Below are 72,089 nucleotides of genomic sequence, written 5' to 3'. Positions count from 1 at the left end.
CACACATGCATTCTCTCTCTTACACACACAAATGATTTCTCTCTCACACACAGATGCATTCTTTTTCACACACATGCATTCTCTCTCACACACACATGCATTCTCTCTCTCACATACACGCCTTCTCTCTCACGCACATGAATTCTCTCTATCTCACACAACCATTCTCTCACACACACACATGCATTCTCTCTCACACACACATGCATTCACTCTCACACATACAGGCATTTTCTCTCACACACACATGCATTCTCTCTGTCTCACACGCATGCATTCTCTGTCTTACAAACGCACATGCATTCTCTCTCACACACAGATGTATTGTTTATCTCTCACACACATGCATTTTATCTCTCACACTCACACGCATTCTCTCTCTCACACACACATGCAATCACTCTCTCACACACATGCATTCTCTCTCTCAGACACACATATACATGCATTCTCTCTCACACACACATGCATTCTCTCTCTTACACACACAAATGATTTCTCTCTCTCACAGATGCATTATTTCTCTCTCACACACATGCATTGTCTCTCTCATACACACGCATTCTGTCCCACACGAACATGCATTCTCTCTCACACACACGCATTCTCTATCTCACACACACGTGCATTCTCTCTCTTACACACACAAATGATTTCTCTCTCACACACAGATGCATTCTTTTTCACACACATGCATTCTCTGTCACACACACATGCATTCTCTCTCTCACATACACGCCTTCTCTCTCACGCACATGTATTCTCTCTATCTCACACAACCATTCTCTCTCACACACACATGCATTCTCTCTCTTACACACACAAATGATTTCTCTCTCTCACAGATGCATTATTTCTCTCTCACACACATGCATTGTCTCTCTCATACACACGCATTCTGTCTCACACGAACATGCATTCTCTCTCACACACACGCATTCTCTATCTCACACACACGTGCATTCTCTCTCTTACACACACAAATGATTTCTCTCTCACACACAGATGCATTCTTTTTCACACACATGCATTCTCTGTCACACACACATGCATTCTCTCTCTCACATACACGCCTTCTCTCTCACGCACATGTATTCTCTATATCTCACACAACCATTCTCTCTCACACACACATGCATTCTCTCTCACACACACATGCATTCACTCTCACACACACAGGCATTTTCTCTCACACACACATGCATTCTCTCTGTCTCACACACATGCATTGTCTCTCACACACACATGCATTCTCTCTCTCACACACACATGCATTGTCTCTCACACACACATGCATTCTCTCTCTCACACACACATGCATTCTCTCTCACACACACACATATACATGCATTCTCTCTCACACACACATGCATTCTCTCTCACACACACATGCATTCACTCTCACACACACAGGCATTTTCTCTCACACACACATGCATTCTCTCTGTCTCACACACATGCATTCTCTGTCTTACACACACAAATGCTTTCTCTCTCACACACATATGCATTCTCTCTCTCACACACACATGCATTGTCTCTCACACACACATGCATTCTCTCTCTCACACACACATGCATTCTCTCTCACACACACACATATACATGCATTCTCTCTCACACACACATGCATTCTCTCTCTTACACACACAAATGATTTCTCTCTCTCACAGATGCATTATTTCTCTCTCACACACATGCATTGTCTCTCTCATACACACGCATTCTGTCTCACACGCACATGCATTCTCTCTCACACACACATGGATTCACTCTCTCACACACATTCATTCTCTCTCACACACGCACATGCATTCTCTCTCACACACATTCATTCTGTCTCTCACAAATGTAATCCCTCTCTCACGCACACGCGTATTCTCTCTCACACAAAAATGCATTCTCTCTCACACACACACGCATTCTCTCTCACAAACATGCATTGTCGCTGTCTCTCACACACACGCAATTTCTCTCTCATAGACACATGCATTCTGTCTCTCATACATGCATTCTCTATCTCTCACACACACATATGCTTTCTCTCTCTCTCACACACACATGCAATCACTCTCTCACACACATGCATTTTCTATAACATACACATGCATTCTCTCTCTTACACACACAAATATTTTTTCTCTCTCACACAAATGCATTATTTCTCTCTCACACACACACGCATTCCCTCTTACACACATGCGAACTCTCTCACACACACGTGTTCTCTCTCACACACATATGCATTCTTTCTCTCACGCACACATGCATTCACTCTCTCACACACATGCATTCTCTCTCTTACACACACAAATGATTTCTCTCTCACACCCAGATGCATTCTTTTTCACACACATGCATTCTCTCTCACACACACATGCATTCTCTCTCACACACACAAATGCATTCACTCACACACACATGCATTCACTCTCTCACACACATGCATGCTCTCACATACACACATGCATTCTCTCTCACACATTCAGGCATTCTCTCACACACATGCATTGTCTTTCTCTCACACAACCAGTCTCTCTCACACACACATGCATTCTCTCTCTCACACACACATGCATTGTCTCTCACACACACATGCATTCTCTCTCTCACAAACACATGCAATCACTCTCTCACACACATGCATTCTCTCTCACACACACATGCATTCTCTCTCTTACACACACAAATATTTTCTCTCTCTCACACAAATGCATTATTTCTCTCTCACACACACATGCATTCTCTCTCTCATGCACACGCATTCCCTCTCATACGCATGCGAACTCTCTCACACACACGTGTTCTCTCTCACACACATATGCATTCTTTCTCTCACACACACATGCATTCACTCTCTCACACACACGCATTCTCTATCTCACACACACATGCATTCTCTCTCTTACACACACAAATGATTTCTCTCTCACACACAGATGCATTCTTTTTCACACACATGCATTCTCTCTCACACACACATGCATTCTCTCTCTCACATACACGCCTTCTCTCTCACGCACATGAATTCTCTCTATCTCACACAACCATTCTCTCTCACACACACATGCATTCTCTCTCACACACACATGCATTCACTCTCACACACACAGGCATTTTCTCTCACACACACATGCATTCTCTCTGTCTCACACACATGCATTCTCTGTCTTACACACGCACATGCATTCTATCTCACACACAGATGTATTCTTTATCTCTCACACACATGCATTTTATCTCTCACACTCACACGCATTCTCTCTCTCACACACACATGCAATCACTCTCTCACACACATGCATTCTCTCTCTCACACACACATATACATGCATTCTCTCTCACACACACATGCATTCTCTCTCTTACACACACAAATGATTTCTCTCTCTCACAGATGCATTATTTCTCTCTCACACACATGCATTGTCTCTCTCATACACACGCATTCTGTCTCACACGAACATGCATTCTCTCTCACACACACGCATTCTCTATCTCACACACACGTGCATTCTCTCTCTTACACACACAAATGATTTCTCTCTCACACACAGATGCATTCTATTTCACACACATGCATTCTCTCTCACACACATGCATTCTCTCTCTCACATACACGCCTTCTCTCTCACGCACATGTATTCTCTCTATCTCACACAACCATTCTATCTCACACACACATTCATTCTCTCTCACACACACATGCATTCTCTCTCACACACACACATATACATGTATTCTCACTCACACACACGCATTCTCTATCTCTCACACACGTGCATCCTCTCTCTTACACACACAAATGATTTCTCTCTCACACACAGATGCATTCTTTTTCACACACATGCATTCTCTCTCACACACACATGCATTCTCTCTCTCACATTCACGCCTTCTCTCTCACGCACATGTATTCTCTCTATCTCACACAACCATTCTCTCTCACACTCACACGCATTCTCTCTCTCACACACACATGCAATCACTCTCTCACACACATGCATTCTCTCTCTCACACACACATATACATGCATTCTCTCTCACACACACATGCATTCTCTCTCTTACGCACACAAATGATTTCTCTCTCTCACAGATGCATTATTTCTCTCTCACACACATGCATTGTCTCTCTCATACACACGCATTCTGTCTCACACGCACATGCATTCTCTCTCACACACACATGGATTCACTGTCGCACACACATTCATTCTCTCTCACACACGCACATGCATTCTCTCTCACACACATTCATTCTGTCTCTCACAAATGTAATCCCTCTCTCACGCACACGCGTATTCTCTCTCACACAAAAATGCATTCTCTCCCTCACACACACGCATTCTCTCTCACAAACATGCATTGTCGCTGTCTCTCACACACACGCAATTTCTATCTCATAGACACATGCATTCTGTCTCTCATACATGCATTCTCTATCTCTCACACACACATATGCTTTCTCTCTCTCTCACACACACATGCAATCACTCTCTCACACACATGCATTCTCTCTAACATACACATGCATTCTCTCTCTTACACACACAAATATTTTCTCTCTCACACAAATGCATTATTTCCATCTCATGCACACGCATTTCCTCTCACACATGCGAACTCTCTCACACATACGTGTTCTCTCTCACACACACATGCATTCTTTCTCTCACACACACATGCATTCACTCTCCCACACACACGCATTCTCTCTCTCATACACACATGCATTCTCTCTCTAACACACACAAATGATTTCTCTCTCACACCCAGATGCATTCTTTTTCACACACATGCATTCTCTCTCACACACACATGCATTCTCTCTCACACACACAAATGCATTCACTCACACACACATGCATTCACTCTCTCACACACATGCATTCTCTCTCACACATTCAGGCATTCTCTCACACACATGCATTGTCTTTCTCTCACACAACCATTCTCTCTCACACACACATGCATTCTCTCTCTCACACACACATGCATTGTCTCTCACACACACATGCATTTTCTCTCTCACAAACACATGCAATCACTCTCTCACACACATGCATTCTCTCTCACACACACATGCATTCTCTCTCTTACACACACAAATATTTTCTCTCTCTCACACAAATGCATTATTTCTCTCTCACACACACATGCATTCTCTCTCTCATGCACACGCATTCCCTCTCATACACATGCGAACTCTCTCACACACACGTGTTCTCTCTCACACACATATGCATTCTTTCTCTCACACACACATGCATTCACTCTCTCTCACACACGCATTCTCTATCTCACACACACATGCATTCTCTCTCTTACACACACAAATGATTTCTCTCTCACACACAGATGCATTCTTTTTCACACACATGCATTCTCTCTCACACACACATGCATTCTCTCTCTCACATACACGCCTTCTCTCTCACGCACATGAATTCTCTCTATCTCACACAACCATTCTCTCTCACACACACATGCATTCTCTCTCACACACACATGCATTCACTCTCACACACACAGTCATTTTCTCTCACACACACATGCATTTTCTCTGTCTCACACACATGCATTCTCTGTCTTACACACGCACATGCATTCTCTCTCACACACAGATGTATTCTTTATCTCTCACACACATGCATTTTATCTCTCACACTCACACGCATTCTCTCTCTCACACACACATGCAATCACTCTCTCACACACATGCATTCTCTCTCTCACACACACATATACATGCATTCTCTCTCACACACACATGCATTCTCTCTCTTACACACACAAATGATTTCTCTCTCTCACAGATGCATTATTTCTCTCTCACACACATGCATTGTCTCTCTCATACACACGCATTCTGTCTCACACGAACATGCATTCTCTCTCACACACACGCATTCTCTATCTCACACACACGTGCATTCTCTCTCTTACACACACAAATGATTTCTCTCTCACACACAGATGCATTCTTTTTCACACACATGCATTCTCTCTCTCACACACATGCATTCTCTCTCTCACATACACGCCTTCTCTCTCACGCACATGTATTCTCTATATCTCACACAACCATTCTCTCTCACACACACATGCATTCTCTCTCACACACACATGCATTCACTCTCACACACACAGGCATTTTCTCTCACACACACATGCATTCTCTCTGTCTCACACACATGCATTCTCTGTCTTACACACACAAATGCTTTCTCTCTCACACACATATGCATTCTCTCTCTCACACACACATGCATTGTCTCTCACACACACATGCATTCTCTCTCTCACACACACATGCATTGTCTCTCACACACACATGCATTCTCTCTCACACACACACATATACATGCATTCTCTCTCACACACACATGCATTCTCTCTCTTACACACACAAATGATTTCTCTCTCACACACATGCATTGTCTCTCTCATACACACGCATTCTGTCTCACACGCACATGCATTCTCTCTCACACACACATGGATTCACTCTCTCACACACATTCATTCTCTCTCACACACGCACATGCATTCTCTCTCACACACATTCATTCTGTCTCTCACAAATGTAATCCCTCTCTCACGCACACGCGTATTTTCTCTCACACAAAAATGCATTCTCTCTCACACACACATGCATTCTCTCTCACAAACATGCATTGTCGCTGTCTCTCACACACACGCAATTTCTCTCTCATAGACACATGCATTCTGTCTCTCATACATGCATTCTCTATCTCTCACACACACATATGCATTCTTTCTCTCACACGCACATGCATTCACTCTCTCACACACACGCATTCTCTATCTCACACACATATGCATTCTCTCTCTTACACACACAAATGATTTCTCTCTCACACACAGATGCATTCTTTTTCACACACAACCATTCTCTCTCACACACACATGCATTCTCTCTCACACACACATGCATTCACTCTCACACACACAGGCATTTTCTCTCACACACACATGCATTCTCTCTGTCTCACACACATGCATTCTCTGTCTTACACACGCACATGCATTCTATCTCACACACAGATGTATTCTTTATCTCTCACACACATGCATTTTATCTCTCACACTCACACGCATTCTCTCTCTCACACACACATGCAATCACTCTCTCACACACATGCATTCTCTCTCTCACACACACGTATACATGCATTCTCTCTCACACACACATGCATTCTCTCTCTTACACACACAAATGATTTCTCTCTCTCACAGATGCATTATTTCTCTCTCACACACATGCATTGTCTCTCTCATACACACGCATTCTGTCTCACACGAACATGCATTCTCTCTCACACACACGCATTCTCTATCTCACACACACGTGCATTCTCTCTCTTACACACACAAATGATTTCTCTCTCACACACAGATGCATTCTTTTTCACACACATGCATTCTCTCTCACACACACATGCATTCTCTCTCTCACATACACGCCTTCTCTCTCACGCACATGTATTCTCTCTATCTCAGACAACCATTCTCTCTCACACACACATGCATTCTCTCTCACACACACATGCATTCTCTCTCACACACACACATATACATGCATTCTCACTCACACACACGCATTCTCTATCTCTCACACACGTGCATTCTCTCTCTTACACACACAAATGATTTCTCTCTCACACACAGATGCATTCTTTTTCACACACATGCATTCTCTCTCACACACACATGCATTCTCTCTCTCACTTTCACGCCTTCTCTCTCACGCACATGTATTCTCTCTATCTCACACAACCATTCTCTCTCACACTCACACGCATTCTCTCTCTCACACACACATGTAATCACTCTCTCACACACATGCATTCTCTCTCTCACACACACATATACATGCATTCTCTCTCACACACACATCCATTCTCTCTCTTACACACACAAATGATTTCTCTCTCTCACAGATGCATTATTTCTCTCTCACACACATGCATTGTCTCTCTCATACACACGCATTCTGTCCCACACGAACATGCATTCTCTCTCACACACACGCATTCTCTATCTCACACACACGTGCATTCTCTCTCTTACACACGCACATGCATTCTCTCTCACACACAGATGCATTCTTTTTCACACACATGCATTCTCTGTCACACACACATGCATTCTCTCTCTCACATACACGCCTTCTCTCTCACGCACATGTATTCTCTCTATCTCACACAACCATTCTCTCTCACACACACATGCATTCTCTCTCTTACACACACAAATGATTTCTCTCTCTCACAGATGCATTATTTCTCTCTCACACACATGCATTGTCTCTCTCATACACACGCATTCTGTCTCACACGAACATGCATTCTCTCTCACACACACGCATTCTCTATCTCACACACACGTGCATTCTCTCTCTTACACACACAAATGATTTCTCTCTCACACACAGATGCATTCTTTTTCACACACATGCATTCTCTCTCTCACACACATGCATTCTCTCTCTCACATACACGCCTTCTCTCTCACGCACATGTATTCTCTATATCTCACACAACCATTCTCTCTCACACACACATGCATTCTCTCTCACACACACATGCATTCACTCTCACACACACAGGCATTTTCTCTCACACACACATGCATTCTCTCTGTCTCACACACATGCATTCTCTGTCTTACACACACAAATGCTTTCTCTCTCACACACATATGCATTCTCTCTCTCACACACACATGCATTGTCTCTCACACACACATGCATTCTCTCTCTCACACACACATGCATTGTCTCTCACACACACATGCATTCTCTCTCACACACACACATATACATGCATTCTCTCTCACACACACATGCATTCTCTCTCTTACACACACAAATGATTTCTCTCTCTCACAGATGCATTATTTCTCTCTCACACACATGCATTGTCTCTCTCATACACACGCATTCTGTCTCACACGCACATGCATTCTCTCTCACACACACATGGATTCACTCTCTCACACACATTCATTCTCTCTCACACACGCACATGCATTCTCTCTCACACACATGCATTCTGTCTCTCACAAATGTAATCCCTCTCTCACGCACACGCGTATTTTCTCTCACACAAAAATGCATTCTCTCTCACACACACACGCATTCTCTCTCACAAACATGCATTGTCGCTGTCTCTCACACACACGCAATTTCTCTCTCATAGACACATGCATTCTGTCTCTCATACATGCATTCTCTATCTCTCACACACACATATGCATTCTTTCTCTCACACGCACATGCATTCACTCTCTCACACACACGCATTCTCTATCTCACACACATATGCATTCTCTCTCTTACACACACAAATGATTTCTCTCTCACACACAGATGCATTCTTTTTCACACACAACCATTCTCTCTCACACACACATGCATTCTCTCTCACACACACATGCATTCACTCTCACACACACAGGCATTTTCTCTCACACACACATGCATTCTCTCTGTCTCACACACATGCATTCTCTGTCTTACACACGCACATGCATTCTATCTCACACACAGATGTATTCTTTATCTCTCACACACATGCATTTTATCTCTCACACTCACACGCATTCTCTCTCTCACACACACATGCAATCACTCTCTCACACACATGCATTCTCTCTCTCACACACACATATACATGCATTCTCTCTCACACACACATGCATTCTCTCTCTTACACACACAAATGATTTCTCTCTCTCACAGATGCATTATTTCTCTCTCACACACATGCATTGTCTCTCTCATACACACGCATTCTGTCTCACACGAACATGCATTCTCTCTCACACACACGCATTCTCTATCTCACACACACGTGCATTCTCTCTCTTACACACACAAATGATTTCTCTCTCACACACAGATGCATTCTTTTTCACACACATGCATTCTCTCTCACACACACATGCATTCTCTCTCTCACATACACGCCTTCTCTCTCACGCACATGTATTCTCTCTATCTCAGACAACCATTCTCTCTCACACACACATGCATTCTCTCTCACACACACATGCATTCTCTCTCACACACACACATATACATGCATTCTCACTCACACACACGCATTCTCTATCTCTCACACACGTGCATTCTCTCTCTTACACACACAAATGATTTCTCTCTCACACACAGATGCATTCTTTTTCACACACATGCATTCTCTCTCACACACACATGCATTCTCTCTCTCACTTTCACGCCTTCTCTCTCACGCACATGTATTCTCTCTATCTCACACAACCATTCTCTCTCACACTCACACGCATTCTCTCTCTCACACACACATGTAATCACTCTCTCACACACATGCATTCTCTCTCTCACACACACATATACATGCATTCTCTCTCACACACACATCCATTCTCTCTCTTACACACACAAATGATTTCTCTCTCTCACAGATGCATTATTTCTCTCTCACACACATGCATTGTCTCTCTCATACACACGCATTCTGTCTCACACGCACATGCATTCTCTCTCACACACACATGGATTCACTGTCGCACACACATTCATTCTCTCTCACACACGCACATGCATTCTCTCTCACACACATTCATTCTGTCTCTCACAAATGTAATCCCTCTCTCACGCACACGCGTATTCTCTCTCACACAAAAATGCATTCTCTCCCTCACACACACGCATTCTCTCTCACAAACATGCATTGTCGCTGTCTCTCACACACACGCAATTTCTATCTCATAGACACATGCATTCTGTCTCTCATACATGCATTCTCTATCTCTCACACACACATATGCTTTCTCTCTCTCTCACACACACATGCAATCACTCTCTCACACACATGCATTCTCTCTAACATACACATGCATTCTCTCTCTTACACACACAAATATTTTCTCTCTCAAACAAATGCATTATTTCTCTCTCATGCACACGCATTCCCTCTCAGACACATGCGAACTCTCTAACACACACGTGTTCTCTCTCACACACATATGCATTCTTTCTCTCACACACACATGCATTCACTCTCTCACACACACGCATTCTCTATCTCACACACACATGCATTCTCTCTCTTACACACACAAATGATTTCTCTCTCACACACAGATGCATTCTTTTTCACACACATGCATTCTCTCTCACACACACATGCATTCTCTCTCTCACATACACGCCTTCTCTCTCACGCACATGAATTCTCTCTATCTCACACAACCATTCTCTCACACACACACATGCATTCTCTCTCACACACACATGCATTCACTCTCACACATACAGGCATTTTCTCTCACACACACATGCATTCTCTCTGTCTCACACGCATGCATTCTCTGTCTTACAAACGCACATGCATTCTCTCTCACACACAGATGTATTGTTTATCTCTCACAAACATGCATTTTATCTCTCACACTCACACGCATTCTCTCTCTCACACACACATGCAATCACTCTCTCACACACATGCATTCTCTCTCTCAGACACACATATACATGCATTCTCTCTCACACACACATCCATTCTCTCTCTTACACACACAAATGATTTCTCTCTCTCACAGATGCATTATTTCTCTCTCACACACATGCATTGTCTCTCTCATACACACGCATTCTGTCCCACACGAACATGCATTCTCTCTCACACACACGCATTCTCTATCTCACACACACGTGCATTCTCTCTCTTACACACGCACATGCATTCTCTCTCACACACAGATGCATTCTTTTTCACACACATGCATTCTCTGTCACACACACATGCATTCTCTCTCTCACATACACGCCTTCTCTCTCACGCACATGTATTCTCTCTATCTCACACAACCATTCTCTCTCACACACACATGCATTCTCTCTCTTACACACACAAATGATTTCTCTCTCTCACAGATGCATTATTTCTCTCTCACACACATGCATTGTCTCTCTCATACACACGCATTCTGTCTCACACGAACATGCATTCTCTCTCACACACACGCATTCTCTATCTCACACACACGTGCATTCTCTCTCTTACACACACAAATGATTTCTCTCTCACACACAGATGCATTCTTTTTCACACACATGCATTCTCTGTCACACACACATGCATTCTCTCTCTCACATACACGCCTTCTCTCTCACGCACATGTATTCTCTATATCTCACACAACCATTCTCTCTCACACACACATGCATTCTCTCTCACACACACATGCATTCACTCTCACACACACAGGCATTTTCTCTCACACACACATGCATTCTCTCTGTCTCACACACATGCATTGTCTCTCACACACACATGCATTCTCTCTCTCACACACACATGCATTGTCTCTCACACACACATGCATTCTCTCTCTCACACACACATGCATTCTCTCTCACACACACACATATACATGCATTCTCTCTCACACACACATGCATTCTCTCTCACACACACATGCATTCACTCTCACACACACAGGCATTTTCTCTCACACACACATGCATTCTCTCTGTCTCACACACATGCATTCTCTGTCTTACACACACAAATGCTTTCTCTCTCACACACATATGCATTCTCTCTCTCACACACACATGCATTGTCTCTCACACACACATGCATTCTCTCTCTCACACACACATGCATTCTCTCTCACACACACACATATACATGCATTCTCTCTCACACACACATGCATTCTCTCTCTTACACACACAAATGATTTCTCTCTCTCACAGATGCATTATTTCTCTCTCACACACATGCATTGTCTCTCTCATACACACGCATTCTGTCTCACACGCACATGCATTCTCTCTCACACACACATGGATTCACTCTCTCACACACATTCATTCTCTCTCACACACGCACATGCATTCTCTCTCACACACATTCATTCTGTCTCTCACAAATGTAATCCCTCTCTCACGCACACGCGTATTCTCTCTCACACAAAAATGCATTCTCTCTCACACACACACGCATTCTCTCTCACAAACATGCATTGTCGCTGTCTCTCACACACACGCAATTTCTCTCTCATAGACACATGCATTCTGTCTCTCATACATGCATCCTCTATCTCTCACACACACATATGCTTTCTCTCTCTCTCACACACACATGCAATCACTCTCTCACACACATGCATTTTCTATAACATACACATGCATTCTCTCTCTTACACACACAAATATTTTTTCTCTCTCACACAAATGCATTATTTCTCTCTCACACACACACGCATTCCCTCTCACACACATGCGAACTCTCTCACACACACGTGTTCTCTCTCACACACATATGCATTCTTTCTCTCACGCACACATGCATTCACTCTCTCACACACACGCATTCTCTCTCTCTCACACACATGCATTCTCTCTCTTACACACACAAATGATTTCTCTCTCACACCCAGATGCATTCTTTTTCACACACATGCATTCTCTCTCACACACACATGCATTCTCGCTCACACACACAAATGCATTCACTCACACACACATGCATTCACTCTCTCACACACATGCATGCTCTCACATACACACATGCATTCTCTCTCACACATTCAGGCATTCTCTCACACACATGCATTGTCTTTCTCTCACACAACCAGTCTCTCTCACACACACATGCATTCTCTCTCTCACACACACATGCATTGTCTCTCACACACACATGCATTCTCTCTCTCACAAACACATGCAATCACTCTCTCACACACATGCATTCTCTCTCACACACACATGCATTCTCTCTCTTACACACACAAATATTTTCTCTCTCTCACACAAATGCATTATTTCTCTCTCACACACACATGCATTCTCTCTCTCATGCACACACATTCCCTCTCATACGCATGCGAACTCTCTCACACACACGTGTTCTCTCTCACACACATATGCATTCTTTCTCTCACACACACATGCATTCACTCTCTCACACACACGCATTCTCTATCTCACACACACATGCATTCTCTCTCTTACACACACAAATGATTTCTCTCTCACACACAGATGCATTCTTTTTCACACACATGCATTCTCTCTCACACACACATGCATTCTCTCTCTCACATACACGCCTTCTCTCTCACGCACATGAATTCTCACTATCTCACACAACCATTCTCTCTCACACACACATGCATTCTCTCTCACACACACATGCATTCACTCTCACACACACAGGCATTTTCTCTCACACACACATGCATTCTCTCTGTCTCACACACATGCATTCTCTGTCTTACACACGCACATGCATTCTCTCTCACACACAGATGTATTCTTTATCTCTCACACACATGCATTTTATCTCTCACACTCACACGCATTCTCTCTCTCACACACACATGCAATCACTCTCTCACACACATGCATTCTCTCTCTCACACACACATATACATGCATTCTCTCTCACACACACATGCATTCTCTCTCTTACACACACAAATGATTTCTCTCTCTCACAGATGCATTATTTCTCTCTCACACACATGCATTGTCTCTCTCATACACACGCATTCTGTCTCACACGAACATGCATTCTCTCTCACACACACGCATTCTCTATCTCACACACACGTGCATTCTCTCTCTTACACACACAAATGATTTCTCTCTCACACACAGATGCATTCTATTTCACACACATGCATTCTCTCTCACACACATGCATTCTCTCTCTCACATACACGCCTTCTCTCTCACGCACATGTATTCTCTCTATCTCACACAACCATTCTCTCTCACACACACATGCATTCTCTCTCACACACACATGCATTCTCTCTCACACACACACATATACATGTATTCTCACTCACACACACGCATTCTCTATCTCTCACACACGTGCATTCTCTCTCTTACACACACAAATGATTTCTCTCTCACACACAGATGCATTCTTTTTCACACACATGCATTCTCTCTCACACACACATGCATTCTCTCTCTCACATTCACGCCTTCTCTCTCACGCACATGTATTCTCTCTATCTCACACAACCATTCTCTCTCACACTCACACGCATTCTCTCTCTCACACACACATGCAATCACTCTCTCACACACATGCATTCTCTCTCACACACACACATATACATGCATTCTCTCTCACACACACATGCATTCTCTCTCTTACGCACACAAATTATTTCTCTCTCTCACAGATGCATTATTTCTCTCTCACACACATGCATTGTCTCTCTCATACACACGCATTCTGTCTCACACGCACATGCATTCTCTCTCACACACACATGGATTCACTGTCGCACACACATTCATTCTCTCTCACACACGCACATGCATTCTCTCTCACACACATTCATTCTGTCTCTCACATTCACGCCTTCTCTCTCACGCACATGTATTCTCTCTATCTCACACAACCATTCTCTCTCACACTCACACGCATTCTCTCTCTCACACACACATGCAATCACTCTCTCACACACATGCATTCTCTCTCTCACACACACATATACATGCATTCTCTCTCACACACACATGCATTCTCTCTCTTACGCACACAAATGATTTCTCTCTCTCACAGATGCATTATTTCTCTCTCACACACATGCATTGTCTCTCTCATACACACGCATTCTGTCTCACACGCACATGCATTCTCTCTCACACACACATGGATTCACTGTCGCACACACATTCATTCTCTCTCACACACGCACATGCATTCTCTCTCACACACATTCATTCTGTCTCTCACAAATGTAATCCCTCTCTCACGCACACGCGTATTCTCTCTCACACAAAAATGCATTCTCTCCCTCACACACACGCATTCTCTCTCACAAACATGCATTGTCGCTGTCTCTCACACACACGCAATTTCTATCTCATAGACACATGCATTCTGTCTCTCATACATGCATTCTCTATCTCTCACACACACATATGCTTTCTCTCTCTCTCACACACACATGCAATCACTCTCTCACACACATGCATTCTCTCTAACATACACATGCATTCTCTCTCTTACACACACAAATATTTTCTCTCTCACACAAATGCATTATTTCCATCTCATGCACACGCATTTCCTCTCACACATGCGAACTCTCTCACACATACGTGTTCTCTCTCACACACACATGCATTCTTTCTCTCACACACACATGCATTCACTCTCCCACACACACGCATTCTCTCTCTCATACACACATGCATTCTCTCTCTAACACACACAAATGATTTCTCTCTCACACCCAGATGCATTCTTTTTCACACACATGCATTCTCTCTCACACACACATGCATTCTCTCTCACACACACAAATGCATTCACTCACACACACATGCATTCACTCTCTCACACACATGCATTCTCTCTCACACATTCAGGCATTCTCTCACACACATGCATTGTCTTTCTCTCACACAACCATTCTCTCTCACACACACATGCATTCTCTCTCTCACACACACATGCATTGTCTCTCACACACACATGCATTTTCTCTCTCACAAACACATGCAATCACTCTCTCACACACATGCATTCTCTCTCACACACACATGCATTCTCTCTCTTACACACACAAATATTTTCTCTCTCTCACACAAATGCATTATTTCTCTCTCACACACACATGCATTCTCTCTCTCATGCACACGCATTCCCTCTCATACACATGCGAACTCTCTCACACACACGTGTTCTCTCTCACACACATATGCGTTCTTTCTCTCACACACACATGCATTCACTCTCTCTCACACACGCATTCTCTATCTCACACACACATGCATTCTCTCTCTTACACACACAAATGATTTCTCTCTCACACACAGATGCATTCTTTTTCACACACATGCATTCTCTCTCACACACACATGCATTCTCTCTCTCACATACACGCCTTCTCTCTCACGCACATGAATTCTCTCTATCTCACACAACCATTCTCTCTCACACACACATGCATTCTCTCTCACACACACATGCATTCACTCTCACACACACAGGCATTTTCTCTCACACACACATGCATTTTCTCTGTCTCACACACATGCATTCTCTGTCTTACACACGCACATGCATTCTCTCTCACACACAGATGTATTCTTTATCTCTCACACACATGCATTTTATCTCTCACACTCACACGCATTCTCTCTCTCACACACACATGCAATCACTCTCTCACACACATGCATTCTCTCTCTCACACACACATATACATGCATTCTCTCTCACACACACATGCATTCTCTCTCTTACACACACAAATGATTTCTCTCTCTCACAGATGCATTATTTCTCTCTCACACACATGCATTGTCTCTCTCATACACACGCATTCTGTCTCACACGAACATGCATTCTCTCTCACACACACGCATTCTCTATCTCACACACACGTGCATTCTCTCTCTTACACACACAAATGATTTCTCTCTCACACACAGATGCATTCTTTTTCACACACATGCATTCTCTCTCTCACACACATGCATTCTCTCTCTCACATACACGCCTTCTCTCTCACGCACATGTATTCTCTATATCTCACACAACCATTCTCTCTCACACACACATGCATTCTCTCTCACACACACATGCATTCACTCTCACACACACAGGCATTTTCTCTCACACACACATGCATTCTCTCTGTCTCACACACATGCATTCTCTGTCTTACACACACAAATGCTTTCTCTCTCACACACATATGCATTCTCTCTCTCACACACACATGCATTGTCTCTCACACACACATGCATTCTCTCTCTCACACACACATGCATTGTCTCTCACACACACATGCATTCTCTCTCACACACACACATATACATGCATTCTCTCTCACACACACATGCATTCTCTCTCTTACACACACAAATGATTTCTCTCTCTCACAGATGCATTATTTCTCTCTCACACACATGCATTGTCTCTCTCATACACACGCATTCTGTCTCACACGCACATGCATTCTCTCTCACACACACACATGGATTCACTCTCTCACACACATTCATTCTCTCTCACACACGCACATGCATTCTCTCTCACACACATTCATTCTGTCTCTCACAAATGTAATCCCTCTCTCACGCACACGCGTATTTTCTCTCACACAAAAATGCATTCTCTCTCACACACACATGCATTCTCTCTCACAAACATGCATTGTCGCTGTCTCTCACACACACGCAATTTCTCTCTCATAGACACATGCATTCTGTCTCTCATACATGCATTCTCTATCTCTCACACACACATATGCATTCTTTCTCTCACACGCACATGCATTCACTCTCTCACACACACGCATTCTCTATCTCACACACATATGCATTCTCTCTCTTACACACACAAATGATTTCTCTCTCACACACAGATGCATTCTTTTTCACACACAACCATTCTCTCTCACACACACATGCATTCTCTCTCACACACACATGCATTCACTCTCACACACACAGGCATTTTCTCTCACACACACATGCATTCTCTCTGTCTCACACACATGCATTCTCTGTCTTACACACGCACATGCATTCTATCTCACACACAGATGTATTCTTTATCTCTCACACACATGCATTTTATCTCTCACACTCACACGCATTCTCTCTCTCACACACACATGCAATCACTCTCTCACACACATGCATTCTCTCTCTCACACACACATATACATGCATTCTCTCTCACACACACATGCATTCTCTCTCTTACACACACAAATGATTTCTCTCTCTCACAGATGCATTATTTCTCTCTCACACACATGCATTGTCTCTCTCATACACACGCATTCTGTCTCACACGAACATGCATTCTCTCTCACACACACGCATTCTCTATCTCACACACACGTGCATTCTCTCTCTTACACACACAAATGATTTCTCTCTCACACACATGCATTGTCTCTCTCATACACACGCATTCTGTCTCACACGAACATGCATTCTCTCTCACACACACGCATTCTCTATCTCACACACACGTGCATTCTCTCTCTTACACACACAAATGATTTCTCTCTCACACACATGCATTGTCTCTCTCATACACACGCATTCTGTCTCACACGAACATGCATTCTCTCTCACACACACGCATTCTCTATCTCACACACACGTGCATTCTCTCTCTTACACACACAAATGATTTCTCTCTCACACACAGATGCATTCTTTTTCACACACATGCATTCTCTCTCACACACACATGCATTCTCTCTCTCACATACACGCCTTCTCTCTCACGCACATGTATTCTCTCTATCTCAGACAACCATTCTCTCTCACACACACATGCATTCTCTCTCACACACACATGCATTCTCTCTCACACACACACATATACATGCATTCTCACTCACACACACGCATTCTCTATCTCTCACACACGTGCATTCTCTCTCTTACACACACAAATGATTTCTCTCTCACACACAGATGCATTCTTTTTCACACACATGCATTCTCTCTCACACACACATGCATTCTCTCTCTCACTTTCACGCCTTCTCTCTCACGCACATGTATTCTCTCTATCTCACACAACCATTCTCTCTCACACTCACACGCATTCTCTCTCTCACACACACATGTAATCACTCTCTCACACACATGCATTCTCTCTCTCACACACACATATACATGCATTCTCTCTCACACACACATCCATTCTCTCTCTTACACACACAAATGATTTCTCTCTCTCACAGATGCATTATTTCTCTCTCACACACATGCATTGTCTCTCTCATACACACGCATTCTGTCCCACACGAACATGCATTCTCTCTCACACACACGCATTCTCTATCTCACACACACGTGCATTCTCTCTCTTACACACGCACATGCATTCTCTCTCACACACAGATGCATTCTTTTTCACACACATGCATTCTCTGTCACACACACATGCATTCTCTCTCTCACATACACGCCTTCTCTCTCACGCACATGTATTCTCTCTATCTCACACAACCATTCTCTCTCACACACACATGCATTCTCTCTCTTACACACACAAATGATTTCTCTCTCTCACGGATGCATTATTTCTCTCTCACACACATGCATTGTCTCTCTCATACACACGCATTCTGTCTCACACGAACATGCATTCTCTCTCACACACACGCATTCTCTATCTCACACACACGTGCATTCTCTCTCTTACACACACAAATGATTTCTCTCTCACACACAGATGCATTCTTTTTCACACACATGCATTCTCTCTCTCACACACATGCATTCTCTCTCTCACATACACGCCTTCTCTCTCACGCACATGTATTCTCTATATCTCACACAACCATTCTCTCTCACACACACATGCATTCTCTCTCACACACACATGCATTCACTCTCACACACACAGGCATTTTCTCTCACACACACATGCATTCTCTCTGTCTCACACACATGCATTCTCTGTCTTACACACACAAATGCTTTCTCTCTCACACACATATGCATTCTCTCTCTCACACACACATGCATTGTCTCTCACACACACATGCATTCTCTCTCTCACACACACATGCATTGTCTCTCACACACACATGCATTCTCTCTCACACACACACATATACATGCATTCTCTCTCACACACACATGCATTCTCTCTCTTACACACACAAATGATTTCTCTCTCTCACAGATGCATTATTTCTCTCTCACACACATGCATTGTCTCTCTCATACACACGCATTCTGTCTCACACGCACATGCATTCTCTCTCACACACACATGGATTCACTCTCTCACACACATTCATTCTCTCTCACACACGCACATGCATTCTCTCTCACACACATTCATTCTGTCTCTCACAAATGTAATCCCTCTCTCACGCACACGCGTATTTTCTCTCACACAAAAATGCATTCTCTCTCACACACACATGCATTCTCTCTCACAAACATGCATTGTCGCTGTCTCTCACACACACGCAATTTCTCTCTCATAGACACATGCATTCTGTCTCTCATACATGCATTCTCTATCTCTCACACACACATATGCATTCTTTCTCTCACACGCACATGCATTCACTCTCTCACACACACGCATTCTCTATCTCACAAACATATGCATTCTCTCTCTTACACACACAAATGATTTCTCTCTCACACACAGATGCATTCTTTTTCACACACAACCATTCTCTCTCACACACACATGCATTCTCTCTCACACACACATGCATTCACTCTCACACACACAGGCATTTTCTCTCACACACACATGCATTCTCTCTGTCTCACACACATGCATTCTCTGTCTTACACACGCACATGCATTCTATCTCACACACAGATGTATTCTTTATCTCTCACACACATGCATTTTATCTCTCACACTCACACGCATTCTCTCTCTCACACACACATGCAATCACTCTCTCACACACATGCATTCTCTCTCTCACACACACATATACATGCATTCTCTCTCACACACACATGCATTCTCTCTCTTACACACACAAATGATTTCTCTCTCTCACAGATGCATTATTTCTCTCTCACACACATGCATTGTCTCTCTCATACACACGCATTCTGTCTCACACGAACATGCATTCTCTCTCACACACACGCATTCTCTATCTCACACACACGTGCATTCTCTCTCTTACACACACAAATGATTTCTCTCTCACACACAGATGCATTCTTTTTCACACACATGCATTCTCTCTCACACACACATGCATTCTCTCTCTCACATACACGCCTTCTCTCTCACGCACATGTATTCTCTCTATCTCAGACAACCATTCTCTCTCACACACACATGCATTCTCTCTCACACACACATGCATTCTCTCTCACACACACACATATACATGCATTCTCACTCACACACACGCATTCTCTATCTCTCACACACGTGCATTCTCTCTCTTACACACACAAATGATTTCTCTCTCACACACAGATGCATTCTTTTTCACACACATGCATTCTCTCTCACACACACATGCATTCTCTCTCTCACTTTCACGCCTTCTCTCTCACGCACATGTATTCTCTCTATCTCACACAACCATTCTCTCTCACACTCACACGCATTCTCTCTCTCACACACACATGTAATCACTCTGCACACACATGCATTCTCTCTCTCACACACACATATACATGCATTCTCTCTCACACACACATCCATTCTCTCTCTTACACACACAAATGATTTCTCTCTCTCACAGATGCATTATTTCTCTCTCACACACATGCATTGTCTCTCTCATACACACGCATTCTGTCTCACACGCACATGCATTCTCTCTCACACACACATGGATTCACTGTCGCACACACATTCATTCTCTCTCACACACGCACATGCATTCTCTCTCACACACATTCATTCTGTCTCTCACAAATGTAATCCCTCTCTCACGCACACGCGTATTCTCTCTCACACAAAAATGCATTCTCTCCCTCACACACACGCATTCTCTCTCACAAACATGCATTGTCGCTGTCTCTCACACACACGCAATTTCTATCTCATAGACACATGCATTCTGTCTCTCATACATGCATTCTCTATCTCTCACACACACATATGCTTTCTCTCTCTCTCACACACACATGCAATCACTCTCTCACACACATGCATTCTCTCTAACATACACATGCATTCTCTCTCTTACACACACAAATATTTTCTCTCTCAAACAAATGCATTATTTCTCTCTCATGCACACGCATTCCCTCTCAGACACATGCGAACTCTCTAACACACACGTGTTCTCTCTCACACACATATGCATTCTTTCTCTCACACACACATGCATTCACTCTCTCACACACACGCATTCTCTATCTCACACACACATGCATTCTCTCTCTTACACACACAAATGATTTCTCTCTCACACACAGATGCATTCTTTTTCACACACATGCATTCTCTCTCACACACACATGCATTCTCTCTCTCACATACACGCCTTCTCTCTCACGCACATGAATTCTCTCTATCTCACACAACCATTCTCTCACACACACACATGCATTCTCTCTCACACACACATGCATTCACTCTCACACATACAGGCATTTTCTCTCACACACACATGCATTCTCTCTGTCTCACACGCATGCATTCTCTGTCTTACAAACGCACATGCATTCTCTCTCACACACAGATGTATTGTTTATCTCTCACACACATGCATTTTATCTCTCACACTCACACGCATTCTCTCTCTCACACACACATGCAATCACTCTCTCACACACATGCATTCTCTCTCTCAGACACACATATACATGCATTCTCTCTCACACACACATCCATTCTCTCTCTTACACACACAAATGATTTCTCTCTCTCACAGATGCATTATTTCTCTCTCACACACATGCATTGTCTCTCTCATACACACGCATTCTGTCCCACACGAACATGCATTCTCTCTCACACACACGCATTCTCTATCTCACACACACGTGCATTCTCTCTCTTACACACGCACATGCATTCTCTCTCACACACAGATGCATTCTTTTTCACACACATGCATTCTCTGTCACACACACATGCATTCTCTCTCTCACATACACGCCTTCTCTCTCACGCACATGTATTCTCTCTATCTCACACAACCATTCTCTCTCACACACACATGCATTCTCTCTCTTACACACACAAATGATTTCTCTCTCTCACAGATGCATTATTTCTCTCTCACACACATGCATTGTCTCTCTCATACACACGCATTCTGTCTCACACGAACATGCATTCTCTCTCACACACACGCATTCTCTATCTCACACACACGTGCATTCTCTCTCTTACACACACAAATGATTTCTCTCTCACACACAGATGCATTCTTTTTCACACACATGCATTCTCTGTCACACACACATGCATTCTCTCTCTCACATACACGCCTTCTCTCTCACGCACATGTATTCTCTATATCTCACACAACCATTCTCTCTCACACACACATGCATTCTCTCTCACACACACATGCATTCACTCTCACACACACAGGCATTTTCTCTCACACACACATGCATTCTCTCTGTCTCACACACATGCATTGTCTCTCACACACACATGCATTCTCTCTCTCACACACACATGCATTGTCTCTCACACACACATGCATTCTCTCTCTCACACACACATGCATTCTCTCTCACACACACACATATACATGCATTCTCTCTCACACACACATGCATTCTCTCTCACACACACATGCATTCACTCTCACACACACAGGCATTTTCTCTCACACACACATGCATTCTCTCTGTCTCACACACATGCATTCTCTGTCTTACACACACAAATGCTTTCTCTCTCACACACATATGCATTCTCTCTCTCACACACACATACATTGTCTCTCACACACACATGCATTCTCTCTCTCACACACACATGCATTCTCTCTCACACACACACATATACATGCATTCTCTCTCACACACACATGCATTCTCTCTCTTACACACACAAATGATTTCTCTCTCTCACAGATGCATTATTTCTCTCTCACACACATGCATTGTCTCTCTCATACACACGCATTCTGTCTCACACGCACATGCATTCTCTCTCACACACACATGGATTCACTCTCTCACACACATTCATTCTCTCTCACACACGCACATGCATTCTCTCTCACACACATTCATTCTGTCTCTCACAAATGTAATCCCTCTCTCACGCACACGCGTATTCTCTCTCACACAAAAATGCATTCTCTCTCACACACACACGCATTCTCTCTCACAAACATGCATTGTCGCTGTCTCTCACACACACGCAATTTCTCTCTCATAGACACATGCATTCTGTCTCTCATACATGCATCCTCTATCTCTCACACACACATATGCTTTCTCTCTCTCTCACACACACATGCAATCACTCTCTCACACACATGCATTTTCTATAACATACACATGCATTCTCTCTCTTACACACACAAATATTTTTTCTCTCTCACACAAATGCATTATTTCTCTCTCACACACACACGCATTCCCTCTCACACACATGCGAACTCTCTCACACACACGTGTTCTCTCTCACACACATATGCATTCTTTCTCTCACGCACACATGCATTCACTCTCTCACACACACGCATTCTCTCTCTCTCACACACATGCATTCTCTCTCTTACACACACAAATGATTTCTCTCTCACACCCAGATGCATTCTTTTTCACACACATGCATTCTCTCTCACACACACATGCATTCTCGCTCACACACACAAATGCATTCACTCACACACACATGCATTCACTCTCTCACACACATGCATGCTCTCACATACACACATGCATTCTCTCTCACACATTCAGGCATTCTCTCACACACATGCATTGTCTTTCTCTCACACAACCAGTCTCTCTCACACACACATGCATTCTCTCTCTCACACACACATGCATTGTCTCTCACACACACATGCATTGTCTCTCACACACACATGCATTCTCTCTCTCACAAACACATGCAATCACTCTCTCACACACATGCATTCTCTCTCACACACACATGCATTCTCTCTCTTACACACACAAATATTTTCTCTCTCTCACACAAATGCATTATTTCTCTCTCACACACACATGCATTCTCTCTCTCATGCACACACATTCCCTCTCATACGCATGCGAACTCTCTCACACACACGTGTTCTCTCTCACACACATATGCATTCTTTCTCTCACACACACATGCATTCACTCTCTCACACACACGCATTCTCTATCTCACACACACATGCATTCTCTCTCTTACACACACAAATGATTTCTCTCTCACACACAGATGCATTCTTTTTCACACACATGCATTCTCTCTCACACACACATGCATTCTCTCTCTCACATACACGCCTTCTCTCTCACGCACATGAATTCTCACTATCTCACACAACCATTCTCTCTCACACACACATGCATTCTCTCTCACACACACATGCATTCACTCTCACACACACAGGCATTTTCTCTCACACACACATGCATTCTCTCTGTCTCACACACATGCATTCTCTGTCTTACACACGCACATGCATTCTCTCTCACACACAGATGTATTCTTTATCTCTCACACACATGCATTTTATCTCTCACACTCACACGCATTCTCTCTCTCACACACACATGCAATCACTCTCTCACACACATGCATTCTCTCTCTCACACACACATATACATGCATTCTCTCTCACACACACATGCATTCTCTCTCTTACACACACAAATGATTTCTCTCTCTCACAGATGCATTATTTCTCTCTCACACACATGCATTGTCTCTCTCATACACACGCATTCTGTCTCACACGAACATGCATTCTCTCTCACACACACGCATTCTCTATCTCACACACACGTGCATTCTCTCTCTTACACACACAAATGATTTCTCTCTCACACACAGATGCATTCTATTTCACACACATGCATTCTCTCTCACACACATGCATTCTCTCTCTCACATACACGCCTTCTCTCTCACGCACATGTATTCTCTCTATCTCACACAACCATTCCCTCTCACACACACATGCATTCTCTCTCACACACACATGCATTCTCTCTCACACACACACATATACATGTATTCTCACTCACACACACGCATTCTCTATCTCTCACACACGTGCATTCTCTCTCTTACACACACAAATGATTTCTCTCTCACACACAGATGTATTCTTTTTCACACACATGCATTCTCTCTCACACACACATGCATTCTCTCTCTCACATTCACGCCTTCTCTCTCACGCACATGTATTCTCTCTATCTCACACAACCATTCTCTCTCACACTCACACGCATTCTCTCTCTCTCACACACACATGCAATCACTCTCTCACACACATGCATTCTCTCTCTCACACACACATATACATGCATTCTCTCTCACACACACATGCATTCTCTCTCTTACGCACACAAATGATTTCTCTCTCTCACAGATGCATTATTTCTCTCTCACACACATGCATTGTCTCTCTCATACACACGCATTCTGTCTCACACGCACATGCATTCTCTCTCACACACACATGGATTCACTGTCGCACACACATTCATTCTCTCTCACACCCGCACATGCATTCTCTCTCACACACATTCATTCTGTCTCTCACAAATGTAATCCCTCTCTCACGCACACGCGTATTCTCTCTCACACAAAAATGCATTCTCTCCCTCACACACACGCATTCTCTCTCACAAACATGCATTGTCGCTGTCTCTCACACACACGCAATTTCTATCTCATAGACACATGCATTCTGTCTCTCATACATGCATTCTCTATCTCTCACACACACATATGCTTTCTCTCTCTCTCACACACACATGCAATCACTCTATCACACACATGCATTCTCTCTAACATACACATGCATTCTCTCTCTTACACACACAAATATTTTCTCTCTCACACAAATGCATTATTTCCATCTCATGCACACGCATTTCCTCTCACACATGCGAACTCTCTCACACATACGTGTTCTCTCTCACACACACATGCATTCTTTCTCTCACACACACATGCATTCACTCTCCCACACACACGCATTCTCTCTCTCATACACACATGCATTCTCTCTCTAACACACACAAATGATTTCTCTCTCACACCCAGATGCATTCTTTTTCACACACATGCATTCTCTCTCACACACACATGCATTCTCTCTCACACACACAAATGCATTCACTCACACACACATGCATTCACTCTCTCACACACATGCATTCTCTCTCACACATTCAGGCATTCTCTCACACACATGCATTGTCTTTCTCTCACACAACCATTCTCTCTCACACACACATGCATTCTCTCTCTCACACACACATGCATTGTCTCTCACACACACATGCATTTTCTCTCTCACAAACACATGCAATCACTCTCTCACACACATGCATTCTCTCTCACACACACATGCATTCTCTCTCTTACACACACAAATATTTTCTCTCTCTCACACAAATGCATTATTTCTCTCTCACACACACATGCATTCTCTCTCTCATGCACACGCATTCCCTCTCATACACATGCGAACTCTCTCACACACACGTGTTCTCTCTCACACACATATGCATTCTTTCTCTCACACACACATGCATTCACTCTCTCACACACGCATTCTCTATCTCACACACACATGCATTCTCTCTCTTACACACACAAATGATTTCTCTCTCACACACAGATGCATTCTTTTTCACACACATGCATTCTCTCTCACACACACATGCATTCTCTCTCTCACATACACGCCTTCTCTCTCACGCACATGAATTCTCTCTATCTCACACAACCATTCTCTCTCACACACACATGCATTCTCTCTCACACACACATGCATTCACTCTCACACACACAGGCATTTTCTCTCACACACACATGCATTTTCTCTGTCTCACACACATGCATTCTCTGTCTTACACACGCACATGCATTCTCTCTCACACACAGATGTATTCTTTATCTCTCACACACATGCATTTTATCTCTCACACTCACACGCATTCTCTCTCTCACACACACATGCAATCACTCTCTCACACACATGCATTCTCTCTCTCACACACACATATACATGCATTCTCTCTCACACACACATGCATTCTCTCTCTTACACACACAAATGATTTCTCTCTCTCACAGATGCATTATTTCTCTCTCACACACATGCATTGTCTCTCTCATACACACGCATTCTGTCTCACACGAACATGCATTCTCTCTCACACACACGCATTCTCTATCTCACACACACGTGCATTCTCTCTCTTACACACACAAATGATTTCTCTCTCACACACAGATGCATTCTTTTTCACACACATGCATTCTCTCTCTCACACACATGCATTCTCTCTCTCACATACACGCCTTCTCTCTCACGCACATGTATTCTCTATATCTCACACAACCATTCTCTCTCACACACACATGCATTCTCTCTCACACACACATGCATTCACTCTCACACACACAGGCATTTTCTCTCACACACACACGCATTCTCTCTGTCTCACACACATGCATTCTCTGTCTTACACACACAAATGCTTTCTCTCTCAAATACATATGCATTCTCTCTCTCACACACACATGCATTGTCTCTCACACACACATGCATTCTCTCTCTCACACACACATGCATTGTCTCTCACACACACATGCATTCTCTCTCACACACACACATATACATGCATTCTCTCTCACACACTCATGCATTCTCTCTCTTACACACACAAATTATTTCTCTCTCTCACAGATGCATTATTTCTCTCTCACACACATGCATTGTCTCTCTCATACACACGCATTCTGTCTCACACGCACATGCATTCTCTCTCACACACACATGGATTCACTCTCTCACACACATTCATTCTCTCTCACACACGCACATGCATTCTCTCTCACACACATTCATTCTGTCTCTCACAAATGTAATCCCTCTCTCACGCACACGCGTATTTTCTCTCACACAAAAATGCATTCTCTCTCACACACACACGCATTCTCTCTCACAAACATGCATTGTCGCTGTCTCTCACACACACGCAATTTCTCTCTCATAGACACATGCATTCTGTCTCTCATACATGCATTCTCTATCTCTCACACACACATATGCTTTCTCTCTCTCTCACACGCACATGCATTCACTCTCTCACACACACGCATTCTCTATCTCACACACATATGCATTCTCTCTCTTACACACACAAATGATTTCTCTCTCACACACAGATGCATTCTTTTTCACACACAACCATTCTCTCTCACACACACATGCATTCTCTCTCACACACACATGCATTCACTCTCACACACACAGGCACAAATGATTTCTCTCTCTCACAGATGCATTATTTCTCTCTCACACACATGCATTGTCTCTCTCATACACACGCATTCTGTCTCACACGAACATGCATTCTCTCTCACACACACATGCATTCTCTCTGTCTCACACACATGCATTCTCTGTCTTACACACGCACATGCATTCTATCACACACACTCACACGCATTCTCTCTCTCACACACACATGCAATCACTCTCTCACACACATGCATTCTCTCTCTCACACACACATATACATGCATTCTCTCTCACACACACATGCATTCTCTCTCTTACACACACAAATGATTTCTCTCTCTCACAGATGCATTATTTCTCTCTCACACACATGCATTGTCTCTCTCATACACACGCATTCTGTCTCACACGAACATGCATTCTCTCTCACACACACGCATTCTCTATCTCACACACACGTGCATTCTCTCTCTTACACACACAAATGATTTCTCTCTCACACACAGATGCATTCTTTTTCACACACATGCATTCTCTCTCACACACACATGCATTCTCTCTCTCACATACACGCCTTCTCTCTCACGCACATGTATTCTCTCTATCTCACACAACCATTCTCTCTCACACACACATGCATTCTCTCTCTTACACACACAAATGATTTTTCTCTCTCACAGATGCATTATTTCTCTCTCACACACATGCATTGTCTCTCTCATACACATATGCATTCTGTCTCACACGAACATGCATTCTCTCTCACACACACGCATTCTCTATCTCACACACACGTGCATTCTCTCTCTTACACACACAAATGATTTCTCTCTCACACACAGATGCATTCTTTTTCACACACATGCATTCTCTCTCACACACACATGCATTCTCTCTCTCACACACACAAATGCTTTCTCTCTCACACACAGATGTATTCGCTCTCTCTCACACACACACATGCATTCTCTCTTCCAGACACACGCATTCTCTCTCAAACATGTACATCTACTTACATTCTCTCTCTCTTACACGCCTTCTCTCTCACACACATGCGTTCTCTCTCACACGCGCATGCATTCTCTCATTCAGACACACACATTCACTCTCTCACACACATATACAGGCTTTCTCTCTCACACACACATGCATTCTCTCCCTTACATACACATACGATTTCTCTCTCACACAGACGCAGTATTTCTCTCTCACACACATGCGTTCTCTCTCACACGCGCATGCATTCTCTCATTCTGACACACACATTCACTCTCTCACACACATATACAGGCTTTCTTCTCATACACACATGCATTCTCTCTCACACACATGCAGTCTATCTCCCTCTCTCTCACACACACACATGCATACTCACTCTCTCTCAAATACATTCTCTCTCACATGCACATGCATGTTTTCTCTCTCACACACATGCATTCTGTCTTTCAGGCACACACATTCTCTCTCACAAATGAAATGTCTCTCTCTCACAGACGTATTTTCTCACACACACATGCATTCTCTGTCCTTCTCACACATGCATTCTCACACACATACAGACATACATACATTCTCTCTCTCACATGCATGCATTCTCTCTGTCACACACACATGCATTCTCTCTTTCAGATACGCGCATTCTCTCTCGCACACACACATATACATACATTCTCTCTCACATACACAAATGCATCTCCTCTCACAGACAGATGCATTACTTCTCTCTCAAACACATGCATTCTCTCTCACACACATGCATTCTCTCTCTTACACACACAAATGATTTCTCTCTCTCACAGATACATTATTTCTCTCTCACATACATGCATTCTCTCTCTCACACACGTGTTCTCTCTCACACACATATGCATTCTCTCTTCCACACGCACATGCATTCACTCTCTCTCACACATGCATTCTCTCTCTCATACACACATGCATTCTCTCTCTGACACAAACAAATGATTTCTCTCTCACACACAGATGCATTCTTTCTCACACACTTGCATTCTCTCTCACACACACATGTATTCTCTCTCTCACGCACACATGCAATCACTCATTCAGACACACACATTCACTCTCTCACACACATATACAGGCCTTCTCTCTCACACACACATGCATTCTCTCTCTTACATACACAAACCATTTCTCTCTCACACAGACGCAGTATTTCTCTCCAACACACATGCATTGTCTCTCTCTCACACAACCATTCTCTCTCTCACACACATGCATTGTCTCTCTCACACACACGTATTCTCTCTCTCACACACATGTGCATTCTATCTCACATGCCTGCTCTCTCACACACACTTGTTCTGTCTGACACACATATGCATTCTCTCACACACACACATGCATTCTCTCTCTCACACACACAAATGCTTTCTCTCTCACACACAGATGTATTCGCTCTCTCACACACACATGCATTGTATCTCTCACACACACACGCATTCTCTCTCTCACACACACATGCAATCACTCTGTCACACACATGCATTCTCTCTCACACACACACATATACATGCATTCTCTCACACACACATGCATTATCTCTCTCACACATGCATTCACTCTCTCACACACATCCATTCTCTCTCTCATACACACGCATTCTGTCTCACACACACATGCATTATACCTCACACGCACATGCATTCTCTCTCACACACACGTGTTCTCTCTCACCCACATATGCATTCTCTCACTCACACACACATGCATTCACTCTCTCACACACACGCATTCTCTCTCACACACCCATGCATTCACTCTCTCACACACATGCATTCTCTCTCTCACACACGTGTTCTCTCTCACCCACATATGCATTCTCTCACTCACACACACATGCATTCACTCTCTCACACACACGCATTCTCTCTCTCACACACACATGCATTCTCTCTCTTACACACACAAATGATTTCTCTCTCACACACAGATGCATTCTTTCTCACACACTTGCATTCTCTCTCACAAATGCATTCTCTCTCACACACACATGCATTCTCTCTCTCACACACATGCATTGTCTCTCTCTCACACAACCATTCTCTCTCAAACACACATGCATTCTCTCTCACACACACATGCATTCACTCTCACACACACAGGCATTTTCTCTCACACACACATGCATTCTCTCTGTCTCACACACATGCATTCTCTGTCTTACACACGCACATGCATTCTATCTCACACACAGATGTATTCTTTATCTCTCACACACATGCATTTTATCTCTCACACTCACACGCATTCTCTCTCTCACACACACATGCAATCACTCTCTCACACACATGCATTCTCTCTCTCACACACACATATACATGCATTCTCTCTCACACATACATGCATTCTCTCTCTTACACACACAAATGATTTCTCTCTCTCACAGATGCATTATTTCTCTCTCACACACATGCATTGTCTCTCTCATACACACGCATTCTGTCTCACACGAACATGCATTCTCTCTCACACACACGCATTCTCTATCTCACACACACGTGCATTCTCTCTCTTACACACACAAATGATTTCTCTCTCACACACAGATGCATTCTTTTTCACACACATGCATTCTCTCTCACACACACATGCATTCTCTCTCTCACATACACGCCTTCTCTCTCACGCACATGTCTTCTCTCTATCTCAGACAACCATTCTCTCTCACACACACATGCATTCTCTCTCACACACACATGCATTCTCTCTCACACACACACATATACATGCATTCTCACTCACACACACGCATTCTCTCTCTTACACACACAAATGATTTCTCTCTCTCACAGATGCATTATTTCTCTCTCACACACATGCATTGTCTCTCTCATACACATATGCATTCTGTCTCACACGAACATGCATTCTCTCTCACACACACGCATTCTCTATCTCACACACACGTGCATTCTCTCTCTTACACACACAAATGATTTCTCTCTCACACACAGATGCATTCTTTTTCACACACATGCATTCTCTCTCACACACACATGCATTCTCTCTCTCACACACACAAATGCTTTCTCTCTCACACACAGATGTATTCGCTCTCTCTCACACACACACATGCATTCTCTCTTCCAGACACACGCATTCACTCTCAAACATGTACATCTACTTACATTCTCTCTCTCTTACACGCCTTCTCTCTCACACACATGCGTTCTCTCTCACACGCGCATGCATTCTCTCATTCAGACACACACATTCACTCTCTCACACACATATACAGGCTTTCTCTCTCACACACACATGCATTCTCTCCCTTACATACACATACGATTTCTCTCTCACACAGACGCAGTATTTCTCTCTCACACACATGCGTTCTCTCTCACACGCGCATGCATTCTCTCATTCTGACACACACATTCACTCTCTCACACACATATACAGGCTTTCTTCTCATACACACATGCATTCTCTCTCACACACATGCAGTCTATCTCCCTCTCTCTCACACACACACATGCATACTCACTCTCTCTCAAATACATTCTCTCTCACATGCACATGCATGTTTTCTCTCTCACACACATGCATTCTGTCTTTCAGGCACACACATTCTCTCTCACAAATGAAATGTCTCTCTCTCACAGACGTATTTTCTCACACACACATGCATTCTCTGTCCTTCTCACACATGCATTCTCACACACATACAGACATACATACATTCTCTCTCTCACATGCATGCATTCTCTCTGTCACACACACATGCATTCTCTCTTTCAGATACGCGCATTCTCTCTCGCACACACACATATACATACATTCTCTCTCACATACACAAATGCATCTCCTCTCACAGACAGATGCATTACTTCTCTCTCAAACACATGCATTCTCTCTCACACACATGCATTCTCTCTCTTACACACACAAATGATTTCTCTCTCTCACAGATACATTATTTCTCTCTCACATACATGCGTTGTCTCTCTCATACACACGCATTCTGTCTCACACACACATGCATTATACCTCACACGCACATGCATTCTCTCTCTCACACACGTGTTCTCTCTCACACACATATGCATTCTCTCTTCCACACGCACATGCATTCACTCTCTCTCACACACGCATTCTCTCTCTCATACACACATGCATTCTCTCTCTGACACAAACAAATGATTTCTCTCTCACACACAGATGCATTCTTTCTCACACACTTGCATTCTCTCTCACACACACATGTATTCTCTCTCTCACGCACACATGCAATCACTCATTCAGACACACACATTCACTCTCTCACACACATATACAGGCCTTCTCTCTCACACACACATGCATTCTCTCCCTTACATACACAAACCATTTCTCTCTCACACAGACGCAGTATTTCTCTCCAACACACATGCATTGTCTCTCTCTCACACAACCATTCTCTCTCTCACACACATGCATTGTCTCTCTCACACACACGTATTCTCTCTCTCACACACATGTGCATTCTATCTCACATGCACATGCCTGCTCTCTCACACACACTTGTTCTGTCTGACACACATATGCATTCTCTCACACACACACATGCATTCTCTCTCTCACACACACAAATGCTTTCTCTCTCACACACAGATGTATTCGCTCTCTCACACAGACATGCATTGTATCTCTCACACACACACGCATTCTCTCTCTCACACACACATGCAATCACTCTGTCACACACATGCATTCTCTCTCACACACACACATATACATGCATTCTCTCACACACACATGCATTCTCTCTCTCACACATGCATTCACTCTCTCACACACATCCATTCTCTCTCTCTCACACACATGCATTCTCTCTCACACACACGTGTTCTCTCTCACCCACATATGCATTCTCTCACTCACACACACATGCATTCACTCTCTCACACACACGCATTCTCTCTCACACACCCATGCATTCACTCTCTCACACACATGCATTCTCTCTCTCACACACGTGTTCTCTCTCACCCACATATGCATTCTCTCACTCACACACACATGCATTCACTCTCTCACACACACGCATTCTCTCTCACACACACACATGCATTCTCTCTCTTACACACACAAATGATTTCTCTCTCACACACAGATGCATTCTTTCTCACACACTTGCATTCTCTCTCACAAATGCATTCTCTCTCACACACACATGCATTCTCTCTCTCACACACATGCATTGTCTCTCTCTCACACAACCATTCTCTCTCAAACACACATGCATTCTCTCTCACACACATGCAGTCTTTCTCTCTCACACACACACATGCATACTCACTCTCTCTCAAATGCATTCTCTCTCACATGCACATGCATGTTTTCTCTCTCACACACATGCATTCTGTCTTTCAGGCACACACATTCTCTCTCTCACAAATGAAATGTCTCTCTCTCACAGACGTATTTTCTCACACACACATGCATTCTCTGTCCTTCTCACACATGACTTCTCACACACATACAGACATACATACATTCTCTCTCTCGCACGCATGCATTCTCTCTGTCACACACACATGCATTCTCTCTTTCAGATACGCGCATTCTCTCTCGCACACACACATATACATACATTCTCTCTCACATACACAAATGCATCCCCTCTCACAGACATATGCATTACTTCTCTCTCAAACACATGCATTCTCCCTCTCACACACACGCATTCTCTCTCTCATACACGCATTCTCTCTCTCTTTCACACACACACACATGCATTCTCTCTCTCTTTCACACACACACAGGCATTCTCTCTCTCACACATGCATTCTCTCTCTCACACGCACATGCATTCTCTCTCATATACACACAAGCATTCTCTCTCACACACAAAAATGATTTCTCTCTCACGCAGATGCATTCTTTTTCACACACATGCATTCTCTCTCACACACATGCATTCTCTCTCACACACACATGCAATCTCTCTCATACACACACGCATTCTCTCTCACACAAACATGCACTTACTCTCTCACACACATGCATTCTTTCTTTTAGGCACACATATTCTCTCTCTCACAGATGCAATGTCTCTCTCTCTCGCAGATGTATTTTCTCTCACACACACACATGTCTCTGTCTCTCCCACACATACATTCTCATACACAAACAGGCATACATACATTCTTTCTCACACACACATGCATTCTCTATCTCACACATGCATTCACTCTCTCACACACATGCATTCTCTCTCTCACACACACATGCATTCTCTCTCACACACCCACGCATTATCTCTCACACACACATGCATTCACTCTCTCACACACATGCATTCTGTCTTTCAGGCACACACATTCTCTCTCTCACAGATGCAATGACTCTGTCTCACAGACGTATTTTCTCACACACACACACATGTCTCTGTAACTCCCACACATGCATTCTCATACACAAACAGACATACATACATTCTGTCTCACACGCACATGCATTCTCTCTCACACACACATGGATTCACTGTCTCACACACATTCATTCTCTCTCACACACGCACATGCATTCTCTCTCACACACATTCATTCTGTCTCTCACAAATGTAATCCCTCTCTCACGCACACGCGTATTCTCTCTCACACAAAAATGCATTCTCTCCCTCACACACACGCATTCTCTCTCACAAACATGCATTGTCGCTGTCTCTCACACACACGCAATTTCTATCTCATAGACACATGCATTCTGTCTCTCATACATGCATTCTCTATCTCTCACACACATATGCTTTCTCTCTCTCTCACACACACATGCAATCACTCTCTCACACACATGCATTCTCTCTAACATACACATGCATTCTCTCTCTTACACACACAAATATTTTCACTCTCACACAAATGCATTATTTCTCTCTCATGCACACGCATTCCCTCTCACACACATGCGAACTCTCTAACACACACGTGTTCTCTCTCACACACATATGCATTCTTTCTCTCACACACACATGCATTCACTCTCTCACACACACGCATTCTCTCTCACACACACACATGCATTCTCTCTCTTACACACACAAATGATTTCTCTCTCACACCCAGATGCATTCTTTTTCACACACATGCATTCTCTCTCACACACACATGCATTCTCTCTCTCACATACATGCCTTCTCTCTCACGCACATGATTTCTCTCTATCTCACACAACCATTCTCTCTCACACACACATGCATTCTCTCTCACACACACAAGCATTCACTCTCACACACACAGGCATTTTCTCTCACACACACATGCATTCTCTCTGTCTCACACACATGCATTCTCTGTCTTACACACGCACATGCATTCTCTCTCACACACAGATGTATTCTTTATCTCTCACACACATGCATTTTATCTCTCACACTCACACGCATTCTCTCTCTCACACACACATGCAATCACTCTCTCACACACATGCATTCTCTCTCTCACACACACATATACATGCATTATCTCTTACACACACATGCATTCTCTCTCTTACACACACAAAAGATTTCTCTCTCTCACAGATGCATTATTTCTCTCTCACACACATGCATTGTCTCTCTCATACACACGCATTCTTCTCACACGAACATGCATTCTCTCTCACACACACGCATTCTCTATCTCACACACACGTGCATTCTCTCTCTTACACACACAAATGATTTCTCTCTCACACACAAATGCATTCTTTTTCACACACATGCATTCTCTCTCACACACACATGCATTCTCTCTCTCACATACACGCCTTCTGTCTCACGCACATGTATTCTCTCTATCTCACACAACCATTCTCTCTCACACACACATGCTTTCTCTCTCTTACACACACAAATGATTTCTCTCTCTCACAGATGCATTATTTCTCTCTCACACACATGCATTGTCTCTCTCATACACATATGCATTCTGTCTCACACGAACATGCATTCTCTCTCACACACACGCATTCTCTATCTCACACACACGTGCATTCTATCTCTTACACACACAAATGATTTCTCTCTCACACACAGATGCATTCTTTTTCACACACATGCATTCTCTCACACACACACATGCATTCTCTCTCTCACACACACAAATGTTTTCTCTCTCACACACAGATGTATTCGCTCTCTCACACACACACACATGCATTCTCTCTTCCAGACACACGCATTCTCTCTCAAACATGTACATCTACTTACATTCTCTCTCTCTTACACGCCTTCTCTCTCACACACATGCGTTCTCTCTCACACGCGCATGCATTCTCTCATTCAGACACACACATTCACTCTCTCACACACATATACAGGCTTTCTCTCTCACACACACATGCATTCGCTCCCTTACATACACATACGATTTCTCTCTCACACAGACACAGTATTTCTCTCTCACACACATGCGTTCTCTCTCACACGCGCATGCATTCTCTCATTCAGACACACACATTCACTCTCTCACACACATATACAGGCTTTCTCTCTCATACACACATGCATTCTCCCTCACACACATGCAGTCTATCTCCCTCTCTCTCACACACACACATGCATACTCACTCTCTCTCAAATACATTCTCTCTCACATGCACATGCATGTTTTCTCTCTCACACACATGCATTCTGTCTTTCAGGCACACACATTCTCTCTCACAAATGAAATGTCTCTCTCTCACAGACGTATTTTCTCACACACACATGCATTCTCTGTCCTTCTCACACATGCATTCTCACACACATACAGACATACATACATTCTCTCTCTCACACGCATGCATTCTCTCTGTCACACACACATGCATTCTCTCTTTCAGATACGCGCATTCTCTCTCGCACACACACATATACATACATTCTCTCTCACATACACAAATGCATCTCCTCTCACAGACAGATGCATTACTTCTCTCTCAAACACATGCATTATCTCTCTCACACACACAAATGATTTCTCTCTCTCACAGATACATTATTTCTCTCTCACATACATGCGTTGTCTCTCTCATACACACGCATTCTGTCTCACACACACATGCATTATACCTCTCACGCACATGCATTCTCTCTCTCACACACGTGTTCTCTCTCACACACATATGCATTTTCTCTTCCACACGCACATGCATTCACTCTCTCTCACACACGCATTCTCTCTCTCATACACACATGCATTCTCTCTCTGACACAAACAAATGATTTCTCTCTCACACACAGATGCATTCTTTCTCACACACTTGCATTCTCTCTCACACACACATGTATTCTCTCTCTCACACACACATGCAATCACTCATTCAGACACACACATTCACTCTCTCACACACATATACAGGCCTTCTCTCTCACACACGCATGCATTGTCTCTCTCACACACACGTATTCTCTCTCTCACACACATATGCATTCTATCTCACATGCACATGCCTGCTCTCTCACACACACGTGTTCTGTCTGACACACATATGCATTCTCTCACACACACACATGCATTCTCTCTCTCACACACACAAATGCTTTCTCTCTCACACACAGATGTATTCGCTCTCTCACACACACATGCATTGTATCTCTCACACACACACGCATTCTCTCTCTCACACACACATGCAATCACTCTCTCACACACATGCACTCTCTCTCACACACACACATATACATGCATTCTCTCACACACACATGCATTCTCTCTCTCACACATGCATTCACTCTCTTACACACATGCATTCTCTCTCTCACACACACATGCATTCTCTCTCACACACCCACGCATTCTCTCTCACACACACATGCATTCACTCTCTCACACACATGCATTCTCTCTCTCACACACGTGTTCTCTCTCACCCACATATGCATTCTCTCTCTCAGACACACATGCATTCACTCTCTCACACACACGCATTCTCTCTCTCACACACACATGCATTCTCTCTCTTACACACACAAATGATTTCTCTCTCACACACAGATGCATTCTTTCTCACACACACATGCATTCTCTCTCACAAATGCATTCTCTCTCACACACACATGCATTCTCTCTCTCACACACGTGCATTGTCTCTCTCTCACACAACCATTCTCTCTCACACACACATGCATTCTCTCTCACACACGTGCAGTCTCTCTCTCTCTCACACATACACACACATGCATACTCATTCTCTCTCAAATGCATTCTCTCTCACATGCACATGCATGTTTTCTCTCTCACATACATGCATTCTGTCTTTCAGGCACACACATTCTCTCTCTCACAAATGAAATGTCTCTCTCTCACAGACATATTTTCTCACACACACATGCATTCTCTGTCCTTCTCACACATGCATTCTCACACACATACAGACATACATATATTCTCTCTCTCACACGCATGCATTCTCTCTGTCACACACACATGCATTCTCTCTTTCAGATATGCGCATTCTCTCTCGCACACACACATATACACACATTCTCTCTCACATACACAAATGCATCCCCTCTCACAGACAGATGCATTACTTCTCTCTCAAACACATGCATTCTCCCTCTCACACACACGCATTCTCTCTCTCATACACGCATTCTCTCTCTCTTTCACACACACACACATGCATTCTCTCTCTTTTTCACACACACACAAGCATTCTCTCTCACACACATGCATTCTGTCTTTCAGGCACACACATTCTCTTTCTCACAAATGAAATGTCTCTCTCTCACAGACGTATTTTCTCACACACAAATGCATTCTCTGTCCTTCTCACACATGCATTCTCACACACATACAGACATACATACATTCTCTCTCTCACACGCATGCATTCTCTCTGTCACACACACATGCATTCTCTCTTTCAGATACGCGCATTCTCTCTCGCACACACACATATACATACATTCTCTCTCACCCGCACAGGCATTCTCTCTCTCACACACGTGTTCTCTCTCACCCACATATGCATTCTCTCTCTCACACACACATGCATTCAATCTCTCACACACACGTATTCTCTCTCTCACACGCACATGCATTCTCTCTCATACACACACAAGCATTCTCTCTCACACACAAAAATGATTTCTCTCTCACACACAGATGCATTCTTTTTCACACACATGCATTCTCTCTCACACACATGCATTCTCTCTCACACACACATGCATTCTCTCTCATACACACACGCATTCTCTCTCACACAAACATGCATTTACTCTCTCACACACATGCATTCTGTCTTTCAGGCACACATATTCTCTCTCCCACAGATGCAATGTCTCACTCTCTTGCAGACGTATTTTCTCTCACACACACACATGTCTCTGTCTCTCCCACACATACATTCTCATACACAAACAGGCATACATACATTCTTTCTCACACACACATGCATTCTCTATCTCACACATGCATTCACTCTCTCACACACATGCATTCTCTCTCTCACACACACATGCATTCTCTCTCACACACCCACGCATTCTCTCTCACACACACATGCATTCACTCTCTCACACACATGCATTCTGTCTTTCAGGCACACACATTCTCTCTCTCACAGATGCAATGACTCTCTCTCACAGACGTATTTTCTCTCACACACACACATGTCTCTGTCTCTCCCACACATGCATTCTCATACACAAACAGACATACATACATTCTTTCTCACACACACATGCATTCTCTATCTCACACATGCATTCACTCTCTCACACACATGCATTCTCTCTCTCACACACATGCATTCACTCTCTCACACACATGCATTCTGTCTTTCAGGCACACACATTCTCTCTCTCACAGATGCAATGTCTCTCTCTCTCGCAGACGTATTTTCTCTCACACACACACATGTCTCTGTCTCTCCCACACATACATTCTCATACACAAACAGGCATACATACATTCTTTCTCACACACACATGCATTCTCTATCTCACACATGCATTCACTCTCTCACACCCACGCATTCTCTCTCTCACACACATGCATTCACTCGCTCACACACATGCATTCTGTCTTTCAGGCACACACATTCTCTCTCTCACAGATGCAATGACTCTCTCTCACAGACGTATTTTCTCACACACACACACATGTCTCTGTATCTCCCACACATGCATTCTCATACACAAACAGACATACATACATTCTTTCTCAAACACACATGCATTCCCTCTGTCTCATACACATGCATTCTCTCTCTTACACACACAAATGCTTTCTCTCTCACACACAGATGCATTCTTTCTCTCACACACACATGCATTGTATCTCTCACACACACACGCATTCTCTCTCTCATACACACATGCAATCACCCCCTCACACACATGCATTCTCTCTCTCACACACACATACATGCATTCTCTCTCACACACACTTGCATTCTCTCTCTTACACACACAAATAATTTCTCTCTCTCTCACAACTGCATTATTTCCCTCTCACACACATGCATTTTCTCTCTCATACACGCATTCTCTCTCTCTTTCACACACATACACATGCATTCTCTCTCTCTTTCACACACACGGGCATTCTCTCGCTCACAACTGCATTCTCTCTCTCACACGCACATGCATTCTCTCTCACACACACAGGCATTCTCTCTCTCACACACACGCATTCTCTCTCATAGACACATGCATTCTGTCTCTCATACATGCATTCTCTCTCTCTCAAAAACACATACATGCTTATCTCTCTCACACACACATATACTTTCTCTCTCTCACACACACAAATGCTTTCTCTCACTCACACAGATGCATTATTTCTCTCACACACATGCATTCTCTCTCTCACACACACACACACATGCATTCTCTCTTCCAGACACACGCATTCTCTCTCAAACATGTACATCTACTTACATTCTCTCTCTCTTACACGCCTTCTCTCTCACACACATGCGTTCTCTCTCACACGCGCACGCATTCTCTCATTCAGACACACACATTCACTCTCTCACACACATATACAGGCTTTCTCTCTCACACACACATGCATTCTCTCCCTTACATACACAAACAATTTCTCTCTCACACAGACGCAGTATTTCTCTCTCACACACACATGCATTCCCTCTCTTATACACACAAATATTTTCTTTCTCTCACACAGATGCAATATTTCTCTCTCACACACATGCATTGTCTCTCATGCACACGCATTCTCTCTCACACACATGCATTCTCTCTCACACACACGTGTTCTCTCTAACACACATATGTATTCTATCTCTCACACACACATGCATTCACTCTCTCACACGCACATGCATTCTCTCTCATATACACACAAGCATTCTCTCTCTTACACACAAAAATGATTTCTCTCTCACACACAGATGCATTCTATTTCACACACATGCATTCTCTCGCACACACATGCATTCTCTCTCATACACACATGCATTCTCTCTCACACACCTGCAGTCTATCTCTCTCTCTCACACACACACGCATGCATATTCACTCTCTCTCAAATACATTCTCTCTCACATGCACATGCATGTTTTCTCTCTCACACACATGCATTCTGTCTTTCAGGCACACACATTCTCTCTCTCACAAAAGAAATGTCTCTCTCTCACAGACGTATTTTCTCACACACACATGCATTCTCTGTCCTTCTCACACATGCATTCTCACAGACATACAGACATACATACATTCTCTCTCTCACACGCATGCATTCTCTCTGTCACACACACATGCATTCTCTCTTTCAGATACGCGCATTCTCTCTCGCACACACACATATACATACATTCTCTCTCACATACACAAATGCATCTCTTCTCACAGATAGACGCATTACTTCTCACTCAAACACATGCATTCTCCCTCTCACACACACGCATTCTCTCTCTCACACACGCATTCTCTCTCTCTTTCACACACACACACATGCATTCTCTCTCTCTTTCACACACACACAGGCATTCTCTCTCTCACACATGCATTCTCTCTCTCACACACACATGCATTCTCTCTCACACACACAGGCATTCTCTCTCTCACACACATGCATTCTCTCTCAATAAAAGCATTGTCGCTGTCTCTCACACACACGCAATTTCTCTCTCATAGACACATGCATTCTGTCTCTCATACATGCATTCTCTCTCTCTGAAAAACATAAACATGCTTATCTCTCTCACACACACATATACTTTCTCTCTCTCACACACACAAATGCTTTCTCTCACTCACACAGATGCATTATTTCTCTCACACACATGCATTCTCTCTCTCTCACACACACACACGCATTCTCTCTTCCAGACACACGCATTCTCTCTCAAACATGTACATCTACTTACATTCTCTCTCTCTTACACGCCTTCTCTCTCACACACATGCGTTCTCTCTCACACGCGCATGCATTCTCTCCCTTACATACACAAACCATTTCTCTCTCACACAGACGCAGTATTTCTCTCTAACACACATGCATTGTCTCTCTCTCACACAACCATTCTCTCTCTCACACACATGCATTGTCTCTCTCACACACACGTATTCTCTCTCTCACACACATATGCATTCTATCTCACATGCACATGCCTGCTCTCTCACACACACGTGTTCTGTCTGACACAAATATGCATTCTCTCACACACACACATGCATTCTCTCTCTCACACACACAAATCCTTTCTCTCTCACACACAGATGTATTCGTTCTCTCACACACACATGCATTGTATCTCTCTCACACACACGCATTCTCTCTCTCACACACACATGCAATCACTCTCTCACACACATGCATTCTCTCTCACACACACACATATACATGCATTCTCTCACACACACATGCATTCTCTCTCTCACACATGCATTCACTCTCTCACACACATGCATTCTCTCTCTCACACACACATGCATTCTCTCTCACACACCCACGCATTCTCTCTCACACACACATGCATTCACTCTCTCACACACATGCATTCTCTCTCTCACACACGTGTTCTCTCTCACCCACATATGCATTCTCTCTCTCACACACACATGCATTCACTCTCTCACACACACGCATTCTCTCTCTCACACACACATGCATTCTCTCTCTTACACACACAAATGATTTCTCTCTCACACACAGACGCATGAATTCTCACACACTTGCATTCTCTCTCACACATGCATTCTCTCACACACACATGCATTCTCTCTCTCACACACATGCATTGTCCTCTCTCACACAACCATTCTCTCACACACACACATGCATTCTCTCTCACACACATGCAGTCTCTCTCTCTCTCTCACACACACATGCATACTCACACTCTCTCAAATGCATTCTCCCTCACATGCACATGCATGTTTTCTCTCTCACACACATGCATTCTGTCTTTCAGGCACACACATTCTCTCTCTCACAAATGAAATGTCTCTCTCTAACAGACGCATTTTCTCACACACACACATGCATTCTCTGTCTCTCTCACACATGCATTCTCACACACATGCAGTCATATATACATTCTCTCTCTCACACGCATGCATTGTCTCTGTCACACACACATGCATTCTCTCTTTCAGATACGTGCATTCTCTCTCGCACACACACATATACATACATTCTCTCTCACACACACAAATGCATCCCCTCTTACAGACAGATGCATTACTTCTCTCCCAAACACATGCATTCTCTCTCTAACACAATGCATTCTCTCTCTCACACACGCATTCTCTCTCTCTTTCACACACACACACACACACACGTGGATTCTCTCTCTCACACGTAATCCCTCTCTCACGCACACGCGTATTCTCTCTCTCACACATGCATTCTCTTTCTCTCACACGCACATGCATTCTCTCTCACAGACACAGGCATTCTCTCTCTCACACACATGCATTCTCTCTCACATACATGCATTGTCGCTGTATCTCACACACACGCAATTTCTCTCTCATAGACACATGCATTCTGTCTCTCATACATGCATTCTCTCTCTCTCACAAACATATACATGCGTTCTCTCACTCACACAGATGCATATTTCTCTCTCACATACATGCATTCTCTCTCTCACACACACACACACATGCATTCTCTCTTCCAGACACACGCATTCTCTCTCACACATGCAGATCTATTTACATTCTCTCTCTCTTACACGCCTTCTCTCTCTCACACACATGATTACTCTCTCTCACACGCACTCATTCTCTCTCACACACACATGCATTCTCTCATTCAGACACACACATTCTCTCACACACACACATATACATGCCTTCTCTCTCACACACACATGCATTCTCTCCCTTACATACACAAATGATTTCTCTCTCACACAGATGCAGTATTTCTCTCACACACACACACATTCTCTCTCTCACACATACACACACATGCATTCTATCTCACACGCACATGCATGCTCTCTCACACAAACGTGTTCTCTCTCTCACACATATGCATTCTCTCTCACACACACATGCATTCTCTCTCTCACACACACAAATGCTTTCTCTCTCACACACAGATGCATTCTTTCTCTCTCACACACACATGCATTCTCTCTCTTACACACACAAGTATTTTCTTTCTCTCACACAGATGCAATATTTCTCTCTCAAACACATGCATTGTCTCTCATGCACACGCATTCTCTCTCACACACATGTATTCTCTCTCACACACACGTGTTCTCTCTAACACACATATGTATTCTCTCTCTCACACACACATGCATTCACTCTCTCACACACACGTATTCTCTCTCTCACACACACATGCATTCTCTCTCATATACACACAAGCATTCTCTCTCTTACACACAAAAATGATTTCTCTCTCACACTCAGATGCATTCTTTTTCACACACATGCATTCTCTCTCACACACACATGCATTCTCTCTCACACACTGACATGCATTCAGTCTCTCACACACATTCATTCTCTCTCACACACACATGCATTCTCTCTCATACACACACGCATTTTCTCTCACACAAACATGCATTCACTCTCTCACACACATGCATTCTGTCTTTCAGGCACACACATTCTCTCTCTCACAGATGCAATTACTCTCTCTCACAGATGTATTTCCCCCCCACACACACATGTCTCTGTCTCTCCCACACATGCATTCTCATACACAAACAGACATACATACATTCTTTCTCACACACACATGCATTCTCTCTGTCTCATACACATGCATTCTCTCTCTTACACACAAAAAAATGCTTTCTCTCTCACACACAGATGTATTCTTTCTCTCACACACACATGCATTGTATCTCTCACACAAACATGCATTCACTCTTCTCACACACATGCATTCTGTCTTTCAGGCACACACATTCTCTCTCTCACAGATGCAATGACTCTCTCTCACAGATGTATTTTCCCCCCCACACACACATGTCTCTGTCTCTCCCACACATGCATTCTCATACACAAACAGACATACATACATTCTTTCTCACACACACATGCATTCTCTCTGTCTCATACACATGCATTCTCTCTCTTACACACACAAATGATTTCTCTCTCACGCACAGATGCATTCTTTCTCACACACTTGCATTCTCACTCAAACATGCATTCTCTCTCACAGACACATGCATTCTCTCTCGCACACACATGCAATGTCTCTCACTCACACAACCATTCTGTCTCACACACACATGCATTCTCTCTCACACACATGCATTCTATCTCACACGCACATGCATTCTCTCTCACACACACGTGTTCTCTCTGACCCACATATGCATTCTCTCTCTCACACAAACATGCATTCACTCTCTTACACACACAAATGATTTCTCTCTCACACACAGATGCATTCTTTCTCACACACTTGCATTCTCTCTCACACATGCATTCTCTCTCACACACACATGCATTCTCTCTCTCACACACATGCATTGTCTCTCTCTCACACAACCATTCTATCTCACACACACATGCATTCTCTCTCACACACATGCAGTCTATCTCTCTCTCTCACATACACACACATGCATACCCACTCTCTCTCAAATGCATTCTCTCTCACATACACATGCATGTTTTCTCTCTCACACACATGCATTCTGTCTTTCAGGCACACACATTCTCTCTCTCACAAATGAAATGTCTCTCTCTCACAGACGTATTTTCTCACACACACATGCATTCTCTGTCCTTCTCACACATGCATTCTCACACACATACAGACATACATACATTCTCTCTCTCACACGCATGCATTCTCTCTGTCACACACACATGCATTCTCTCTTTCAGATACGCGCATTCTCTCTCGCACACACATACATACATTCTCTCTCACATACACAAATGCATCTCCTCTCACAGACAGATGCATTACTTCTCTCTCAAACACATGCATTCTCCCTCTCACACACACGCATTCTCTCTCTCACACACGCATTCTCTCTCTCTTTCACACACACACACATGCATTATCTCTCTCTTTCACACACACACAGGCATTCTCTCTCTCACACATGCATTCTCTCTCTCACACGCACATGCATTCTCTCTCACACACACAGGCATTCTCTCTCAATAAAAGCATTGTCGCTGTCTCTCACACACACGCAATTTCTCTCTCATAGACACATGCATTCTGTCTCGCATACATACATTCTCTCTCTCTGAAAAACATAAACATGCTTATCTCTCTCACACACACATATAGTTTCTCTCTCTCACACACACAAGTGCTTTCTCTCACTCACACAGATGCATTATTTCTCTCTCACACACATGCATTCTCTCTCACACTCACACACATGCATTCTCTCTTCCAGACACACGCATTCTCTCTCACACATGTACATCTACATACATTCTCTCTCTCTTACACGCCTTATCTCTCACACACATGCGTTCTCTCTCACACGCACATGCATTCTCACATTCAAACACACACATTCACTCTCTCACACACATAAACATGACTTCTCTCTCTCACACACATGCATTCTCTCCCTTACATACACAAACGATTTCTCTCTCACACAGACGCAGTATTTCTCTCTCACACACATGCATTGTCTCTCTCACACACACGCATTCTCTCTCTCAAACACACATATGCATTCTATCTCACACGCACATGCATGCTCTCTCTCACACACGTGTTCTGTCTCACACACATATGCATTCTCTCACACACACACATGCATTCTCTCTCACACACACACAAATGCTTTCTCTCTCACACACAGATGTATTCGTTCTCTCACACACACATGCATTGTATCTCTCTCACACACATGCAATGTCTCTCTCTCACACAACCATTCTGTCTCACACACACATGCATTCTCTCTCACACACATGCAGTCTCTCTCTCTCTCTCACACACACACACATGCATACTCACTCTCTCTCAAATGCATTCTCTCTCACATGCACATGCATGTTTTCTCTCTCACACACATGCATTCTGTCTTTCAGGCACACACATTCTCTCTCTCACAAATGAAATGTCTCTCTCTCACAGACGTATTTTCTCACACACACATGCATTCTCTGTCCTTCTCACACATGCATTCTCACACACATACAGACATACATACATTCTCTCTCTCGCACGCATGCATTCTCTCTGTCACACACACATGCATTCTCTCTTTCAGATACGCGCATTCTCTCTCGCACACACACATATACATACATTCTCTCTCACATACACAAATGCATCCCCTCTCACAGACAGATGCATTACTTCTCTCTCAAGCACATGCATTCTCTCTCTAACACAATGCATTCTCTCTCTCACACACGCATTCTCTCTCTCTTTCACACACACACGCATGCATTCTCTCTCTCTTTCACACACACACAGGCATTCTCTCTCTCACACGTAATCCCTCTCTCACGCACACGCGTATTCTCTCTCTCACACATGCATTCTCTTTCTCTCACATGCACATGCATTCTCTCTCACACACACAGGCATTCTCTCTCTCACACACACGCATTCTCTCTCACATACATGCATTGTCGCTGTATCTCACACACACACAATTTCTCTCTCATAGACACATGCATTGTGTCTCTCATACATGCATTCTCTCTCTCTCACAAACATATACATGCGTTCTCTCACTCACACAGATGCATATTTCTCTCTCACACACATGCATTCTCTCTCTCACACACACACACATGCATTCTCTCTTCCAGTCACACGCATTCTCTCTCACACATGCACATCTACATACATTCTCTCTCTCTTACACGCCTTCTCTCTCACACACACATGCATTCTCTCTCACACGCGCATGCATTCTCTCATTCAGACACACACATTCACTCTCTCACACACATATACATGCCTTCTCTCTCACACACACATGCATTCTCTCCCTTACATACACAAACGATTTCTCTCTCACACAGACGCAGTATTTCTCTCTCACACACACATGCATTCTCTCTCTTATACACACAAATATTTTCTTTCTCTCACACAAATGCAATATTTCTCTCTCACACACATGCATTGTCTCTCATGCACACGCATTCTCTCTCAAACACATGCATTCTCTCTCACACACACGTGTTCACTCTAACACACATATGTATTCTCTCTCTCACACACACATGCATTCACTCTCTCACACACACGTATTCTCTCTCTCACACACACATGCATTCTCTCTCATACACACACAAGCATTCTCTCTCTTACACACAAAAATGATTTCTCTCTCACACTCAGATGCATTCTTTTTCACACACATTCATTCTCTCTCACACACACATGCATTCTCTCTCACACTCACACATGCATTCACTCTCTCACACACATTCATTCTCTCTCACACACACATGCATTCTCTCTCATACGCACACGCATTCTCTCTCACACACACATGCATTCACTCTCTCACACACATGCATTCTGTCTTTCAGGCACACACATTCTCTCTCTCACAGATGCAATGACTCTCTCTTACAGACGTATTTTCTCACACACACACACATGTCTCTGTCTCTCCCACACATGCATTCTCATACACAAACCGACATACATACATTCTTTCTCACACACACATGCATTCTCTCTGTCTCATACACATGCATTCTCTCTCTTACACACACAAATGCTTTCTCTCTCTCACACACATGCATTCTCTCCCTTACATACACAAACCATTTCTCTCTCACACAGAGGCAGTATTTCTCTCTAACACACATGCATTGTCTCTCTCTCACACAACCATTCTCTCTCTCACACACATGCATTGTCTCTCTCACACACACGTATTCTCTCTCTCACACACATATGCATTCTATCTCATATGCACATGCCTGCTCTCTCACACACACGTGTTCTGTCTGACACACATATGCATTCTCTCACACCCACACATGCATTCTCTCTCTCACACACACAAATGCTTTCACTCTCACACACAGATGTATTCGTTCTCTCACACACACATGCATAGTATCTCTCACACACACACACATTCTCTCTCTCACACCCACATGCAATCACTCTCTCACACACATGCATTCTCTCTCACACACACACATATACATGCATTCTCTCACACACACATGCATTCTCTCTCTCACACATGCATTCACTCTCACACGCACATGCATTCTCTCTCACACACCCACGCATTCTCTCTCACACACACATGCATTCACTCTCTCACACACATGCATTCTCTCTCTCACACACGTGTTCTCTCTCACCCACATATGCATTCTCTCTCTGACCCACATGCATTGTCTCTCTCACACACACTTATTCTCTCTCTCACAAACATATGCATTCTATCTCACATGCACATGCCTGCTCTCTCACACACACCTGTTCTGTCTGACACACATATGCATTCTCTCACACACACACATGCATTCTCTCTCTCACACACACAAATGCTTTCACTCTCACACACAGATGTATTCGTTCTCTCACACACACATGCATTGTATCTCTCACACACACACGCATTCTCTCTCTCACACACACATGCAATCACTCTCTCACACACATGCATTCTCTCTCACACACACACACATACATGCATTCTCTCACACACACATGCATTCTCTCTCTCACACATGCATTCACTCTCACACACACATGCATTCTCTCTCACACACCCACGCATTCTCTCTCACACACACATGCATTGACTCTCTCACACACATGCATTCTCTCTCTCACACACGTGTTCTCTCTCACCCACATATGCATTCTCTCTCTCACACGCACATGCATTCACTCTCTCACACACACGCATTCTCTCTCTCACACACACATGCATTCTCTCTCTTACACACACAAATGATTTCTCTCTCACACACAGATGCATGCATTCTCACACACTTGCATTCTCTCTCACAAATGCATTCTCTCTCACACACATGCATTCTCTCTCTCACACACATGCATTGTCTCTCTCTCACACAACCATTCTCTCTCACACACACATGCATTCTCTCTCACACACATGCAGTCTCTCTCTCACTCACACACACACACACATGCATACTCACTCTCTCTCAAATGCATTCTCTCTCACGTGCACATGCATGTTTTCTCTCTCACACACATGCATTCTGTCTTTCAGGCACACACATGCTCTGTCTCACAAATGAAATGTCTCTCTCTAACAGACCCATTTTCTCACACACACACATGCATTCATTGTCTCTCTCACACGTGCATTCTCACACACATACAGTCATACATACATTCTCTCTATCACACGCATGCATTGTCTCTGTCACACACACAGGCATTCTCTCTTTCAGATATGCGCATTCTCTCTCGCACACACACATACACATACATTCTCTCTCACACACACAAATGCATCCCCTCTTACAGACAGATGCATTACTTCTCTCTCAAACACATGCATTCTCTCTCTAACACAATGCATTCTCTCTCTCACACACGCATTCTCTCTCTCTTTCACACACACACACACACATGCATTCTCTCTCTTTTTCACACACACACGTGGATTCTCTCTCTCACACGTAATCCCTCTCTCACGCACACGCGTATTCTCTCTCTCACACATGCATTCTCTTTCTCTCACACGCACATGCCTTCTCTCTCACATACACAGGCATTCTCTCTCTCACACACACGCATTCTCTCTCACATACATGCATTGTCGCTGTATCTCACACACACGCAATTTCTCTCTCATAGACACATGCATTCTGTCTCTCATACATGCATTCTCTCTCTCTCACAAACATATACATGCGTTCTCTGACTCACACAGATGCATATTTCTCTCTCACACATATGCATTCTCTCTCTCTCACACACACACATGCATTCTCTCTTCCAGACACACGCATTCTCTCTCACACATGCAGATCTACATACATTCTCTCTCTCTTACACGCCTTCTCTCTCTCACACACATGATTACTCTCTCTCACACGCACTCATTCTCTCTCACACACACATGCATTCTCTCTCACACGCGCATGCATTCTCTCATTCAGACACACACATTCTCTCACACACACACATATACATGCCTTCTCTCTCACACACACATGCATTCTCTCCCTTACAAACACAAATGATTTCTCTCTCACACAGATGCAGTATTTCTCTCTCACACACACACATTCTCTCTCACACACACACACTGCATTCTATCTCACACGCACATGCATGCTCTCTCACACAAATGTGTTCTCTCTCACACACATATGCATTCTGTCTCACACACACATGCATTCTCTCTCTCTCACACACAAATGCTTTCTCTCTCACACACAGATGCATTCTTTCTCTCTCTCACACACATGCATTCTCTCTCTTACACACACAAATATTTTCTTTCTCTCACACAGATGCAATATTTCTCTCTCACACACATGCATTGTCTCTCATGCACACGCATTCTCTCTCACACACATGCATTCTCTCTCACACACACGTGTTCTCTCTAACACACATATGTATTCTCTCTCTCACACACACATGCATTCACTCTCTCACACACACGTATTCTCTCTCACACACACACATATACATACATTCTCTCTCACACACACAAATGCATCCCCTCTTACAGACAGATGCATCACTTCTCTCTCAAACACATGCATTCTCTCTCTAACACAATGCATTCTCTCTCTCACACAGGCATTCCCTCTCTCTTTCACACACACACACACACACATGCATTCTCTCTCTCTTTCACACACACACGTGGATTCTCTCTCTCACACGTAATCCCTCTCTCACGCACACGCGTATTCTCTCTCTCACACATGCATTCTCTTTCTCTCACATGCACATGCATTCTCTCTCACACACACAGGCATTCTCTCTCTCACACACACGCATTCTCTCTCTCACGCATGCATTGTCTCTGTCTCACACACATGCATTCTCTCTTTCAGATACGCGCATACTCTGTCGCACACACACATATACATGCATTCTCTCTCACACACACAAATGCATCCCCTCTTACAGACAGATGCATTACTTCTCTCTCAAACACATGCATTCTCTCTCTAACATGAATGCATTCTCTCTCTCACACACGCAGTCCCTCTCTCTTTCACACACACACACGCACATGCATTCTCTCTCACACACACAGGCATTCTCTCTCTCACACACACGCATTCTCTCTCACATACATGCATTGTCTCTGTATCTCACACACACGCAATTTCTCTCTCATAGACACATGCATTCTGTCTCTCATACATGCATTCTCTCTCTCTCACAAACATATACATGCGTTCTCTCACTCACACAGATGCATATTTCTCTCTCACACACATGCATTCTCTCTCACACACACACACACACACACATGCATTCACTCTTCCAGACACACGCATTCTCTCTCACACATGCATATCTACATACATTCTCTCTCTCTTACACGCCTTCTCTCTCTCACACACATGATTACTCTCTCTCACACGCACTCATTCTCTCTGACACACACACATGCATTCTCTCTCACACGCGCATGCATTCTCTCATTCAGACACACACATTCTCTCACACCCACACATATACATGTCTTCTGTCTCACACACACATTCATTCTCTCCCTTACATACACAAATGATTTCTCTCTCACACAGATGCAGTCTTTCTCTCACACACACACATTCTCTCTCTCACACACACACATTCATTCTATCTCACACGCACATGCATGCTCCCTCACACAAACGTGTTCTCTCTCACACACATATGCATTCTCTCTCACACATACATGCATTCTCTCTCTTACACACACAAATATTTTCTTTCTCTCACACAGATGCAATATTTCTCTCTCACACACATGCATTGTCTCTCATTCACACGCATTCTCTCTCACACACATGCATTCTCTCTCACACACACGTGTTCTCTCTAACAAACATATGTATTCTCTCTCTCACACACACATGCATTCACTCTCTCACACACACGTATTCTCTCTCTCACACACACATGCATTCTCTCTCATATACACACAAGCATTCTCTCTCTTACACACAAAAATGATTTCTCTCTCACACACAGATGCATTCTTTTTCACACACATGCATTCTCTCTCACACACATGCATTCTCGCTCATACACACACGCATTCTCTCTCACACACACATGCATTCACTCTCTCACACACATGCATTCTGTCTTTCAGGCACACACATTCTCTCTCTGACAGATGCAATGTCTCCCTCTCTCGCAGACGTATTTTCTCACCAACACACACGTCTCTGTCTCTCCCACACATACATTCTCATACACAAACAGACATACATACATTCTTTCTCACACACACATGCATTCTCTCTCTCACACATGCATTCACTCTCTCACACACATGCATTCTCTCTCTCACACACACATGCATTCTCGCTCACACACCCACGCATTCTCTCTCACACACACATGCATTCACTCTCTCACACACATGCATTCTGTCTTTCAGGCACACACATTCTCTCTCTCACAGAAACAATGACTCTCTCTCACAGATGTATTTTCTCACACACACACACGTGTCGGTCTCTCCCACACATGCATTCTCATACACAAACAGACATACATACATTCTTTCTCACACACACATGCATTCTCTCTGTCTCATACACATGCATTCTCTCTCTTACACACACAAATGCTTTCTCTCTCACACACAGATGTATTCTTTCTCTCACACACACTTACATTGTATCTCTCTCACACACACGCATTCTCTCTCTCTCACACACATGCAATCACTCCCTCACACACATGCATTCTCTCTCTCACACACACATATACATGCATTCTCTCTCACACACACATGCATTCTCTATCTTACACACACAAATGATTTCTCTCTCTCTCACAAATGCATTATTTCTCTCTCACACACATGCATTGTCTCTCTCATACACACGCATTCTGTCTCACACACACATGCATTCTATCTCACACGCACATGCATTCTCTCTCACACACGTGTTCTCTCTCACCCACATATGCATTCTCTCTCTCACAGAAACATGCATTCACTCTCTCACACACACGCATTTTCTCTCTCACACACACATGCATTCTCTCTCTCTTTCACACACACACAGGCATTCTCTCTCTCACACATGCATTCTCTCTGTCTCATTCACATGCATTGTCTCTCACACACACAGGCATTCTCTCTCTCACACACACGCATTCTCTCTCACATACATGCATTGTCGCTGTCTCTCTCACACACACGCAATTTCTCTCTCATAGACACATGCATTCTGTCTCTCATACATGCATTCTCTCTCTCTGAAAAACATAAACATGCTTATCTCTCTCACACACACATATACTTTCTCTCTCTCACACACACAAATGCTTTCTCTCACTCACACAGATGCATTATTTCTCTCTCACACACATGCATTCTCTCTCACACACACACACATGCATTCTCTCTTCCCGACACACGCATTCTCTCTCACACATGTACATCTACATACATTCTCTCTCTATTACACGCCTTCTCTCTCACACACATGCGTTCTCTCTTACACGCACATGCATTCCCTTATTCAGACACACACATTCACTCTCTCACACACATATACATGCCTTCTCTCTCACACACACATGCATTCTCTCCCTTACATACACAAACGATTTCTCTCTCACACAGACGCAGTATTTCTCTCTCACACACATGCATTGTCTCACTCACACACACGCATTCTCTCTCCCAAACAAACATATGCATTCTATCTCACACGCACATGCATGCTCTCTCACACACACGTGTTCTGTCGGACACACATATGCATTCTGTCACACACGCACATGCATTCTCTCTCACACACACAGGCATTCTCTCTCTCACACACACGCATTCCCTCTCACATACATGCATTGTCGCTGTATCTCACAAACACGCAATTTCTCTCTCATAGACACATGCATTCTGTCTCTCATACATGCATTCTCTCTCTCTCACAAACATATACATGCGTTCTCTCACTCAAACAGATGCATATTTCTCTCTCACACACATGCATTCTCTCTTCCAGACACACGCATTCTCTCTCACACATGCACATCTACATACATTCTCTCTCTCTTACACGCCTTCTCTCTCTCACACACATGATTACTCTCTCTCACACGCACTCATTCTCTCTCACACACACATGCATTCTCTCTCACACGCGCATGCATTCTCTCATTCAGACACACACATTCTCTCACACACACACATATACATGCCTTCTCTCTCTCACACACATGCATTCTCTCCCTTACATACACAAATGATTTCTCTCTCACACAGATGCAGTATTTCTCTCACACACACACATTCTCTCTCTCTCACACACACATGCATTCTATCTCACACGCACATGCATGCTCTCTCACACAAACGTGTTCTCTCTCACACACATATGCATTCACTCTCACACACACATGCATTCTCTCTCTCTCACACACAAATGCTTTCTCTCTCACACACAGATGCATTCTTTCTCTCTCACACGCACATGCATTCTCTCTCTTCCACACACAAATATTTTCTTTCTCTCACACAGATGCAATATTTCTCTCTCACACACATGCATTGTCTCTCATGCACACGCATTCTCTCTCACACACATGCATTCTCTCTCTCACACACGTGTTCTCTCTAACACACATATGTATTCTCTCTCTCACACACACATGCATTCACTCTCTCACACACACGTATTCTCTCTCTCACACACACATATACATACATTCTCTCTCACACACACAAATGCATCCCCTCTTACAGACAGATGCATTACTTCTCTCTCAACCACATGCATTCTCTCTCTAACACAATGCATTCTCTCTCTCACACACGCATTCTCTCTCTCTTTCACACACACACGCATGCATTCTCTCTCTCTTTCACACACACACAGGCATTCTCTCTCTCACACGTAATCCCTCTCTCATGCACACGCGTATTCTCTCTCTCACACATGCATTCTCTTTCTCTCACACGCACAGGCATTCTCTCTCACACGCACAGGCATTCTCTCTCTCACACACACGCATTCTCTCTCACACGCATGCATTGTCTCTGTCACACACACATGCATTCTCTCTTTCAGATACGCGCATTCTCTCTCGCACACACACATATACCTACATTCTCTCTCACACACACAAATGCATCCCCTCTTACAGACAGATGCATTACTTCTCTCTCAAACACATGCATTCTCTCTCTAACACAATGCATTCTCTGTCTCACACACGCATTCTCTCTCTCTTTCACACACACACACACACATTCATTCTCTCTCTCTTTCACACACACACGTGGATTCTCTCTCTCACACGTAATCCCTCTCTCACGCACACGCGTATTCTCTCTCTCACACATGCATTCTCTTTCTCTCACACGCACATGCATTCTCTCTCACACACACAGGCATTCTCTCTCTCACACACCCGCATTCTCTCTCACATACATGCATTGTCGCTGTATCTCACACACACGCAATTTCTCTCTCATAGACACATGCATTCTGTCTCTCATACATGCATTCTCTCTCTCTCACAAACATATACATGCGTTCTCTCACTCACACAGATGCATATTTCTCTCTCACACACACACACACATGCATTCTCTCTTCCAGTCACACGCATTCTCTCTCACACATGCACATCTACATACATTCTCTCTCTCTTACACGCCTTCTCTCTCTCACACACATGATTACTCTCTCTCACACGCACTCATTCTCTCTCACACACACATGCATTCTCTCTCACACGCGCATGCATTCTCTCATTCAGACACACACATTCTCTCACACACACACATATACATGCCTTCTCTCTCTCACACACATGCATTCTCTCCCTTACATACACAAATGATTTCTCTCTCACACAGATGCAGTATTTCTCTCACACACACACACATTTCTCTCTCACACACACACATGCATTCTATCTCACACGCACATGCATGCTCTCTCACACAAACGTGTTCTCTCTCACACACATATGCATTCTCTCTCACACACACATGCATTCTCTCTCTCTCACACACAAATGCTTTCTCTCTCACACACACATGCATTCTCTCTCTTACACACACAAATATTTTCTTTCTCTCACACAAATGCAATATTTCTCTCTCACACACATGCATTGTCTCTCATGCGCACGCATTCTCTCTCACACACATGCATTCTCTCTCACACACACGTGTTCTCTCTAACACACATATGTATTCTCTCTCTCACACACACATGCATTCACTCTCTCACACACACGTATTCTCTTCTCTCACACACACATATACATACATTCTCTCTCACACACACAAATGCATCCCCTCTTACAGACAGATGCATTACTTCTCTCTCAAACACATGCATTCTCTCTCATACGCACACGCATTCACTCTCACACACACATGCATTCACTCTCTCACACACATGCATTCTGTCTTTCAGGCACACACATTCTCTCTCTCACAGATGCAATGACTCTCTCTCACGGACGTATTTTCTCACACACACACACATGTCTCTGTCTCTCCCACACATGCATTCTCATACACAAACCGACATACATACATTCTTTCTCACACACACATGCATTCTCACTGTCTCATACACACGCATTCTCTCTCTTACACACACAATTGCTTTCTCTCACACACACACATGCATTCTCTCCCTTACATACACAAACCATTTCTCTCTCACACAGACGCAGTATTTCTCTCTAACACACATGCATTGTCTCTCTCACACACAACCATTCTCTCTCTCACACACATGCATTGTCTCTCTCACACACACGTATTCTCTCTCTCACACACATATGCATTCTATCTCATATGCACATGCCTGCTCTCTCACACACACGTGTTCTGTCTGACACACATATGCATTCTCTCACACCCACACATGCATTCTCTCTCTCACACACACAAATGCTTTCACTCTCACACACAGATGTATTCGTTCTCTCACACACACATGCATTGTATCTCTCACACACACACGCATTCTCTCTCTCACACCCACATGCAATCACTCTCTCACACACATGCATTCTCTCTCACACACACACATATACATGCATTCTCTCACACACACATGCATTCTCTCTCTCACACATGCATTCACTCTCACACGCACATGCATTCTCTCTCACACACCAACGCATTCTCTCTCACACACACATGCATTCACTCTCTCACACACATGCATTCTCTCTCTCACACCCGTGTTCTGTCTCACCCACATATGCATTCTCTCTCTCACACACATGCATTGTCTCTCTCACACACACGTATTCTCTCTCTCACACACATATGAATTTTATCTCACATGCACATGCCTGCTCTCTCACACACACCTGTTCTGTCTGACACACATATGCATTCTCTCACACACACACATGCATTCTCTCTCTCACACACACAAATGCTTTCACTCTCACACACAGATGTATTCGTTCTCTCACACACACACGCATTCTCTCTCTCACACACACATGCAATCACTCTCTCACACACATGCATTCTCTCTCATACACACACACATACATTCATTCTCTCACACACACATGCATTCTCTCTCTCACACATGCATTCACTCTCACACACACAGCATTCTCTCTCACACACCCACGCATTCTCTCTCACACACACATGCATTGATTCTCTCACACACATGCATTCTCTCTCTCACACACGTGTTCTCTCTCACCCACATATGCATTCTCTCTCTTACACACACAAATGATTTCTCTCTCACACACAGATGCATGCATTCTCACACACTTGCATTCTCTCTCACAAATGCATTCTCTCTCACACACACATGCATTCTCTCTCACACACATGCATTGTCTCTCTCTCACACAACCATTCTCTCTCACACACACATGCATTCTCTCTCACACACATGCAGTCTCTCTCTCACTCACACACACACACACATGCATACTCACTCTCTCTCAAATGCATTCTCTCTCACATGCACATGCATGTTTTCTCTCTCACACACATGCATTCTGTCTTTCAGGCACACACATACTCTCTCTCACAAATGAAATGTCTCTCTCTAACAGACGCATTTTCTCACACACACACATGCATTCTCTGTCTCTCTCACACATGCATTCTCACACACATACAGTCATACATACATTCTCTCTCTCACACGCATGCATTGTCTCTGTCACACACACATGCATTCTCTCTTTCAGATACGCGCATTCTCTCTCGCACACACACATATACATACATTCTCTATCACACACACAAATGCATCCCCTCTTACAGACAGATGCATTACTTCTCTCTCAAACACATGCATTCTCTCTCTAACACAATGAATTCTCTCTCACACACACGCATTCTCTCTCTCTTTCACACACACACACACACATGCATTGTCTCTCTCTTTCACACACACACGTGGATTCTCTCTCTCACACGTAATCCCTCTCTCACGCACACGCGTATTCTCTCTCTATCACATGCATTCTCTTTCTCTCACACACACATGCATTCTATCTCACACGCACATGCATGCTCTCTCACACAAACGTGTTCTCTCTCACACACATATGCATTCTCTCTCACACACACATGCATTCTCTCCCTCTCACACACAAATGCTTTCTCTCTCACACACAGATGCATTCTTTCTCTCTCACACACAGATGCATTCTCTCTCTTACACACACAAATATTTTCTTTCTCTCACACAGATGCAATATTTCTCTCTCACACAAATGCATTGTCTCTGATGCACACGCATTCTCTCTCACACACATGCATTCTCTCTCACACACACGTGTTCCCTCTAACACACATATGTATTCTCTCTCTCACACACACATGCATTCAATCTCTCACACACACCTATTCTCTCTCACACACACACACATATACATACATTCTCTCTCACACACACAAATGCATCCCCTCTTACAGACAGATGCATCACTTCTCTCTCAAACACATGCATTCTCTCTCTAACACAATGCATTCTCTCTCTCACACACGCATTCCCTCTCTCTTTCACACACACACACACACATGCATTCTCTCTCTCTTTCACACACACACGTGGATTCTCTCTCTCACACGTAATCCCTCTCTCACGCACACGCGTATTCTCTCTCTATCACATGCATTCTCTTTCTCTCACACGCACATGCATTCTCTCTCACACACACAGGCATTCTCTCTCTCACACACACGCATTCTCTCTCACACGCATGCATTGTCTCTGTCACACACACATGCATTCTCTCTTTCAGATACGCGCATTCTCTCTCGCACACACACATATACATGCATTTTCTCGCTCACACACAAATGCATCCCCTCTTACAGACAGATGCATTACTTCTCTCTCAAACACATGCATTCTCTCTCTAACACAATGCATTCTCTCTCTCACACACGCATTCCCTCTCTCTTTCACACACACACACGCACATGCATTCTCTCTCACACACACAGGCATTCTCTCTCTCACAAACACACATTCTCTCTCACATACATGCATTGTCTCTGTCTCTCACACACACGCAATTTCTCTCTCATAGACACATGCATTCTGTCTCTCATACATGCATTCTCTCTCTCTCACAAACATATACATGCGTTCTCTCACTCACACAGATGCATATTTCTCTCTCACACACATGCATTCTCTCTCTCACACACACACACATGCATTCACTCTTCCAGACACACGCATTCTCTCTCACACATGCACATCTACATACATTCTCTCTCTCTTACACGCCTTCTCTCTCTCACACACATGATTACTCTCTCTCACACGCACTCATTCTCTCTGACACACACACATGCATTCTCTCTCACACGCGCATGCATTCTCTCATTCAGACACACACATTCTCTCACACACACACATATACATGCCTACTCTCTCACACACACATGCATTCTCTCCCTTACATACACAAATGATTTCTCTCTCACACAGATGCAGTCTTTCTCTCACACACACACATTCTCTCACTCACACACACACATTCATTCTATCTCACACGCACATGCATGCTCCCTCACACAAACGTGTTCTCTCTCACACACATATGCATTCTCTCTCACACACACATGCATTCTCTCTCTCTCACACACGAATGCTTTCTCTCTCACACACAGATGCATTCTTTCTCTCTCACACATACATGCATTCTCTCTCTTACACACACAAATAGTTTCTTTCTCTCACACAGATGCAATATTTCTCTCTCACACACATGCATTGTCTCTCATTCACACGCATTCTCTCTCACACACATGCATTCTCTCTCACACACACGTGTTCTCTCTAACACACATATGTATTCTCTCTCTCACACACACATGCATTCACTCTCTCACACACACGTATTCTCTCTCCCACACACACATGCATTCTCTCTCATATACACACAAGCATTCTCTCTTACACACAAAAATGATTTCTCTCTCACACTCAGATGCATTCTTTTTCACACACATGCATTCTCTCTCACACACACATGCATTCTCTCTCTCACACACACATGCATTCACTCTCTCACACACATTCATTCTCTCTCACACACACATGCATTCTCTCTCATACACACACGCATTCTCTCTCACACACACATGCATTCACTCTCTCACACACATGCATTCTGTCTTTCAGGCACACACATTCTCTCTGTCACAGATGCAATGACTCTCTCTCGCAGACGTATTTTCTCTCTCACACACACATGTCTCTGTCTCTCCCACACATACATTCTCATACACAAACAGGCATACATACACACATGCATTCTCTCTCTCACACACAGATGCATTCACTCTCTCACACACATTCATTCTCTCTCACACACACATGCATTCTCTCTCATACACACACGCATTCTCTCTCACACACACATGCATTCTCTATCTCACACATGCATTCACTCTCTCACACACATGCATTCTCTCTCTCACACAGACATGCATTCTCTCTCTCTCACACACACACACGCATTCTCTCTCACACATGCACATCTACATACATTCTCTCTCTCTTACACGCCTTCTCTCTCTCACACACATGATTACTCTCTCTCACACGCGCTCATTCTCTCTCACACACACATGCATTCTCTCTCACACGCGCATGCATTCTCTCATTCAGACACACACATTCTCTCACACACACACATATACATGCCTTCTCTCTCACACACACATGCATTCTCTCCCTTACATGCACAAATGATTTCTCTCTCACACAGATGCAGTATTTCTCTCTCACACACACACATTCTCACTCACAGACACACACATGCATTCTATCTCACACGCACATGCATGCTCTCTCACACAAACGTGTTCTCTCTCACACACATATGCATTCTCTCTCACACACACATGCATTCTCTCTGTCTCACACACAAATGCCTTCTCTCTCACACACAGATGCATTCTTTCTCTCTCACACACACATGCATTCTCTCTCTTACACACACAAATATTTTCTTTCTCTCACACAGATGCAATATTTCTCTCTCACACACATGCATTGTCTCTCTCACACACACGTATTCTCTCTCTCACACACATATGCATTCTATCTCACATGCACATGCCTGCTCTCTCACACACACCTGTTCTGTCTGACACACATATGCATTCTCTCACACACACACATGCATTCTCTCTCTCACACACACAAATGCTTTCACTCTCACACACACATGCATTCTCTCTCATACACACACACATACATGCATTCTCTCACACACATGCATTCTCTCTCTCACACATGCATTCACTCTCACACACACATGCATTCTCTCTCACACACCCACGCATTCTCTCCCACACACACATGCATTGACTCTCTCACACACATGCATTCTCTCTCTCACACACGTGTTCTCTCTCACCCACATATGCATTCTCTCTCTTACACACACAAATGATTTCTCTCTCACACACAGATGCATGCATTCTCACACACTTGCATTCTCTCTCACAAATGCATTCTCTCTCACACACATGCATTCTCTCTCTCACACACATGCATTGTCTCTCTCTCACACAACCATTCTCTCTCACACTCACATGCATTCTCTCTCACACACATGCAGTCTCTCTCTCACTCACACACACACACACACATGCATACTCACTCAGTCTCAAATGCATTCTCTCTCACATGCACATGCATGTTTTCTCTCTCACACACATACATTCTGTCTTTCAGGCACACACATTCTCTCTCTCACAAATGAAATGTCTCTCTCTAACAGACGCATTTTCTCACACACACACATGCATTCTCTGTCTCTCTCACACATGCATTCTCACACACATACAGTCATACATACATTCTCTCTCTCACACGCATGCATTGTCTCTGTCACACACACATGCATTCTCTCTTTCAGATACGCGCATTCTCTCTCGCACACACACATATACATACATTCTCTCTCTCACACACAAATGCATCCCCTCTTACAGACAGATGCATTACTTCTCTCTCAAACACATGCATTCTCTCTCTCACACAATGCATTCTCTCTCTCACACACGCATTCTCTCTCTCTTTCACACACACACACACAAGCATTCTCTCTCTCTTTCACACACACACGTGGATTCTCTCTCTCACACGTAATCCCTCTCTCACGCACACGCGTATTCTCTCTCTCACACATGCATTCTCTTTCTCTCACACGCACATGCATTCTCTCTCACATACACAGGCATTCTCTCTCTCTCACACACGCATTCTCTCTCACATACATGCATTGTCGCTGTATCTCACACACACGCAATTTTCTCTCATAGACACATGCATTCTGTCTCTCATACATGCATTCTCTCTCTCTCACAAACATATATGCGTTCTCTCACTCACACAGATGCATATTTCTCTCTCACACACATGCATTCTCTCTCTCTCTCACACACACATGCATTCTCTCTCTCTCTCTCTCTCTCTCCTTGCCCCCATCTCTCTCTCTCTCTCTCTCTCACACATGCACATCTACATACATTCTCTCTCTCTTACACGCCTTCTCTCTCTCACACACATGATTACTCTCTCTCACACACACATGCATTCTCTCTCACACGCGCATGCATTCTCTCATTCAGACACACACATTCTCTCACACACACACATGTACATGCATTCTCTCTCTCACACACATGCATTCTCTCCCTTACAAACACAAATGATTTCACTCTCACACAGATGCAGTATTTCTCTCTCACACACACACATTCTCTCTCACACACACACATGCATTCTATCTCACACGCACATGCATGCTCTCTCACACAAATGTGTTCTCTCTCACACACATATGCATTCTCTCTCACACACACATGCATTCTCTCTGTCTCACACACAAATGCTTTCTCCCTCACACACAGATGCATTCTTTCTCTCTCACACATACATGCATTCTCTCTCTTACACACACAAATATTTTCTTTCTCTCACACAGATGCAATATTTCTCTCTCACACACATGCATTGTCTCTCATGCACACGCATTCTCTCTCACACACATGCATTCTCTCTCACACACACGTGTTCCCTCTAACACACATATGTATTCTCTCTCTCACACACACGTATTCTCTCTCTCACACACACATATACATACATTCTCTCTCACACACACAAATGCATCCCCTCTTACAAACAGATGCATCACTTCTCTCTCAAACACATGCATTCTCTCTCTAACACAATGCATTCTCTCTCTCACACACGCATTCCCTCTCTCTTTCACACACACACACACACATGCATTCTCTCTCTCTTTCACACACACACGTGGATTCTCTCTCTCACACGTAATCCCTCTCTCACGCACACGCGTATTCTCTCTCTATCACATGCATTCTCTTTCTCTCACACGCACATGCATTCTCTCTCACACACACAGGCATTCTCTCTCACACACACATGCATTCTCTCTCACACACATGCAGTCTCTCTCTCACTCACACACACACACACATGCATACTCACTCTCTCTCAAATGCATTCTCTCTCACATGCACATGCATGTTTTCTCTCTCACACACATGCATTCTGTCTTTCAGGCACACACATACTCTCTCTCACAAATGAAATGTCTCTCTCTAACAGACGCATTTTCTCACACACACACATGCATTCTCTGTCTCTCTCACACATGCATTCTCACACACATACAGTCATACATACATTCTCTCTCTCACACGCATGCATTGTCTCTGTCACACACACATGCATTCTCTCTTTCAGATACGCGCATTCTCTCTCGCACACACACATATACATACATTCTCTATCACACACACAAATGCATCCCCTCTTACAGACAGATGCATTACTTCTCTCTCAAACACATGCATTCTCTCTCTAACACAATGCATTCTCTCTCTCACACACGCATTCTCTCTCTCTTTCACACACACACACACATGCATTCTCTCTCTCTTTCACACACACACGTGGATTCTCTCTCTCACACGTAATCCCTCTCTCACGCACACGCGTATTCTCTCTCTCACACATGCATTCTCTTTCTCTCACACGCACATGCATTCTCTCTCACATACACAGGCATTCTCTCTCTCACACACACGCATTCTCTCTCACATACATGCATTGTCGCTGTATCTCACACACACGCAATTTCTCTCTCATAGACACATGCATTCTGTCTCTCATACATGCATTCTCTCTCTCTCACAAACATATACATGCGTTCTCTCACTCACAGAGATGCATATTTCTCTCTCACACACATGCATTCTCTCTCTCTCTCACACACACACATGCATTCTCTCTTCCAGACACACGCATTCTCTCTCACACATGCAGATCTACATACATTCTCTCTCTCTTACACGCCTTCTCTCTCTCACACACATGATTACTCTCTCTCACACGCACTCATTCTCTCTGACACACACACATGCATTCTCTCTCACACGCGCATGCATTCTCTCATTCAGACACACACATTCTCTCACACACACACATATACATGCCTTCTCTCTCACACACACATGCATTCTCTCCCTTACATACACAAATGATTTCTCTCTCACACAGATGCAGTATTTCTCTCACACACACACACATTCTCTCTCTCACACACACACATTCATTCTATCTCACACGCACATGCATGCTCCCTCACACAATCGTGTTCTCTCTCACACACATATGCATTCTCTCTCACACACACAAGCATTCTCTCTCTTACAAACAAAAATGATTTCTCTCTCACACTCAGATGCATTCTTTTTCACACACATTCATTCTCTCTCACACACACATGCATTCTCGCTCACACACACATGCATTCACTCTCTCACACACATTCATTCTCTCTCACACACACACGCATTCTGTCTCATACGCACACGCATTCTCTCTCACACACACATGCATTCACTCTCTCACACACATGCATTCTGTCTTTCAGGCACACACATTCTCTCTCTCACAGATGCAATGACTCTCTCTCACAGACGTATTTTCTCACACACACACACATGTCTCTGTCTCTCCCACACATGCATTCTCATACACAAACCGACATACATACATTCTTTCTCACACACACATGCATTCTCTCTGTCTCATACACATGCCTTCTCTCTCTTACACACACAAATGCTTTCTCTCTCACACACACATGCATTCTCTCCCTTACATACACAAACCATTTCTCTCTCACACAGACGCAGTATTTCTCTCTAACACACATGCATTGTCTCTCTCACACACAACCATTCTCTCTCTCACACACATGCATTGTCTCTCTCACACACGCGTATTCTCTCTCTCACACACATATGCATTCTATCTCATATGCACATGCCTGCTCTCTCACACACACGTGTTCTGTCTGACACACATATGCATTCTCTCACACACACACATGCATTCTCTCTCTCACACACACAAATGCTTTCACTCTCACACACAGATGTATTCGTTCTCTCACACACACATGCATTGTATCTCTCACACACACACGCATTCTCTCTCTCACACCCACATGCAATCACTCTCTCACACACATGCATTCTCTCTCACACACACACATAGGCATGCATTCTCTCACACACAAATGCATTCTCTCTCTCACACATGCATTCACTCTCACACGCACATGCATTCTCTCTCACACACCTACGCATTCTCTCTCTCACACACATGCATTCTCTCTCTCACACCCGTGTTCTCTCTCACCCACATATGCATTCTCTCACTCACACACATGCATTGTCTCTCTCACACACACATGCAATCACTCTCTCACACACATGCATTCTCTCTCATACACACACACACACATGCATTCTCTCTCTCACACACACAAATGCTTTCACTCTCACACACAGATGTATTCGTTCTCTCACACACACATGCATTGTATCTCTCACACACACACGCATTCTCTCTCACACACACACATGCAATCACTCTCTCACACACATGCATTCTCTCTCATACACACACACATACATGCATTCTCTCACACACACATGCATTCTCTCTCTCACACATGCATTCACTCTCACACACACATGCATTCTCTCTCACACACCCACGCATTCTCTCCCACACACACATGCATTGACTCTCTCACACACATGCATTCTCTCTCTCACACACGTGTTCTCTCTCACCCACATATGCATTCTCTCTCTTACACACACAAATGATTTCTCTCTCACACACAGATGCATGCATTCTCACACACTTGCATTCTCTCTCACAAATGCATTCTCTCTCACACACACATGCATTCTCTCTCTCACACACATGCATTGTCTCTCTCTCACACAACCATTCTCTCTCACACACACATGCATTCTCTCTCACACACATGCAGTCTCTCTCTCACTCACACACACACACATGCATACTCACTCTCTCTCAAATGCATTCTCTCTCACATGCACATGCATGTTTTCTCTCTCACACACATGCATTCTGTCTTTCAGGCACACACATTCTCTCTCTCACAAATGAAATGTCTCTCTCTAACAGACGCATTTTCTCACACACACACATGCATTCTCTGTCTCTCTCACACATGCATTCTCACACACATACAGTCATACATACATTCTCTCTCTCACACGCATGCATTGTCTCTGTCACACACACATGCATTCTCTCTTTCAGATACGCGCATTCTCTCTCGCACACACACATATACATACATTCTCTCTCTCACACACAAATGCATCCCCTCTTACAGACAGATGCATTACTTCTCTCTCAAACACATGCATTCTCTCTCTAACACAATGAATTCTCTCTCTCACACACGCATTCTCTCTCTCTTTCACACACACACACACACATGCATTCTCTCTCTCTTTCACACACACACGTGGATTCTCTCTCTCACACGTAATCCCTCTCTCACGCACACGCGTATTCTCTCTCTATCACATGCATTCTCTTTCTCTCACACACACATGCATTCTATCTCACACGCACATGCATGCTCTCTCACACAAACGTGTTCTCTCTCACACACATATGCATTCTCTCTCACACACACATGCATTCTCTCCCTCTCACACACAAATGCTTTCTCTCTCACACACAGATGCAT

This window comes from Chiloscyllium punctatum, chromosome 32 (genome assembly GCF_047496795.1).
Source record: "Chiloscyllium punctatum isolate Juve2018m chromosome 32, sChiPun1.3, whole genome shotgun sequence".
NCBI lineage: Eukaryota > Metazoa > Chordata > Chondrichthyes > Orectolobiformes > Hemiscylliidae > Chiloscyllium > Chiloscyllium punctatum.
Note: the sequence above shows the minus strand (reverse complement) of the source record.